General features: G+C 42.1%; 2 protein-coding genes and 1 pseudogene across 5 annotated transcripts; 2 read left to right on the top strand and 1 right to left on the bottom strand.

The window, feature by feature from the left end:
• Positions 1–21413: 21413 nt before the first annotated feature.
• Positions 21414–49746, top strand: CAP1 (cyclase associated actin cytoskeleton regulatory protein 1). Of its 4 annotated transcripts, none has more exons than XM_040231574.1 (13): positions 21414–21600; positions 36181–36305; positions 36911–37014; positions 38696–38773; positions 40444–40587; positions 40682–40767; positions 43930–44035; positions 45268–45445; positions 46827–47002; positions 47171–47294; positions 47434–47516; positions 47830–47973; positions 48571–49746. In XM_040231574.1, exons 2-13 carry the CDS (start codon positions 36194–36196, stop codon positions 48652–48654), a joined length of 1419 nt encoding a protein of 472 aa, XP_040087508.1. In that variant the 5' UTR covers positions 21414–21600; positions 36181–36193; the 3' UTR covers positions 48655–49746. The 4 variants fall into 4 exon arrangements, with proteins under 4 accessions (XP_040087508.1, XP_040087511.1, XP_040087509.1 ...); XM_040231577.1 differs by having other exon boundaries at positions 21446–21600; positions 36184–36305; positions 36914–37014; XM_040231575.1 differs by having other exon boundaries at positions 21455–21600; positions 36184–36305.
• A 74-nt stretch (positions 49747–49820) lies between these two features.
• Positions 49821–65986, bottom strand: PPT1 (palmitoyl-protein thioesterase 1). Its single transcript, XM_040231578.1, has 9 exons — positions 65831–65986; positions 61423–61532; positions 61087–61214; positions 60539–60609; positions 58942–59044; positions 55870–55960; positions 54941–55039; positions 53115–53186; positions 49821–51252 (listed from the first exon to the last, which is right to left on the bottom strand). Exons 1-9 carry the CDS (start codon positions 65952–65954, stop codon positions 51130–51132), a joined length of 921 nt encoding a protein of 306 aa, XP_040087512.1. The 5' UTR covers positions 65955–65986; the 3' UTR covers positions 49821–51129.
• On the top strand, positions 51423–51590 carry LOC120857143 (annotated as a pseudogene).
• Positions 65987–71333: the final 5347 nt, after the last annotated feature.

Raw genomic sequence — 71333 nt, 5'->3', positions numbered from 1 at the left:
CCTGCCAGGATCCTCTGTCCACGGGAATTTTCAGACAAGAATACTGGAGTGGGTTGCCATTTTCGACTCCACACAGAAGCAGAACTGGGTCCCAAACAAGGAAATGGAAGCATGTACCTGATTGGGATTTGAGAACTGCTATGGAACACTGTTACGCGTCTCCTGTTTCTCCCTTTTGAACAGAAGTTTTTTCGTTTGTTTTTTTTTTAACAGAAGTATTTATTGCATTTGTCTTATCCCCATAACACCACTGTCCGCTGTGTTTGTGCTGCAGACAACTTGATTATTTTTTCATAGATATTCAGATGAAGAGGAACCATGCCTATAGCTAGACCTCATTTAGATCATGAGATCCTGAGCTTTGAGCTCATGCTATCATGAGATGAGATTTGGGGAATCGTGGGAAGAGGATTCACATTCAATGGACGTGAATTGTGTTGTCCAAAGGGTGGGTTGTGGTAGGTAGTCTTTAAATTTGTTACACATTCAATCTCTTCTGTAGTTTCTTTTTACTCCAAAATTTTTGTGTGCCTTCTCTTCATCATTTCACCAGAGATTTATCTATTTTGTTATTCTTCTCAAGGAATCAACTTTTGGCTATGTCAGTCTTTGAAAATCACATGTATTTGCTTTTTGCTTAGTTTCTCCTCTTACTTTTATTAACTCATTACTTCCACTTTCTTTTGGTTAGTTCTGTTGTTCTTTGTCTAACTTTCTCTCCCTTTTTTGGCCACACCCTTTGGCTTGTGGGAGCTCAGTTTCCCAACCAGGGACAATGAAAGCCCAGAATCCTAATCAATAGACCACCAAGGAATGAACTCTCTGCCTAACTTCTTGACTTAAACATTTAGCTCTAACATTAGTACTCAAGGCTTTGCATGAAATATATCCTACAAGTATCAAGGTATAGTATTTTTTTGTCATTTCATCCTAAAAGCATTTTCTGACTTCTTATCTGATGTCTTTGATGAGTTTAGCAGCATGTTTAAAATTTTCCAAACAAACAGGGCATTTTTAGTTGTTGCTGTTATTGTCCTCTAATTATGATTTAGACACCCAATGTGGTAAGTATAATACTGATTCTTTGGTATTTGAGATTTTTCAACAAGGCTAGAGAATGGTCTAGAGTATGGTCAATATTTACAGCAGCTCCATGGAAATGATCAATGAAAATACATACTCTCTAATATTAGGTAAATTTTCTAAGTAAGATATATTAAGTCACCCCTTAAAACTGTTTAAAATGATGCTCCTAAAATAAATAAATAAATAAAATGACGCTCCTTTGGATGGACATGTACACTCTGCTCTATTTAAAATGGGCAATCTACTGTATAGCATAGGGAACTCTGCTCAATGTTATGTGGTAGCCTGGATGGGAGGGGAGTTTGTGGGAAAATGGTCACATGTCACTTTGCTGTCCACCTGAAACTATCACAACATTGTGAATCAGCTATATGCCAGTATAAAATAATAAGTTAAAAAAAACTGTGTCTTAGTCTCGGGTCCCCCATCATAATTGTATGCCATTGGTGACATCTTTTGCAGGTGTCATTCCAGTTTTCCTTTTTTTTGTTAATGTGATATAAAATACTCCAAACTTTTATGGTGTAGGCAGTATGTTTGATATTAAGCTATTAATTTATGGAGTTTTATAGTAATAATTTGTTAATATTTTCAGATATTGGTATTTTATATCCTTTTTCTTTTTTTTGGTTGCACCATGTAGCTTGAGGACTTTCCTGGTGGCTCAGACAGTAAAGCGTCTGTCTACAATGTGGGAGACCTGGGTTCGATCCCTGGGTTGGGAAGATCCCCTGGAGAAGGAAATGGCAATCCACTCCAGTACTATTGCCTGGAAAATCCCACGGACAGAGAAGCCTGGTAGGCTGCAGTCCATGGGGTCGCAAAGAGTTGGACACGGCTGAGCGACTTCACTTTCATGTAGCTTGTAGGATCTTAGTTCCCCAACTAGGGATTGAACCCGGGTCCCCTGCAGTGGAAGTCCAGAGTCCTAACTACTGAACCGCCAGGGAATTCCCCTGATATCTTCTTTATATGAAACAATTGACTCCAAATTTTAAGCTGGAATGTCATTGCAAAATTTTTCAGAAAATTATTACAACCATGTAATTTGTAGAGATTTTCAATACTTAGATTAAGAATTATGTGCAAACTGGTCACAGTTTATGTTCTGATCATCAAACAAAAATAATTTTTAAATGGTTATAAAAAAGTTTATGTTAGCATAGAAAAAGATTGAATTCAGACATACATTTCAGTGTACATGAAAATGTTAGGAATGAAAAAACAGTCGTCCTTCCTCAGGCAGGAAAGTATAGGTGATTTAACAAATGGCACAATTAGCCATCCATAAGAAAAAAAAGTAAGATTGGACTCCCAGACTCACTACATTCAGAAATAAAGCCTGGATACATGAAACTTCAAAGATAAGAAAAAAAATTTAATAATATTTAAAATTTTAAACATATAATTTAAGATTTAGAAAGATCTTTCATTTATTTTTTTATTTTATTGAAGTATAGTTGATTTAAAAATGTGTTAATTTCTGCTGTACAGCAAAATGTTTCAGTTATGCATATATATGTATACTTTTCATATTCTTTTCCATTATGGTTTATCACAAGATATTGAATATAATTTCCTGTGTTGTGCTCAACAGTAGGACCCTTTCTTTATATTATATATATCCATTCTTTATATTAATATAATAGTTTGCATCTGCTAATCTCAAACTCCCAAACCTTCCCTCTCCCTCCTTCTCCTCCCCCCGAGCATGGCAACCAAAGTCTGATTTCTATGATTGTGAGTAGAAAGACCTTTTAAATGGAGAAAAATTCAGAAGATCAAGAAAAAGTTAGGTTTATTATAGCACATAAAAATATTTTTTAATGTGAAAAGATAACAAAACCAAAAAGTAGATTGAAAAAATGTTTACAATGCATGAAATTGAATAAGGATTAATACCTGCAATATACAATAAGAGTCTATAAATTAACATTTTTTAAAAAGACAACTCCACGCTCTGTAGCAATGGAGGCTATAGTTCATCCCATTAACCTCCCTCTTCTGTCCGCCCTCAGGAAGAGGGGCCTAGGAGAGCCTTGGAGGAGAAGCTGCTTTCCAAAGCTGTGTGGAAGAGCTGATTCTTGAGCTGTGCAAGGAACAGACTATGTTAGCAAGGGATGGACTGCGTCCATGACCTCTTCAGTTCAGTTCAGTTCAGTTCAGTCGCTCAGTCGTGTCATGACCTCTTAGATCTATATTCAAATAGAGAACTGCTGGACTTCCCAGTGGTCCAGAGGTTGAGAATCTGCCTGCCAATGCAGGGTACGTGAGTTCGATCCCTGGTCCAGAAGGATCCCACATGCCAGGGAGCTAAAAGAAAAAAAGCTCCTGCATCACAACTAATGAAGCTCATGCTTTAAAGCCCATGCTCTGCAAAAAGAGAAGCCACCACAAGTCCTCACACCACAGCTAGAGAATAGCCCCAACTCACTGCAACTGGAGAAAGCCCATGAACATCAAGGAAGACACAGTGCAGCCATACTGCTGTGAAGAGTGTAGGTGGCTGACAGCTTCCAGCTGCAGTACTGCTGGGATTTGCCTGGAAAATTCCATGGACAGAGTCTGGTGGGCTACAATCCTTGGAGTCACAAAGAGTTGAACATGATTGAGCACATGCTCAAAGCAAAATAAAGGAGACCACGTATGGTATGATTCCATTTATATGAAATGGAATCAGAACAGGCAAATCTATAGAAACAGAAAGGAGATTAGTGGTTGCTATAGCTGGACACTGAGGACTGTGGGGAAATGAGAAATGACTGCTAGTGGGCATGGGGTTATTTTCTGGAGTGATGACTGTGTTCTAAAACTCATAGTGGTGATGGTTGTAAAAGCTCTATGAGTGTACTAAAAACCACTGGATTGTATACTTTAAATGGATGAATCGTATGGAATGTGAAGTACATCTTAACAAAGCCTTCCTGAATACTCAGGACCAGGACTTGGACTCAAATTTAAAATTGGTTTTCATTGTTGGCATCTCCAGATGGTAAATTGCTGGGGTCCAGCCCCGGTGGATCCAGGGTAATTCGAAGGTGGGGATGGAGTCGGCGTCCTGGAAAAGACTTATTTAATTACAGATATAGAGGGAGATTAGAAACAGATAGTTTAGTAGGAAAATTAATGGTACCAGATGGGAATTCAGCCAGGAAAATGGGGAGCAAGAAAGAAACGAAACGGGGGAATCAGTCTTTCCAGAAACTGATCCGATTTCTTTATTTTTCAGGTTTGTTTATATACCTTTTTGTTATACATAGGGGTGAATACAGAGTCATGTGGGGGTCAGCCGACCTGACCCTTGTCACAATCAGGTGCTTCATATAAAATTATACAAAGGTCATGAGTTTCATCATCTTCTGGCCATGAGGTCTGCTGACATTTTATGGCCCTTTCTGATACCGGTCAGTTAACCAGAAAACTTATTTTTCCAGGGGTGATTTTTTCTTAAATCAGGCACCACCCTCCAAATAAAGTTGCATTCCTATAGGGTGAGGGTGTAGTGAGTTACAATCAAGAAAGGAATTTACTTAACCTAAGGTTTAACATGATTAATCTTTTTTTTTTTTTAACATGATTAATCTTAAAGGTTAATGCTTATTTCTCCTATATGCTAGTTATATTCATTATAAGGGCAGGAATATGGAGATTTAGCAGCAAATATTGGCTCAACAAATGTAAACCCTTCACCAATGTTCCCCTTAAGATCTATTTTATCTTAAGATAGTGATAAAGTTACATTTTTACATAGCATAGTGATTTATAGTGATTTATAACAAAGTACAGTGATCTGTAACAAAAGAGAAAATTCATTAACTCAAAAAGTCTAGTATTGCTAACATCAAAAAACTACTATATTTCCTTTTCTATATTCCAAATACATTGATTAATATATTCCCAGGTGCCTAAGGATATGGAGGCCTGGTGGCAATCATTGACTCATCAATGAGAAAAGCCCTATGCTAATACTCCAAATTCTCTGTGCTGTTTATGGTTGAGAGGTTGTCACACAAGCTAGTCTGTCAGCAGAGAGGTTTGATCTGAGACACCCTTGTCACACCCAGGGCAGGGAATTAGCAGTAATTATTGGCAGGACAAATGAAAAAACCCTTCACCAATATAATTCCTAATCAACCCACTAATACTATACTAATGATCTTCTAACTTCTCAGGAGAGTCTGTATTTAGAAAGTTTTAAAACATCCCGTGCCTCTCACAGTTGGGAGGCTGTAAACAATCACATGCGGCCGGACCAGCCTGATCAGGCAGGCCAGAGAACCTTCAGAGTTCGTAAGTTGAAACACTCTTGTCACGCCCAGGAATTTTTATTAACTGGAGCTGCAAGTTAACTCCTTCTCTGAGAGAAATGGTTATGGGGGAGAGCTCCTCGTAAAGTACTCTGGTTTTGGGGGTAGATGCTCGGGAACAGGAAGTTTCCTGAGGCTTGATCACACCTTTGCGTATGCCAAGCTTCCTTCCTCATGACCTTTGCCATGGGCGGAGTTCCTCACGCTGGCTCCCAACAATAAATTATTCTAAAATTAAGAAGTATCAAAAAAAAAAAAAGAAGAAGTATCTCTTGGGAATTCCCTGGTGGCCCAGTGGTTAGGACTCTGGTACTTTCACTGCCATGGCCCGGGTTCAACCCCTGATCAGGGAACTCAGATGTTGCAAACCACGAGGTGTGGGGGTACAAAAAAAGTGTCTCTTTGCAAAAATAAAATCCAAGACACTATTAGGAAAACATTATCTAAAACTACAAAATGATCTAAGGAGGTGTCCAACAGAACCTGTCAATAGAAAGAAGTCTCCCCAGATATCTTCAGGATATTCACTCACAGTAGTCTTTTAGTGAGCCCAAGGTAGAGAAGAGCTGATCTCAAAGAGTTATGGCTTTTGTTGAAAGGAGTGGGATAAAAATCGATGCATTAAAACCCCACAAAGCCTTTAAGGGAACTGCCCTGCCAGCAGCATTATCAGCTTAGACTAATAGGCACAAAATGAAAAGAGGCCTTTGCAACCCTTTTATAGGCAAGAAGCAGGCTGAGAAGACTACTTGGTTGCAAACTCAAGTTTTTCTTTTGGGAAAGGAAGGATGATTCAGAGGATGGAAACGAGAACCCAGACACTGGAGCCAGAAACCACAGTGAACAAGAATGACTCTCAGGCAGTTGGGCAAAGCTGTAATCCAACAAACATTTCAGAACTGGCTCTGTTGTGTACCTCTTTCTTCCCCTCTTTTTGAGGTTATCTGATGCCTTTCCTGGTATGGTATGAACAACATATGTAGGGAAGAGATAACTTGCCTCTTTAGTTTACAGATCTGCTATATAGAGAAGGGGTGTGAGGGAGAGACCAATTAAGAGATAAATTCAGTAGCTCTTAAGATAGCTCAAGCAAGAGATAGTGGTGGTTTTGAATAGGCAGCAGTGGAAAAAGTGATTAAGTGGTGAGATTCAATGTATTTTGAAATCAGAGCCAACAGGCTTTGAGTTAGGACATGAGGAAAAAAGAAGAGTTGAATATGAAGCCCTTGAAGAACCGGGTGAATGAATGTCCCACTCATACCCCTTTTGTCTGCCTCCTTTCAGAGCAGAATTTTCCAGAATGACCTACACTGTTGTCTCCATTTTCTCACCTCCCACTTTGTCATCCCACTCCTAGTTAGTCTCTGCCTACTACCTCTGCAAAATTGCTGTTGACAATATTACCAGTGACCACCATATTTCTAAACCCAGTGGACACTTTCCCATCTTTTATTTTTTTTGCTTTAAAAAATTTATATTGGAGTATAGCTGATTTACAACTTTGTGTTGGTTTCAGGTGTACAGCAAAGTGAATCTGTTATACATATATATACATCCACTATTTTTTAGATTCTTTTCCAATATAGACCATTACACAGTACTGAGTAGAGTTCCCCATGCTAGATAGTAGGTCCTTATTATTACCTATTTTATATGTAGTGACCCAATCCCCGTCTTCCAGTTTATCCTTTCTCTCTCATCCCCTGGAAACCATAAGTTTATTTTCTAAATCTGTAACTCTTTTATTTTGTCAATAAGTTCATTTGTACCATTTTTTTTTTTTTAGATTCCACATACAACTTATCCGTAATTTTTATCTTTCTCTGACTTACTTCACTCAGTATGATAATCTCTATGTTCATCCATGTTACTGCAAATTGCATTATTTTACAACTAGCCAATCTGATTGCATGGACCACAGCCTTGTCTATCTAACTCAATGAAACAGCCATGCTGTGTGGGGTCATCCAAGACAGACAGGTCATGATGGAGAAGTCTGACAGAATGTGGTCTACTGGAGAAAGGGATGGCAAGCCACTTCAGTATTCTTGCCTTGAGAACCCCATGAACAGTATGAAAAGGCAAAATGATAGGATACTGAAAGAGGAACTCCCCAGGTCGGTAGGAGCCCAATATGCCACTGGAGATCAGTGGAGAAATAACTCCAGAAAGAATGAAGGGATGCAGCCAAAGCAAAAACAATACCCGGTTGTGGATGTGACTGGTGATAGAAGCAAGGTCCGATGCTGTAAAGAGCAATGTTGCATAGGAACCTGGAATGTTAGATCCATGAATCAAGGCAAATTGGAAGTGGTCAAACAGGAGATGGCAAGAGTAAACATAGACATTCTAGGAATCAGCGAACTAAAATGGACTGGAATGGGTGAATTTAACTCAGATGACCATTATATCTACCACTGCGGGCAAAAATCCCTCAGAAGAAATGGAGTAGCCATCATGGTCAACAAAAGAGTCCGAAATGCTGTACTTGGATGAAATCTCAAAAACAACAGAATGATCTCTGTTCATTTCCAAGCACACCGTTCAATCTCACGGTAATCCAAGTCTATGCCCCGACCAGTAACGCTGAAGAAGCTGAAGTTGAATGGTTCTATGAAGACCTACAAGACCTTTTAGAACTAACACCCCCAAAAGATGTCCTTTTCATTATAGGGGACTGGAATGCAAAAGTAGGAAGTCAAGAAACACCTGGAGTAACAGGCAAATTTGGCAATGGAGTACAGAATGAAGCAGGGCAGAGGCTTATAGAGTTTTGCCAAGAAAATGCACTGGTCATAGCAAACACCCTCTCCCAACAACACAAGAGAAGACTCTACATATGGACATCACCAGACGGCCAACACCAAAATAAGACTGATTATATTCTTTGCAGCCAAAGATGGAGAAGCTCTATACAGTCAGCAAAAACAAGACTGGGAGCTGACTGCAGCTCAGATCATGAACTCCTTATTGCCAAATTCAGACTTAAATTGAAGAAAGTAGGGAAAATCACTAGACCATTCAGATATGACCTAAATTAAATCCCTTATGATTATACAGTGGAAGTGAAATAGATTTAAGGGACTAGATCTGATAGACAGAGTGCCTAATGAACTATGGAATGAGGTTTGTGACATTGTACAGGAGACAGGGAACAAGACCATCCCCATGGAAAAGAAATGCAAAAAAGCAAAATGGCTGTCTGGGGAGGCCTTACAAATAGCTGTGAAAGGAAGAGAGGTGAAAAGCAAAGGAGAAAAGGAAAGATATACTGATCTGAATGCAGAGTTCTAAAGAATAGCAAGGAGAGATAAGAAAGCCTTCTTCAGCGATCAATGCAAAGAAATAGAGGAAAAGAACAGAATGGGAAAGACTAGAGATCTCTTCAAGAAAATTAAAGATACCAAGAGAACATTTCATGCAAAGATGGGCTCAATAAAGGACAGAAATGGTATAGACCTAACAGAAGCAGAAGATATTAGGAAGACATGGCAAGAATACACAGAAGAACTGTACAAAAAAGATCTTCACAACCCAGATAATCACGATGATATGATCACTCACTTAGAGCCAGGCATCCTGGAATGTGAAGTCAAGTGGGCCTTAGGAAGCATCACTATGAACAAAGCTAGTGGAGGTGATGGAATTCCAGTTGAGCTGTTTCAAATCCTAAAAGATGATGCTGTAAAAGTGCTGCACTCAGTGTGTCAGCAAATTTGGAAAACTCAGCAGTGGCCACAGGACTGGAAAAGGTCAGTTTTCATTCCAGTCCCAAAGAAAGGCCAATGCCAAAGAATACTCAGACTACCGCACAACGGCACTCATCTCACAGGCTAGTAAAGTAATGCTCAAAATTCTCCAAGCCAGGCTTCAGCAATACATGAACCATGAAATTCCAGATGTTCAAGCTGGTTTTAGAAAAGGCAGAGGAACCAGAGATCAAATTGCCAACATTTGCTGGATCATCAAAAAAGCAAGAGAGTTCCAGAAAAACATCTATTTCTGCTTTATTGACTATGCCAAAGCCTTTGACTGTGTGGATCACAATAAACTGTGGAAAATTCTGAAAGAGATGGGAATACCAAACCACCTGACCTGTCTCTTGAGAAACCAATATGCAGGTCAGGAAGAAACAGTTAGAACTAGACATGGAACAACAGACTGGTTCCAAATAGGAAAAGGAGTACATCAAGGCTGTATATTGTCACCCTGCTTATTTAACTTAGAGGCAGAGTACATCATGAGAAACGCTGGACTGGAAGAAGCACAAGCTGGAATCAAGATTGCCGGGAGAAATATCAATAACCTCAGATATGCAGATAACACCACCCTTATGAAGGAACTAAAAAAAAAAAAAAAAGTGAAGAGGAACTAAAGAGCCTCTTGATGAAAGTGAAAGAGGAGAATGAAAAAGTTGGCTTAAAGCTCAACATTCAGAAAACTAAGATCATGGCATCCGGTCCCACCACTTCATGGCAAATATATGGGGAAACAGTGGAAACTGTGGTTGACTTTATTTTGGGGCTCCAAAATCACTGCAGATGGTGACTGCAGACATGACATTAAAAGACACTTACTCCTTGGAAGGAAAGTTATGACCAACCTAAACAGCATATTAAAAAGCAGAGACATTACTTTGTCAACAAAGGTCCATCTAGTCAAGGCTATGGGTTTTCCATGAGTCTGATTAAACTCTGGGAATTGATGATGGACAGAGAGGCCTGGTGTGCTGCGGTTCATGGGGTCGAAAAGAGTCGGACATGACTGAGAGACTGAACTGAACTGAAATGATGGTTTTTCCAGTAGTAACGTATGGATGTGAGAGTTGGACTATAAAGAAAGCTGAGCGCCAAAGAATTGAACTGTGGTATTGGAGAAGACTCTTGAGAGTCCCTTGGACTGCAAGGAGATCCAACCAGTCCATCCTAAAGGAGATCAGTCCTGGGTGTTCATTGGAAGGACTGATGTTGGAGGTGACCCTCCAATACTTTGGTCACCTGATGTGAAGAGCTGAAGAGCTTCTAGTTTGAAAAGACCCTGATGCTGGGAAAGATTGAGGGCAGGAGGAGAAAGGGATGACAGAGGATGAGATGGTTGGATGGCATCATCAACTCAATGGACATGAGTTGGGTGAACTCCAGGAGTTGGTGATGGACAGGGAGGCCTGGCGTGTTGTCGTTCATGGGGTCACAAAGAGTCAGACACGACTGAGCAACTGAACTGAACCGAACTGATGACTAATATTCCATTGTACATATGTACTACCCCTTCTGTATCCATTCCTCTGTTGATGGACATTTCGGTTGTTTGATGTTCTGGCTGTTGTAAACAATAAATGTTGGAGAGGGTGTGGAGAAAAGGGAACCCTCCTTGTTGACAGGAATGGCAACTGGTACACCTATGATAGAGAACAGTATGGAAGTTCCTTAAAAAGCTTAAAAAAGAGCTACCATATGATCCAGCAATTGGTACTCCTGGGTATATACCCTGAGACAACCAGAATCAAAAAGACACATGCACCCCAGTACTCACTGCAGCACTAATTAAAATAGCCGGAACATGGAAGCAACCCATTTTATTTTTATTTGGTCACTCTGCTGCATTTAGTGCAGATACACTGCCTTTTTAAAAAATATTTTATTTTTACTTTATTTTACTTTACAATACTGTATTGGTTTTGCCATACATTGACGTGAATCCACCATGGGTGTATACAAGCTCCCAATCCTGAATCCCCCTCCTACCTACACTGCCTTTTTGAAGTATTTTCTTCCCTTGGCTCTCTTGAGCCAGCTACTTCTGATTTTCTGCTACCCCTCTGATTACCCCTTCTCATTCTCCTCTTCTGGATTCTTTTCTAATACACTATTAATGTAGATCAATATCTCTGAATGACCCTTTTCTATAGTTTGTCAATCCTAGGATTTCTAAACCAACACCTCCTGCCCAGACTTGTCTTCTGAGCTCCAGTTCTATATGTCTACGCATATTCAAGAATCCAACAGATAAATCAAACTGAACGTGTGAGTGTAGGAGTCATCACTTTCCCCAGCAAACTTACTCTTCCTCCAGTGTCCCCAGCCTCTATAAGGAAATACCATCTACCCAACTGCTCAAGCCAGAAAGCTAATAGTCTTGGCTACTCACTCTCTCTTACACAGAGACAATCAATCACTAGTTCCTGTAATTCTACGTCTTGGATCACTTACTTTCAAATCTGTCCGTTTCTTTTTATCTACTGCTGCCAAGCAAGATGTAGGCCCAGCCATCATCATCCCTTGCCTGGACTTTTGTATCAGCCCCCTGCCTCTATCCAGCAGCCTCCTTTTATTCACTTTAGCTCTCCATGCTATTTGCTTGTTTAGGCACAAACAGGACGGTGCATTCCCTCAGTTTAAAGTCTGTCAATGATCCCCTACATCCTTGGAATATACTACAAATTGCTTAAGATAGCTCATAAGACTTTGCATAATCTGGATTGTGCTGTCTCTTTCACCTCAACCTCATATCATTTTCCTTTCTTTTCTGGAGTCTGTCACAATGAGCTGCTCTCAATCCCTTAAACATGCCAAGATTTTCTCACTTTTGGACCTTCACACTTTCCCTCTGTTTAAACAGCTCTTCTCCATTCTCTTTGTCTGGCTCTCACTCATCCTTCAAGCCTCAGATTAATAACACTTCCTCAGGGAAGTTGACCATAGCCCCCAGATTACGTCAGCTCACTCTGTTGTGTGTTTTCTTAACCTTTTGAACTTCTGCTTGGCAACAATTTGCTTGTGATTCTTCTAATCAGTTAGTAGAGTATCTGTTTCATGTCTGATTTCCCCACCAGAGTATTAGCTCCATTACAACAGACCCTGCTTATTTTATTCACCATCGTAGATAAGCATGTAGTTAGATACTCACTGAGTATTTCTGGACTGGCTGACAGTTGCGGGGCCCAAGTATCACTGGTCTTGGGCACAGACTAGACTTGCCTGAAGCTATAACCCCCACCCTTTCCTCTCTTAAGGGAAGTTATAAGGACCAGAGGAAGGACTGGGTGACTTCATGCACTGTCTAGTACAATATGAAAGAGTATTCATCACAATTATACTTATTAGAATGAAAAATTTTTTAAAAGCAAATAGCCCTTAAATGTCCAGCATTATGGGAATGGCTTCATACATTAACCAGTGGTTTAAAATAACTGCCTAATATATCTAAGCCTTGTTTTTCAAATAGAACCTCACATAGGACCCCAACGTAAGATGCATTAAAATTTGGCTATTCTGGTGAACATGGGAGGGGGCAGAGCTTCATCTTTTCAGCCTCCCCAGTTTTCCCTTTCTCTCCCCTCCCCCACTTTTCATCCTTTCTCCTACAGGTCTTGAAGGTGTTCCAGTTCCTGGCTCTATTCTCTCTTTTCAAGTCAGGACATCATTTTCTGTTTGGGTTTCCATGAGACACTCCCAAATACTTTGTTGTGTCGTTGTTATGCTGACTCAAGTTGGTTTTCTGTTACTTGTAATTTTCAAAAACAAAAACAGTATTATGTTAAATAATACTGTTGCAGCTTGAAATTCTTTTATGTAATGGAAAGAGAACTGTGTTTGGAGTCAGAAAACTGTTTTTAAATCCATGTCCTGACTTCAGGCAAATAATCATTTTCAACTCAGTTTTCTCCTCTGCAAATGGAGCTGAACTTTTGCAAGTATTAAAAAAAAACAATATTAATATATTAAAAGGGTCAGTATTAAGCAGGCTTTCAACAAATGCTTAACGATTAAGAGTAAAGTCTTGTTCGAAGTCCCTCCTACCCACTATAACTTGAAGGAGCATATTTAGTGCAGCCAAAGTTAGCAAGGCTGCCATCTTGTGGCAATTTACTGACACACTGAACAGTGTCACGACGCATTTACAGTAAAACGTTCATGGTCACATCTCTCTCTTTAAAAAAAAAAAAAAAAAATTCTTTGGCAGCACCACGCGGCTTGTGGGATCTTAGTTCCCTTACCAGGGATGGAATCTACAACCCCTGCACTGGAAGCGCAGAGTCATAATCACTGGACCGCTAGGGAAGTCCCATATCTCTTTTTCTGACTGACTCTCCTGCTTCCTTCTCTTATAAGGCTCCATGTGATTGTATTTGGCCTACCCAAATAACCCAGGATCACCTCCCCATCTCAAGATCCTTAATTTAATCACATCTTCAAACTCTCTTTTGCCATGTAAGGTAGCATATTCACAGGTTCCAAAGATTTGAACGTGGACATCTTTGGAGAGTCATTATCCCACATATTACAGAGCATTTTTCTTCAGTAATATAAAATTGGTAGCTTAAAACTGGCCACGATAGGAGTATTTACAATACAGAAATTGGCAAATGCTACAAATCAGGTATTTCCCCAGTGGAGCACATACTGCTGAAGTCTTACTGCATACCTCTGGTCCTGATGGTCTGTTGAGGTGAAGAGCATTAGAATTATGATATAATCCAGAGGACACCTAGGGCACCTCCTGGTTCTGCCATGTTTAGTGCAAAAAATTGTGCGAATTTTATATAGGCAGGAGCACCAAGGTCTTCCTTCAATCCCTTAAGAAAAAAGTTTTGGGTGACCTACAGAAAATCAGTTATGGCTCCATCTAGAGGCTATATGATTAAGTTAAAGTTAATGCAGTATATGTGGAAGTGATATCTGCCATTTCTGGATCAGGACTTTTCCTTCATGCCCTATCTCTTTTTCCATCACTATGATCCTGATGAACGTAGGTGTTGGTTGAAAACAAAGAGAATATGGAATGTGTACTGGATATGTGAAGTCAAAATTATCAACTAAGGCCTTGTGATCAGTTCCAGAAAGATTGTGTCATGTCAGCTCAATAGGTATGTGTGTGTGCAAGCTAAGTTGCTTCTGTCTTATCTGACTCTTTGCGACCCTATGAACTGTAGCCCGGAAGGCTCCTCTGTCCATGGGATCCTTTAGGCAAGAATACTGGAGTGGGTTGCCATGCCCTCCTCCAGGGGATCTTCCCGACCCAAGGATCAAACCCACGTCTCTCATGTCTCCTGCATTGGCAGGCAGATTCTTTACCACTCGTGCCCCTTGGGAAACTCTCAGTAGCTACATAATGCATCTAATTTTCTTCTTCCCATCTTCCAATAGATATAGGATGTGGCATGTTGTGGTGGTTGCTCTTTGAAGTTCAATTCATAGGCTGATAAACATTGATGAAAGGTCACTGTGGAAATGGAGGAAGATGAATATTATTCCAAAATCCTGGACTTGGAGCTGGATGAAGTAATTGATGAGACTTGGATTGATTCCTTTGCGGGGCAGGGGGTGGTAGGAGGATAAGTATAGTGGTGACAATTTGGTTATAAAAGGGAGGGTTGTTTTAGTTAGGAGTTTTGGTTTGTTTCATTTATTAAAGTGTTAATATAGAAAGAAGAGGATATATTGCTCTTGGGCTTATTATCGTGACATCTATCACTTAACGGGCACTCAGCATCGGCCTGCCCTTCATATATCTGGGCAATACTATCCCAAACAAAGAGAGTGCGCCTTTTATCATCAAAGCTGACAGAGCTCACTGTCCTTGTATAGCTGACCTAGCCAACTCCATTCTCTTTAGTTTGAGTTCCCTGAGACAAGTGATTTGGGGAAAGGAGAAAAGCCATTAAAAGTTCATTAATGAGTGGGTTCCTACTGTGGACAGCTGGAGCTCAGTCCCTCTGCTGCTGCTGCTGCTAAGTCACTTCAGTTGTGTCTTAAAAACACTGTGAAACACACACCTGAAAATGTCCCTCCAAGGGACAAGGAAGCTGCAATATTTATTAACTGTTGGTTCTGGCTTTGAGACAGAAAGCAGAGTAGGCTTTGTGGAGTTCTTTAGGAAATTCTAGCTTTCCAGTCTCAGAAGCTGCAACTTCCCTTTTCTCTTTACTTACACATGACGTGATGGCTTGGGCTACAGCAGCAAACTTGCAACTTTAAAAGTAAGTCAAACTGAATCACAGAGATATCAGCTCGGACACTAGCGAGCCAGTAAAAGTGCCCACCGACATTATTCTTGTGAGCAAAACATACTTAAAAAAAAAAAAATGTTACCCTAGTCAATTTTTCTCTTATCCGCAGCCAAAAGCGTTCGTATTCCTGACTTATCTAGTCTTACAGCCAAGGGCACACAGGCCCAGACTTTGAATCAAAAGTTAGTGATATAAAGGAAATTTACTGGTGGTCCAGTGTTTAGGACTTGGCACTTTCATGGCCTGAGCTCATTCCCTGATTGGAGAACTAAGATTCCACAAGCTGCAAGGTGCGGTTTAAAAAAAAAAAAAAAAAAGTGATATAAAGAAGCAGATGCTTGGGACTTTCCTGGTGATCCAGTGGTTAAGAATCTACCTGCCACGAATTCAATCCCTGGTCTGAGAAGATCCCACAAGCCTCAGAGCAACTAAGCCAGTAAGCCTCAGAGCAACTAAGCCAGTGAGCCACAACTACTGAGCCCGCATGCTCTAAAACCCGTGCTCCGCAACAAGAGAAGCCACCACTATGAGAAGCCTGCGCACCGCAACTAGAGAAAAGCGTGTGTGCAACAAAGACCCAGTGCAGCCAAATATAAAATAATAAAAATTTTTAAAAAGCAGATACTCTTTGATGATGGGCCAGTAGTGGCAGTGCTTCCAATGGCACCATCCAGAATGTTGACCCTTCAGATCTTATTTTGCCTCCTAGTTACCTTCACCAGGGACAGAGACAATAGACTTTCAGAATCAAATAATAATTATTACTACTCATTGAATATTTAGTGAGCCAAATGTTTTTATAAATTTTTTCTAATTGTCATATCGATGATTCAAGATGAATTTTAACATATATGTTAAAATTTTTTGGCCACAGCATGTGGGATCTTAGATGAATTTTAATATACATATATATTTTAAAAAGTTTTTGGCTGCAGCATGTGGGATCTTAGATTCCTGACCAGAGACCAAACCTACTTCCCCTGAAGTAGAAGCACAAAGTCTTAATCACTGGGCCAACCGGGAAGTTCCTGGATTTTAATATCTTTTCCTGAGGTTAACTACCTTGACCAAGATTACACATTAAGTAGCAGTGTTGTGGTTCAGGTTCAGATGAGAGCGGTGCCAAAGCCAGATCTTAACCACTGTATTGTCATATCGCCAATATCTCTTGCCAACTTGTAATGTTTGGACTTGAGAGCTTAACTCAGGGACTCTATCCTAGAAGGAGAAGAAAGATGGGCTCACATAGATTGTTGTCTGTCAGCCCCTTCTGGCAGGAGGATACAGAATCTGCCCAAACACAGACAGGCTCTAGGCCAGGCAGCACAGATGCAGACACTCCTCTGAGCCAGGCTGGGAAACACTCCAGATGAACCAGCAGACTCTGTGTCTGAAACTCTGAGTGATAAGGAAGAATCTTGTGTGGCACCCTCTGAGACAAAGCGATCCTGCAGGTTTATAATTTTGCTGAAATCCAGGCAAAATAAGGGGCATATGTGAGAATCAACCAACTCTCTGCTGACAATTCTTGCTTGAGAAATAACTGCACTCCTTTCTCCCTTTCTCTTCCCAGGTTAGATTTTGAAGCTCTGAGGCTGAAACCCCCCAAATCCAGTCTTCCACTCACCTCCTATTTACCCATCTCCAAGTCTCAGAGCCACCTTGACCCCTCTCACCCTTTTCGTTTAGTCACATTCTCCATAAATATCTATTGAGTATCAATTTTGTGCCAGAGAAGCAAGGACTCTAACCTCAAGGTACTTACATACTAAAAGATAATCGCACAAATAATTATTTAATTAAGACTGTTCTATCTGCCAAGAAGGAAAAGTAACATTCAATGGGAGTGGACCCCTGGGGAGGGGTCCTGTTCCGACAGGGAAGGTTCCTGTTCCAATCATCCTCTTTCCTCCTGTCTGCCTCCTCTTCACTGACCCCTTTGTACAAATGCTGTCTCCTGCACTGTCTTCTTTGCTGCATCCCCATGCTAAAGCCTTGACTCAGACCTCACTACATCTTTATAGCTGTTTTCTAACAGGTCTCCCTGCCTCTTTTTTCACTCACTCATGCCCATGCTCTACACCACAGAGGTGTATTTCTAAAATGCGATCTAACCTGCTCTCTCTCGCTTTCACATTAGGGTTTCACATCTCCTGCCTGGTACAACTTACTCAACCTTTTTTTTCAGACTTATCTCCTATCCCTCTCCTCCAGGAAACTCTCATCTCATCCAGGCACAGATTCCCATCTCCCCTACTGTTTATTCATGCTTGCCCTGAAATGAATTCATCTCAGCCCAGGGAAAGATTATTCTGAATTCAAGGGGCTCACTGAATATGGGCTTGATGAGAGTCCAGCATGGATGAGGTACTGAGTACTGGGCAATGAACAAGATCAGTGAGGAGGAAAAGCTGGAATCAGTAGTTAGTGCATCTGCTTATAATATCCCCCATTGGTGATACTGGTTTCCACAATACATTGTGAAAGGTCCATGAGGGCAGTGACAGGGTCTGACTTGTCTGCTGCTGTACTCCTAGTTGTGTCTGGTACAAAGTAGTGTGGAGCTTAGCACAGAACTCAATAATTTTTTTTCAGTGTATAAATAAATGAAAAAAATAAAAGTCACAGATTTTAAAAAATTCTTAAACTGTCTTGCACTGGAGTCACAAGTGCCTATGTTCAGACTCCTTAAAAGATTAGAAGTTCCTGAAGGGCAGGCATGGTGATATACTCACGCGTACACTCTTTACAAAGAATCACTTTACCAAATGGTTTTACATGGGTTATTGGTTCTGTTTCTCATTACAACCACATGAATTACTATCCCCAATTTATACTTGGGGAAGATTTGTTCCTTATTTTCTTCCTTCTCCTTTCTGTTTCCTCCTTTCTCTCCCCTTCCTTTAGGATGCATGTATGGTTTAAGCATTTCCAGAAAGAGACTTAGAAGGGCTAAATGTAGAGCTGATTACAATGAGGGCCAGGCAGGCTACTTGCCCTGGGCTACTCACACAGGCTTGTTTCCCTGTTAACTCACATGGTAAACAATTTGCCTGCAACTGGGAAACCTGGGTTCCAATCCTGGGTCAGGAAGATCCCCTGGAGGAGGGCGTGGCAACACACTCCAGTATTCTTGCCTGGAGAATCCCATGGACAGAGGAGCCTGGCAGCCTAGAGTCCAGAGGGTCTCAAAGAGTCTGAAGCAACTTAGCATGCATACATGCGTGTGCCCGTGCGTGCACACGCACACACACACAAAGCACTCAGATATAATCTTTTGATGTTCAGTTCAGCTCAGTCGCTCAGTCATGTTCGACTCTGCGACCCCATGTACTGCAGCACGCCAGGCCTCCCTGTCCATCACCAACTCCCAGAGTTTATTCAAACTCATGTCCATTGAGTCCATGATGCCATCCAAGCATCTCATTCTCTGTCGTCCCCTTCTCCTCCTGCTTTCAATCATTCCCAGCATCAGGGTCTTTTCAAATGAGTCAGTTCTTCGAATCAGGTGGCCAAAGTATTGGAGTTTCAGTTTCAGCATCAGTCCTTCCAATGAATATTCAGGACTGATTTCCTTGAGGATGGACTGGTTGGATCTCCTTGCAAGAGGCTCCTCCAACACCACAGTTCAAAAGCATCAGTTCTTCAGTGCTCAGCTTTCTTTATGGTCCAACTCTGACATCCATACCTGACTACTGGAAAAACCAAAGCTTTGGCTAGATGGACCTTTGTTGACAAAGTAATGTCTCTGCTTTTTAATATGCTGTCTAGGTTGGTCATAACTTTTCTTCCAAGGAGCAAGCATCTTTTAATTTCACAGCTGCAGTCATTGTCTGCGGTGATTTTGGAGCCCCCCCCAAATAAAGTCTGTCACTGTTTCCACTGTTTCCCCATCTATTTGCCATGAAGTGATGGGACCAGATTTCATGATCTTGGCTCTTTGAATGTTGAGTTTCAAGCCAGCTTTTTCACTCTCCTCTTTCACTTTCATCAAGAGGCTCTTTAGTTCTTCTTCATTTTCTGTCATAAGGGTGGTGTCATCTGCATATCTGAGGTTATTGATATTTCTTCCGGCAGTCTTGATTCAAGCTTGTGTTTCTTCCAGCCCAGCATTTCTCATGATGTACTCTGCATATAAGTTAAATAAGCAGGGTGACAATAGATAGCTTTGATATACTCCTTTCCGGATTTGGAAGCAGTCTGTTGTTTTATGTCCAGTTCTAACTGTTGCTTCCTGATCTGCATACAGATTTCTTAGGAGGCAGGTCAGGAGTTCTGGTATTCCTATCTCTTTAAGAATTGTCCACAGTTTGTGGTGATCCATACAGTCAAAGGCTTTGGCATAGTCAATAAAGCAGAAATAGATGTTTTTCTGGAACTCTCTTGCTTTTTCGATGATCCGGCAGATGTTGGCAATTTATCTCTGGTTCCTCTACCTTTTCTAAATCCAGCTTGAACATCTGCAAGTTCACAGTTCACAGACTGTTGAACCCTGGCTTGGAGAATTTTGAGCATTACTTTGCTAGCCTGTGAGATGAGTGCCGTTGTGTGGTAGTTTGAGCATTCTTTGGCATTGCCTTTCTTTGGGATTGGAATGAAAACTGACCTTTTCCAGTCCTGTGCCCACTGCTGAGTTTTCCAACTTTTGATGTTATGTCTGAATAAAGTTTATGTGTGAGACACTGTTCTTGTTAAATGTCAGTATTTAAAATATACTCCAATTTTTGTTCCGTATTTTGTCATGTGATTTTTTTCTTTTAAATATTCCGAGAGTCATAAAATTGAGAAGAGGCCCAGGTTTAGAGAACTTAGATAACCTGACCAGATTCTGACCCCTGGTAAAGCACCTAAGCCATGACTGGAACCCCTGGTGTCTTCCCAGCAGGGCCGTCAGTGCCTTCAAATTGCAGCAGATGATTCCAGTATGGTCTATCACAGGAGTTACGCTCTGGGGTTTAGTCACATAAATGTGTTTCCTCTAAAATTCTGACACTTTGTGAACTTGGCAAATAATTCGGCATCCTCGCTTGAAAACCGGAGGCCATAATGGTACCTACCGCGGAGAGTTCCTATTAGAAGTAAGTGAAAATGAGTTGACGCTTTCAGCAGAGGCCTGGCATTTACTCAGCGCGCAGTAAATGGTAGTCGTTATTATAAGAATTGTATTTATTGAATGAGTGACTCTGGCATATAACGCTTGCATTGAACTTGAGGCTTGGAGCTGTCAGAGGCGGTCAACTGAAGGGGTGGCAACTTGCCAATTTTTTTCTGGAAATAAAAGCTTTGTGGGAGGATAATCACTGGTTGGAAAGCGTGAGCCTTGAGAGAACAAAGCTCAGATCCCCAGGCCCAAGGAGCACGGAAGCGAAGTCTTCCTTGCGCTTAGCGGCCACCGTGCTGAACCTCCCTCGGACTGAGTGGCAGCCGGCTGGGAACGCCCAGCCGGGGGCAAAGATGCCTCAGAAGCCAGGTTTTAGCAAGGTGAAGAAGGATCTCTTCTAATTCTGCTCATCTTTTTTTCCCCTCTCGATCGTCTTATTCTCGGGGACCACACCCTGAGTTCGGGGAAGAAGGACTCCTAAACCGCGGGGCGGAGGCTTCCGCGCGGCCCCAGACCTGACCAACTATGGTCACAGAGCGCACCGAACTAACAGGAAGTGGGTTGCGCTTCCACCTTCCCAGCCCCGGCCAGAGCAAGCGGGGCGGCGGCGGCGGGCATGTCCAGAAACCCTGGGCTCTGCCTGAGCGCCCCAGCCGAACCCTCCCCACACGCAGCCTCCGCAGGTCCTCCCGAAACACTGCCCAGACCAATGGCCTCCCTACATCACAAACGGCGAAACCGAGGTATCCACGCCCAGAGGGAGGCGGAGCTTAGCTCGGTCTACTGCCGTCGGAGGGCGTGGTCTAGCCTTAGACACGCCCCCGTCGCTCCCGCCTCGGGGGCGGGGCTCTTTTACCAAGCTAGAGGGGAATTCTTTCTCCAGGGCGTGGAGGATAAGGGGCGGAGTCTCCAGCCTGTCGGCCAGACTTCCTCCCGGGTCCCTGCGCTGGGCCGGCGTTTTAGCCGGCCCTTCATTTCCGGTGGGGGTGCCGCGCCCAGTGAGGGCCCGGAAGTGGGTCGCGCGAAGGTTGCTGGGCGGTTCTTGCCGGAAGTGGAGAGAGGCTGATCGCAGTCCGGAGGTGAGACCGAAGTCTGAGGTGAGTGTGCACGGTGGTGTGACTGGGGTCCACTCCTCGGCCTACTGGCCTTAGGCGTTATTAATGGCCTTTTTTACCTAGGTGCGTGCGGTGAGCCCTCCTGAGGGGGCCGGCGCGGTGGGGCCCTTACGCCGACCCCGGATCCTGGGCGCGGTCTCTTGAGGTGGGGCCGGGGTGAGCAACTGAGCCGGGCTCTCCTGTGGAGGCCCTCCCTCCGCTGGACCTAGCGGTTCTGGAGGTCATTGTCAACGGAGGCCTGATTCCTGAGGAGCTCTGACTGAAAGATACCTCCGAGACCTTAGAGTCTTCACTATTCCTGGTCTCGCCCCCATTGCTTGGATGGGTAAACTGATTCCAGAAGAGACGAGGCTTGTCTATGGTCTTACTGCGAAACAATCGGAATCTAGACCTCAGTTCCTTAGTTTACCAGCCCCAGATCCTTCCCCCGTTTATTTCCCAAGAACCTTTCTGTACCTTGGGGTGGTCTTCCGGTAGGTGTCTCTCAGGCAGTTGCAGGTTTAAAGGCTACCCGCTGCGTGGAACTTTTATTTAAAAATACAGCGTGTTTGGAATGCCTGGGGAGTTTTTTGTTGTTTTTTAAGAGTGGAGCAGGTCTTTGTGTTTGCAATCTGAGAGCCTCCCCTTTCTCTTAGTCTGTAGTTCTTATCTTGAAAACCCAAGTTAACTTTATTGAAGGTATCTCATACTTCTGGTCATAAAATCTGTTGGCTCAGGTTTGGTCTGGCTCCACTGCAAAGCCTCGGTAGCCGTAGGTGCTTTATTGTTTGAGCCTCATTTTTACTCATCTTTTAAGTGAAGATCTCTGCTCACCTCACAGGATTAAATTCAGTGTAACAAATTATGTTTATTCTTTGTTAGGGACTCTGCCATATCCAGGGGTTGCAGAAACAAAATAAGGTAGACCCTGCCCTCACGGATCTGACATTGGTCACAGGGAATTTAACAAATATTATAAATGTGATGCATGTTAGGAAAGAACAGGGTACTATGGCAGTATGTAACAAGGGACTCAGGAAAATCACTTCTGCAGAAGCAGGGTTTAAGATGAGTTTCAAACAACGAAGAGCTCGATGAAGACAGGATGAGAAACTTAAAGCAGAGGTTAGTATCAGAACTGTGTCAGTTGAAGCTCTTTATAGGGATCCCTGTTCAAGTGAAAAACGGGGATGGGGAGCCCAGCACATTAACCATTCACTAGTCATTTATTGAATATGTGTGACGCACATATGAAATGAGGCACTTGGCCCTGGTGACCAAGAATACAGTAGTTCTCTTGGAGGAGGAAGCAGACAAGTAAATCGTGGGTAGCTTATAGTGTTGACGTGCCCTGTGTGAGCGCAGGGTTCTGAGAGGAAGACTACCTGAGCCAGGTTTTGGGGAGGAAGTGGGAGAGTAAGTCTTGCAGGATTTATTTAGCCAGATGGTGAATCTGAAAAAGGAATTTCCAGCCAAAGAGTCCAACGCAAGAAATGGAGACTGGATGTTGAAAGATCATGACTGGAATTCTAGTAAAGCTCAGAGAAGTGAAGGAAGTGGGCAGTGGTGGGATCAAATATGAAGGCCCTTCTAAACCCTGCTAAGGAATTTGGAGTTTACCCTGAAAGCTGTGGGGAGGCTTTGAACGCTCTTACGTAGGAAAATGATATGGTCAGATTGAGGTTTTATTAATAATTTGTTGGGGGGAGGGGAAGGACTCTAATGGGGAAGTAGACGGGTGTTCGGAAGGTTGAACAATGGCTTGAACTAAGAGTGAAAGAGGAGGAGGGATCAAATTTGAGCAATATGAAAAAGATGGAATCCATAGATTTGGAGGCTAATTATTTATGGAAATGAAAAAATAGAAAGAGCCTAGGACAATTGTCTGATTTTCTGGTTTAGGGAAGTGGTAGTACTATTTACCAAGATAGGTACTCTATGAAGAAGGTTAATTGGAGAGGTGACATGGAAAGAAAATAAATTTTGGACGTATTTAGTTTGAGGTGTTTGCAGCACATCTAGGCAAAGATGTCTAATAAGGTATCCCGGCTAGAAGAAACAGCACAAACAAAGATGTGGAGGCAGGGGTTTATATTATTCAGTGAAGTACTGGGGCCTCAGGTTTGTAGGGGAAGATAAGACCAGAAAGAAAAGGTAGGTGCTGCCAGGTTGTCAGGGGCTTTTGATGCCTTGTTTGAATGCATTTGGATTTATTCTATGGTTGCCATTTTGCTTATTGTTTGAGTTACTGCTGTTCAGTATAAAGAAATTTCAGTTGAATTTTCTTCCCCCTTCCCCAGAAATACTTCATCAGTCAGATGTTTTGGAGGAGTTTAAATAAAATGGGAGTAGTGAAAGTACTTTGTCAGGTACAACCTGTCATACCAGTCAAAAGTGGTAGTATTGCTAAGCTTGTGTGTGTGTGTATATTTTTGATTTGTAGAGGTTAGCTGTTTAGTTTGTAAAATGTTTCCAGCCTGAAGGATTGAAGCCTTTTTTTCAATCCCTTTTCTTCCTTATACATACCTTTGTTTAGTTGCAGTTATTTTTCAACTAGGAACTGAGCCTTTAAAAAGTGACTTCCTTCTTTCAGTTTTCTGTGAGGCGTGGTGAATCAAAGATGCATTTTACTTAAGCAAATGCAGTGTCATTGGAAGTTGAACCTTCTGGTTTGAAATTTAATCCTGAGATTTGAAATCTGAGGATCCTCAAGCCATATCTTAGGCAGTCCTACTGATTATTTCTTTGCCTTATCCTCATCAGTTTCTTTATTTTCTATTAAGCTGGCTTTCATATCGATACTTAAGCTTTTCAACCAAACCAGACTGCTGTTTTGAAAAGAACCGTTTTCATCTTGTTACCCCTTCACTGGCTTCATTTTCCCAGAAAATCAAGTCTAAACTCTTTTGTCCAATTTACAGAATTCTCCAGAGTCAGAGCCTTAATTTAGTTTTCATTGGATGGTACAGATTGACATTCTGATTTAGAGAGTTCCAAACTATTAGCATTTTATTTGTACCTTTTGCACTTACCTTTTGCTCATGATTACATTAGAACAGAGTTTCTCAACCTCTCCATAATTCCCATTTTGGGCCAAATAATTCTTCATTTTGCAGGGTTGTGCTCTGCAGTGTAGGATTTCAGCAGTATCCCTGGCCTCTACCTATAAGATGCTAGGGGCAGTCCTTCATCTGTGATAACCAAAAATGTCTTCAGATATTGCCAGATGTCTCCTGGATGGAGAATAATGCATGAGAAAATATCTTAGCTCTGATTGTGTGGTGTCTTATCTTCAATTCAGTTCTCCGGGAGCAGGCTCCATGCTGTGATTAACACAGTGTATGGCACATGATAAGCGCAGGGTACTTTGCAAGAAATGGATCATGGGTTTCATTGAAGCGTCAAGAATTGTTTATTCAAGGAATTTCTGGGTGGGCTTTGAAGGAGTGGCTGTTTTGTGGTTTTTTCCTCTCAGAGAATGTGATCTTAATGAAGAAAGCCATTGTTAGGCACTCACTAGAAATGAGATTTGTATTAGTTGACAGCAAAAGTCAGCTGATTTATATTTCTCCTATATTGGAGGTATATAAATTTCCTGTTTTCTTTGCCTGCACTTAGGCAGCTTTCTTTGGCAAACAGGGATTCTCATTTTATTTGTTTATATTTGGTTGTGCTGGATCTTCATTGCTACGCACAGGCTTTCTCTAGTTGCGGCGACTGGGGGTTACCCTTGGTTGCAGTGCATGGGCTTCTCATTGAAGTGGCTTCTCTTGTTGCGGAGCATGGGTTCTAGGTGCATGGGCTTCAGCAGTTGCAGTACTCAGATTCAGTGGTTGTGGGCTCTAGATCTCAAAGATTCAGTAGTTGTGTTGGATGGGCTTAGTTGCTTTGAGGCATGTGGAATCTTCCTGGACCAAGGATGGAGCCAGTGTCCCCTGTATTGGCAGGTGGATTCTTATCCTCTGTATTATCTTCTGGATTCTTATCCACCAGGAAAGTCCCTATCATTTAGTTTAAATTGCATGCAGTTTATGATGTCGTTACTCAACATTTATTTTGACTGATAAAATTGTTATATAGTTGACCCTCGTACAACATGGATTTTCAAGAGTTCACTTACACCAATGGATATAGAGGGCTGGCTGTAAAGTTATTTGTGGAGTTCCTGCTGCACTGAGGGCCTGTGCTCATACCTCCAAGTAGTTCAAGGGTTGACTGTAGTTTCATGACCGTAAAGTTAATGCAGCTCTAGCATTCACCATGAAACTATTTGTTCTTGATATACCATCACGTAAACATAATAAAAACTATCAAAGCTCTAAAAATACTCCTCAGCTACAATGCAGCTTTGTTCGCCTTATATTACCAGACCTGTTGTGTCACATTTTTCCATTCCACTGCAAAACATAGTTACAATATTTAGTGGAAAGAGTGAGCTTTGTTGTTGTTGTTGTCTTTTTCCCTCCAGGGGTCAGTAAAATTTCTGTACTTAATTATAGAGGTACAGACACAGATCTTTTCATATCTGTAGCTGTAGCTGAATCATGGCTAGGGAGAAATGACATCCTTGAATCTATCTTTATGTATGAGAATGGGAAATGCTGTTCTGTTTAAAGCAACTACCAATTGAAATCAACCAATGTGGTTTTTCCTTATATAATGTAAAAGATGCCTACTGAATGCTTTTATGCTGTTAGTCTTCATAAAATGAATGAATGTTCATTGAATATAAGAGAGAAGGTAACCCATGACCACACAAAGTTATCTCTTTGCCCCAAAGCTTTGAAACAGCTAGTTCTTAAATCTGACTTCAGCTGTGCAGTTACTAACTTGACTCACTCCCGGAGCTTTAGATAGAGGATATGTTTGTTGAGGGAATGGGAGACAAGTGCTGATATTGATATTAGGCAGAATTCTTTCCCTCCCTAGAAGACAGACCTTTCTTTCTGGGGTGGCAGTGACTTGGGCACTAAATGTCATTGGTTTCATCAGAGAAACCAAATGCTTGGGGAAGAACAGTGGCTCCTGATTTGGGTTAGATTTAGATAGCATCTTTACTGGGGCGAAGTGCTGTCTGTTCTTTGGTTTCTGAGTTACAAGCCAACTTGTAAGTAACCTGTTAGCATGTGTAGGTTTTGCTCTGTAACATGTTAGAGCCTAGTGATGAGAATTTCTACATTGTTAGGAATAGAACTAAACTAATGCCTTATGGTTTAGGGTAGCTTAGAGATATCCAAGTGGAACTGTTTTGTTGTCTTTTGTTTAAAATAAATTATATAACTTTTTTTTTTTTTTTAAGCTTGGAAAACAGAAGAGGAAATTGTGCAAAAATCCATCACTCTAACTTGGCAAATATTGTAAATTTTGTGTTCTTTTCAAGTCTTTTTCCACAGTGCATGTAGCTATTTCCCTGTAATTAGAAGTTTGAGCTAACACTGCAGTGAACATCTTCATGCCTATCACTTTTCCCATGTTAGTATTACTTCCTTAGGATAACATCCTGGGAACAGAATTGATCGGATGGGCTCCAGTAACGTACAGGGTGACTTCTATAGTTGCTTTATTTTCAATTCTACTTAAGGGTATGACCTATAGGAACAACTACCAGACAAAGCAGAAAACATTTTGACCACAGAAGCTTTTTGTAAGTAGAAATTCATTCCACTGCCTTAATTGCCTAGTGAAAAGAGGCAAGAACTGCAGGAGTAACCTGGTTCCATTTACTTCTGAATGACAGGTAGAAGGAACTGGGTTGTCTGAATTGTTAGAATGAGGAGAATGTGGAGCAGCTTTGGCAGGAGTCAGTGACCATTTCTGATTTCACTTAGTTTAAAACCACAAAAGAAGATGCTGGAGAACCAAGCTCCTCATTTCTTTTTGTTCTGCATAATATCCCTCCAGAAGCCTGTGCACTCTCATTACTTACTGGTGTTTCCTTGCTGATGACTTGTAAACGTGGATCTCCAGCCTTGATCCTTCCCCAAGCTTATTTCTGACTATTTATTGGGTATTTCTACTTGGAAACTTCATCTTCTGTTCAAACTGTGTATCCAAGATTGACCTCATGTTCTTGCCTTAGCTAGAACATGCCACAAACGTGTTCTTGCCTATAGCATCATCATTCTCTTACTCCCCTGGATTTGCCACTCTGGAGTCATCTTTGACTTCCTTCTCTGAATGCTACTATACTCAACAGTACCAGACAGTTAATACTTGTTCTGTGTTTAATGCTCACTTGTTTCGTGTGACCTCAGTGGGCAGAACCAAGATCAGTGGGTGGAAGTTGCAGGGAGACTGCTTTTGCCTCCATATAAGGAAGAACTTTTAAATACTTTGAGCTGTGCGAATCGAATAGGCTGCCTCCAGAAGTCTTGAGTTCTCCATACTGAGGGTGTTTGAACAGAGGCTGCCTGACTAATTGCTGAGGATGTTGAAAGATTTGTTCTTGCTTATGCTTTCTAGACTCTTGATTATGCTTTCTGATTATGCTTTCTAGACTCCTTCCCGATCCTGAAAGCCAGTGATTCAGTGAAAGATAGCTTTGTCACTCCTGCTAGATTCCCTCAGAGCAGAAGAACTATTTTACTGTTAATTCAGATGCTGGTCACTTAGCGGCCTAAAAGTGATTTTTTTTTCCCTTTGCAATATCAAAAATGTTTTTTGCAGTAGCACTTTTATTTTGCAGCTAGTTGAACAGCTTTCAACTTAACCTAAATCCTAATATCGTCCTTCTTTCCCCAAAAAACCGATTCTCTCAGTACTTGTAAAAATTTTGCTTTCATCATATTACTCCTTCATTCAACATCCTTGAAAGGCTTCACATTTATCACAGCACGAAATTCAAATGCTGTCTGGCTCTTAGTGCCTCCATAACCGAGCCTGCCTTGCTTATCCCCATAGTACTGTGTAGACTGTCTGCTCACGCTCTGTACTGAGCCTCCTTGGTCTTTATTTGCTTTTCATTGCTCTAGAATGTCTTCTCTTTTTTCTTTTACTTTTTCTGCCCCAGTTCTCTCCTGAAACCCCTGAGACTAACTCTAGTCCTCATTGATTTCTTCTGAACTCCAAGCATATAGTCATTTATACTCTGTAATTTAGGACCATACAACATCTTATAACGAAAAAGCTCCAGTGTATTGGCTGATACTTTAACTTTTCCCAACCCAAATGAAATTAGTTAATCTTTTAATAGAACTTTAAAAAATATAGTCTTCAGTATTTATTCCATTGGCATTTGTGTTGTCCTCAATAAGAATGAAAGCTTCTAGATGGCAGAGACCGTGGGTCTGCCATTTCTTCAGTAGCTGTGACAGTGCTGCGCACTTTCCTGGTATGAGCATCTCTGTGCCAGGTTTTCTAGATGCTGGACATTTGTCAGGGGAAGGCAGTTAGGGGAGCAGAGGCAGGGAGAATGAAGAAATCTTCCATGCTTCTGGAGCCTGTGTAGCACATGGTAGGCAGTGATGACATTTTACATTTGAACTGCATTGTAAGGCTCCCAAAGAGACTGTGCTTGGTTGCTCAGTTGTGTCTGACTCCTTGCGGCTGTAACCCGCCTTGCTCCTCTGTCCACGGGGATTCTCCAGGCAAGAATACTGGAGGGGGTTGCCATGTCCTCCTCCCGGGGGTCTTCCTAACTCAGGGATCAAACCCAGGTCTCCTGCATTGCAGGTGGGTTCTTTACAGTTTGAGCCACCAGGGAATTCCATGAATACTGAAGTGGATAGCCTTTCCCTTCTCCAGGGGATCTTCCCCACCTAGGAATCAAACTGGGGTCTCCTACATTGCAGGCAGATTCTTTACTACCAGCTGAGCTACTTATCTATAAAACCAACTCCTTTGATCCTTACATCTCTGTGTGCTAGGTGCACGCATGCTAAGTCACTTCAGTCGTGTCCGACTCTGTGTGACCATACGGACTGAAGCCTGCCAGGTTCCTCTGTCCATGGGATTCTCCAGGCAAGGATACTGCAGTGGGTTGCCATTTTTCAACCCAGGGGTTGAATGCATATCTCTTGGGTCTCCTGCATAGGCAGGCTTGTTCTTTACCACTGGCGCCGCCTGGGAAACCCCAGGTGTGCTAGGTAATGGTCCATTAAATAACTGTCCTGAAGTTACGCAGCCAATACGTGACAGAGTTGGGACTCAAACCTTGGTCTCCTGAATCCTAGTTTTATTAAGACTTGAGTAATTAAGAATGCCTCGCCTTCTGAGGCTTTTATGATGAATGCTTAAATAGTTGGGAATCTGTATATTCATTTATGGACACTTACATACAGTTCTTGGCTATTGGCAACCAAAAATGGCAGGGAACAAGATTAGGCACAGCTATAGTTCTCTGCTTTGGCAATTCTGTTATTGGGAAAAATCTTATTGTAAATATTTACCTTCCAAATATGTGTCATCTCTACTGAAGGTGAAAAAAATATTGGCCTCCATGGAGAAAATTGAGAGCAGAGAGATTGAAGGCTGCTAATAATGTGACTCAGGGTACCATAGAGAGACCTTGAAGCCACAGCTGGGGCTGGATGCTGTGATGAGCCCGTTAGTCCCTTAAGCGCTTGAAAGCCATGTGGAGTGGTGGGAAGAGCCTGAGAATTGGTGTTCTCCCCACTTTAACTTCTGTCAGTTTCTTTCCTCTAAAGATGGGGATCAGTGTCTTTGTAACATACATCATAGAATTACTAGACAAAAGAAGCAGTAGTTTGATGATGTAAAGCACAACTACAAGGGAGTTTTGTTTTTTGTTTTTTTCTTGATAAATTTTTTGTTTTGTTGGCTACACCTTGGGGCGTGTGGGATCTTAGTTCCCCGACCGAGGATTGAACTTGTGCTCCTTGCATTGGGATTGTGGATTTCTAACCACTGGACTGTCAGGGAAGTCGGGGAATTTTGTTTTTGATTGATATTATATCATCTAATAAGGTTATCTTCCTTAAGGTATTTGGTTTGATAATCCCTATATCAGTGTAATTTGTGCCCAAGAAGGCCATGTTTATTTGAAAGACAATGTTTGTTAGATCCTACAATTGGGGAAAATTTTTTTTAAAGAAAGGGGGAAAAACACCCCACACTTCTCCTCAGACTTGACACAGAGAGGAGACAGCCAGACTTGTGTTGAGGGGAAAGAGGGTAAAGGCCCTTATTATTATCATTTTTTTCAAGGACCTATATTAACCTATTGTGTTTATAGTGCCTACCACATTTATAGTACTGGAATTACAAAGGCAAGACATGGTCTCTTCTGTAGGGTGACTAATTGCCTGTTGACTATTAAATGATTTTAAAGCTGTGTGTGAAATGTATGGTAGAAATAAGTACATAATGAAATATTGTGGGAGACATACTGGAAATGCTTCTTGGTGAGATGATATCTTGGCTGAGATTTAATGGATGGTAAGAATTCTGGGGGCAGATTGACAAGAGAAAGGATCAGTTCAGGTTAGTCGCTCAGTTGTGTTGCGACCGCATGAGTCCCAGCACGCCAGGCCTCCCTGTCCATCACCAACTCGCGGAGTTCACTCAGACTCAACGTCCATCAAGTCAGTGATGCCATCCAGCCATCTCATCCTCTGTTGTCCCCTTCTCCTCCTGCCCCCATTCCCTCCCAGCATCAGAGTCTTTTCCAATGAGTCAACTCTTCACATGAGGTGGCCAAAGTACTGGAAGGCATACCAAACTGGAAAAAACCACCTAGAGGAGGTGAAAGCGTAGCTGAATTTGAAAAAGGCAGTAGGAGTTATGAGATAAGGAGCAGGTTGGGATGGGAAAGCAACCAAGCAGAGTGGATAGCATTGAAAAGTCTTAAAAGTGAGAGAAAGCAGAACTCTTTCTGGAACATGCCAGTAGTTTGGGTTGCTGTGGAATGTTGAGGAAAGGTGTGGCAGGAGATAAAACTGGTGGAGTGGTGGGAAATAAAACAGGGCCAGATTGTGGAAACCCTTGTTTGGACTTTACTCTGAGTCACTGTGGTAATAAGGAGAATGGATAAGAGGGTATGTTACTGAAATTAGAGGACTAGTGAAGAGGTTATTGCAGTAATCTAGGCAAAGTCATGATGGCTGAATTTTTATAAATCAGGATGAAGACAAGGGGCATCTATTTATGATACACAAAATAGAGCCTATGGATTTTGATGACTTGATGAGATTAGTAACAAGATGTTAATGTTTATGGAATCCTGGTGGCTCAGACGATAAAAAGCATCTGCCTACAGTGCAGGAGACCTGGGTTTGATCCCTGGGTTGGGAAGATCCCCTGGAGAAGGAAATGGCAGCCCACTCCAGTATTGTTGCCTGGAAAATCCCATGGACAGAGGAGCCTGGCAGGCTGCAGTCCATGGGGTCTCAAAGAGTTGGACATGACTGAGCGACTTCACTTTCAGCCATGTTTCAGGACTGAGCCAGTCAAGCAATTCCACTTGTATTTCCTCACATATTTTTTCTACAGCCCTTTGGATTTTATGCTGTTCTTCCTGTTTTACAAATAAGGAAGCTGAGGTTCAAAAAGTTTGGTAACACTCAGACACAGAGACTCCCAACCTATCTGACTTCTCTAAAGAATAATGCTCTTAGCCACTATACTGTACTGCTTAACAGTTTCCAGGTTACTGTCTTTTTTTTTTTTTTTTAATTGAAGTATGGCTGCTTTACAATGTTGTATTAGTTTCTGCTGTACAGCAGAGTGAATCAGTTATATGTATACATATATCCCCCTCTTTTTAGATTTCCTTCCCATTTAGGTCACCACAGAGCACTGAGTAGAGTTCCCTGTGCTACACAGTAGGTTCTCATTAGTTATCTATTTTATACATCAGTTTATACATCAGCTCAGTTGTGTCTGACTCTTTGCCACCCCGTGGACTGCAGTACACAGGGCTTCCCTGTCCATCACCACCTCCCGGCGCTTGCTCAAACTCATGTCCATTGAGTCAGTGATGCCATCCAACAATCTCATCTTCTGTCGTCCCCTTCTCCTCCTGCCTTCAATCATTCCCAGCATCAAGGTCTTTTCAAATGAGTCAGTTCTTTGAATCAGGTGGCCAAAGTACTGGAGTTTCAGCTTCAGTGTCAGTCCTTCAAATGAATATTTAGGACTGATTTGCTTTAGAATGGACTGGTTGGATCTCCTTGCAAGAGTCTCCTCCAGCACCACAGTTCAAAAGCATCAATTCTTCAGTGCTCAGCTTTCTTTATAGTCCTACTCTGACATCCATACATGATTACTGGAAAAATCAAAGCTTTGGCTAGATGGACCTTTGTTGACAAAGTAATGTCTCTGCTTTTTAATATGCTGTCTAGGTTGGTCATAACTTTTCTTCCAAGGAGCAAGCGTCTTTTAATTTCACAGCTGCAGTCATTGTCTGCGGTGATTTTGGAGCCCCCCCAAATAAAGTCTGTCACTGTTTCCCCATCTATTTGCCATGAAGTGATGGGACCAGATTCCATGATCTTGGCTTTCTCAATGTTGAGTTTCAAGCCAGCTTTTTCATTCTCCTCTTTCACTTTCATCAAGAGGCTCTTTAGTTCTTCACTTTCTGTCATAAGGGTGGTGTCATCTGCATATCTGAGGTTATTGATATTTCTTCTGGCAATCTTGATTCCAGCTTGTGCTTCATCCAGTCCAGCATTTCTCATGATGTACTTTGCATATAAGTTAAAGAAGCAGGTTAACAACATACAGCCTATGTATTTTATATATAGTAGTGTATGTATGTGAATCCCAATCTCTAAATTCATCCCATCCCCCTTCCTCCCCACCCCTGGTATCCATAAGTTTATTCTCTACATCTGTATCTCTATTTCTGCTTTGCAGATAAGTTTTCTGTATGATTTTTCTAGATTCCACATATAAATGATATTGTATGATGCTTGTTTTTCTGACTTCACTCTATTACAGTCTCTAGGTCTGTCCGTGTCTCTTCATATGGCACTGTTTTGTTCCTTTTTATGGCTGAGTAATATTTCATTGTGTGTATGTTATATTTTCTTTATCCATTCCTCTGTTGATGGACATATAGGTTGCGTCCATGTCCTGGCTGTTGTAAGTAGTGCTGCAATGAGTATTGGGGTGCAGGTTACTATCTTGATTACCTCAAGTGATTGGTGGCAGTGCTGTAAGTGCTGTATTACTGAAACAGTGAGGGTGGGGTCTGGAGGAGCAGTGTGAGGGAAAATGATGAGTTCTGTTTTGGACATTTCCTTTGGGACATCTAATTGATGTCTAGGTGGGAGCTCGGTCTAAAATTCTGAATTCCAGAAGGACGGCCTGAGCTGGATACACTGCTCTGGGAATTGTTAGTCTGTAGGTGGTTGTGGTGGTAGCACTTGGCGAGTGGACTGAATAGTAATATGATAATACTAGTTGACAGCTTTGGAGTGGACATGACCACCTAAAGATTGGTATATAACATCACAGAGCATAAGACAAGGTATGTCTTTTGGTCCCTTCAATTCTAAACATTCTTTGCCATTACATCTCAAATTTCAGTCCACCCCTACCAAAAATAAAAAACTAGGTACTGTTTTCCTATATTTCATTAGTGGTGGAATGAGATTAGCTTTAATGATAGCTGTTTTGTCCTTTCTCATTCTGCTTAAGTTAAACAGCAGAACGATAGCTTGTTTAGAATTAAAAACTTATAAGTACAAATGAAAAATGTAAAAGAAGAAACCAAAATCCCATGATGCTGTATTATTAAGCTATTAAGACTGGTAAGTGTTCAGCAACCCTGGCAGACTATAGAGACACTTGTACTGTGTAACCATGTTAACGGTGGCCTCAACCTGTAGCATCCATTATGTATGAAGGAACATGTCTTATAACAGAATGAGTGGTATCTATTAATGGAAGGTAACTTGGGAGTTTATTGCATTCACTGCCTTTCCCCATGGATGGTATTTACATAGTGTGATGGATTATATATATCAGTCTGTCCCTGGATAGTACCCAGAACAAACAGGGCAGCAATTGGGATGCTCAGTGATCATGCTGTAACCTAAGGGAGAGTTACGGATGCTTCTAGTCTGCTCGATAATCTGTTCATTTTCAGTAAGAATTTGGAGGCTTCTGCTGCCTCTCCAGGCCAAGGAATGGAAGGGTTTATTTGGTTCACATTCTCATCTTTCTCTTTGCTTAGCTTTTAAACAACACGCTTTGGCAAATCACTAGCCTCTGAGAGATCAGAGCCTGCACACAGAAAAGTGAGCCGGGATGATCTTAATTTATCTTGTGAGTTGCTTCTCTCTTCCACAGGGAAGACAATGTGTTAAATTAAGGTATTCTGTCATGTTGTCATCTTTGAGGGAATTGTGATTCTGTCATCATTTTAGGTGGCTTCAAGGGAGTTGAGTTCATTCATCTTCAGTTACCTGACCAGAATAATGCTTTGAAATGAAATCTCTCCAAGTCTTTGGCTCAAATTTCACTTGACTGATTTTTACAAGATCACTTAGGGCTCAGCCACTTTATATTGATGTATATTGATAACGTTAACACTTACTTATATGTGTTTGTGGGCCACTTTCAGAACCCTTATCCCTCTGGAGTTCTGAGATTCTATACTTCAGGTTCATTGACTTCATAAATATTTATTGAACACTTTCTACCTGCCAGGTAGTGGTCTAGATGGTAGAGGATAAACTTGTTTAGGAAACAAACCAGAAAAGGTCCCTTCTCTTTTGAGAAGAGAGGAGCTTCCTTTCTTTAGGATATTAGACATTGAATGAGGCTAGTTCAGTAAGTTGGTATTTGTGAAAAGATCTATAACAAGCCCTTCTGGATGTGTCTTGTTTTCCTTCTCTACTGCATATCTAGATCCTGCCCATCCTCCTTTGAAGCCTGGCTCAATTGGCAGCTTCTCCTTGATAGCCTTATCTGACGCTTCCAACTGATATATTCTTCTCTTCTCTGAAATCCTATGTTATTTTGCCTGCAGCTTATGTCACCTTAAATTTTTTTTCTATTTGTTTTTAATAGTTTTAGTGCACAATGTATAGTTCTCTGTTAGACTATAAATTATTGTGGGTAGGATGAATATCCTGTTCATCTTGGCCTTCGGCATTCCGCATGCAGGCAGCAGGATGTAGGAAAAAACACTGAACTTAGAGCCAGAAGACTTGATTTGAGTACTGGCTTCCCAACTGACTAACTTTGTGACTATAGGCAAGTCATTTAACTTCACTGAAATTGTTTCCTATCTTTAAGAATGTAGTAATTATCTTTCCATTCATAAGTAGTTGTTGAGAGGCTTAATAAACTGAGAAAACATATGTGATTGTTGCTTGTAAATTCTAAATTCTTACATAAATACTTAGTTGATGATATCATAGTAAATATTCAGTAAGTATTTGGATGAATAAGTATTTGCTTTTCAGTTAACACTGTTTCCTGGGTAGTTCTTTTGCTTAATGAGGTCTTTATGCTTCTGCAAATATGCTAGACTATCTTCCGTCTTATTTTAGTGTAAAATGATTCTGTTCCTCAGAATTGCCATCTTCTTCATCTCCAGGGCATTCTTTTTCCTTTTTCCTCCCTAGGTTCTGTGTCATATTAAAGCAACAAATAACATTTGGTCTGTTTCAGCAGGTGGTACATTATGGCTGACATGCGAAATCTGGTAGAAAGGTTGGAGAGAGTGGTGGGCCGCCTGGAGGCAGTCTCCCATGCCTCTGACACACACTGTGGGTATGGAGATAGTGCCGCAAAAGGTAAGCAGTGTGCATGCCAGTAGAATGCTTTGAGTGAAACTTAGTGTCCTGGCCTGTAATTATTCTATCTTGGTATATTCTCTTCTTTGGAGCTAACTTGCTGAAACATTTAATCTAGAAAGTTCATCACCTGTAAGATAAGGGAGGAAGTGACTTCTATGCCGGGAGGCCTGTGGTTAAGTTATTTTAACATGAGAACTTCCTGCTTGTATGCTAATTCCTGTTCTTTCTTTAGCAAAATGACTCTAGTACAAGTCAAATGACAAGTGATATTAAAATTTCCTCTCTCCAAATTATAGGCAGATTGACCATTTGGCACGTGTACCAGTTGAATTATAGAATGTTTGGCTAAAAGGGACTTTGGTGGGGGGTAATTTTGTTTATTTTCATTCTGTTGATTAAAAAAGTCAAGCTTAGTTAGGAAAGGGGACTTAGCTAGGATCACATAAGAAGTTAATGGTGATTCTGGAGCTAGAATGCAAGCTCCTGACTTATACCCCAAGCCTTCTGTTTACTGTGTTACCTTGCCCTCTCCCCTTTGGAAGTGCCTTTAACAAACTCTCTTTCTCATGTGTGACCATTCTTGGTGGTGTGTCTGTCTTCAGCAGGAACAACTCCATATGTGCAAGCGTTTGACTCACTGCTGGCCGGTCCTGTGGCAGAGTACCTCAAGATCAGTAAAGAGATTGGGGGAGATGTGCAGAAACATGTAAGGAGGTTTGGCCCTTTTTACCATCTTTTAAGGACTGGTGGCTTTCTTCAAATCCTAGTCATCCTTGGTTCACGAGCCCCTTGAGAGGCTCCTGGCTGCTTCTACCTGCACTGAGGAACTCAGTCTATGCACTGAAACAGTTTTCCACATTTTTTTCTAGGCCCTCTGCTTTTATCACATGCTCTGATAGGCTTCTTTTATATAGATAGCTTGCTTTGCTCATCTTGGTAGTGAGAATATGCTACCCCACCATGTTATATAACCAACCCTGGGGTGGCTTATTCAAAGGACTCATCATCATGACTTAGCAGTTATGAAGCTGTGCTTGGTAGTTATGCTAAAGCTATGCTAATGTGAGTTATTTTCACGCTTAGCCCACAGTAAGAATATGAAGTAGGCAGTGACAGGTGCTCTCCACCCGCCTCCTTTCCTGCTGCTACCCACGTGTCACCACCACTCCCACTCTGTCTTTCTCTTCGGGACCCAGAACCTTCCTGCTAGTCTTTGAGTGATCCTTTGTAAGCAGTAACCATGTTTAGGATCAGCCTGACCCTTCAGTAAAACTGTCTGCCTGATCTTTGGAAGATCTGTTTGGAGCCTCTTACATACCATCTGTTGGCAGTGGTGTTAACTCTAGAGAGTGGGACTGGGACTTAGGAGTATGGGGCTCGCATTTTTACTTTATACAGTAGGTAACGTTTGAAAAAGTTTAAAACGTATCAGTTCTACATTAAAAAATACAAACCCAGAAAAAAAAATATGACTTGACTTTGAAGTTTTATATGTGGTAGTGCTTATAGCTTCGTGTTTCTTAAAATCCATTTGTCCATGGCCCTCAGTAAGAAACACATATTTGTAACCAAGATATGCATGTGTGCTAAGTCTCTTCAGTCGTGTCCGACTCTTTGCGACCCTATGGACTGTAGCCTGCTAGGCTCCTCTGTCCATGGAATTCTCCAGGCAAGGATACTGCAGTGGGTTGCCCATGCCCTCATCCAGGGATCTTCCTGACCCCGGGATCGAAACTGTCTCTTACGTCTCCTTTGTTGGCAGGCAGGTTCTTTACCACTAACGCCACCTGGGAAGACCAGTTAAGATAGATGTTTCACAAAATAGTGTTTATGCAACTTGTATTGCACCTTAAAAAATATATAATTTCTAATTGAAATTATTGCACTCATTGTTCTACTATACTTCACTTAAGTACTCATTATGTGTCACAAAGTTGATTTAATTATCTGTGATAGGTCATGGTCCAACACTTGAAAATAGCTTTAACCTTATGGAGTAAATACCTTAAGAATTTGAGGCATAAGGTTAGGCTTTTGCTTTTACTCCTACCTCTGGTTTTTCAAAACAATTTTTGGTGATGAGAGGTAGGAGAGATTTTTCAGCACACTTCATACCACATGTGCAGTTGCAAACTTGACTTCTTTGAAAGCCCTAAGTATCTTCATTTCCAGCTCTGGATATACAACCCTGATTGGTTCCAACAGGAGCAGTGGTATATGTAATTCTGCTATCAGTCCCTGAAACCTGGATTACTTAAATCAACATGAAGTGCCTGGGTTGCTGCCAGAATACATGAATGGGGAGGTTTCAGGTTATTCTTATCAGGACGTGTCCAGTTGTGAAGTGTCGCTGATAGCTGATTCTTTTCCTGTCCTCTTGTTTTCAGGCAGAGATGGTCCACACAGGTCTGAAGTTAGAGCGAGCTCTCTTGGTTACAGCCTCTCAGTGCCAGCAGCCAGCAGGCGTAAGTTCACTAAGTTGGTTTTGTTATGGTTTGATGCGCAGGACAGCTTGAGGGCTTTCTGCTGAGCTATCACAACATGTTAAGATAGACCTACCAGGCACCAAGTCCCAGGAGTGTCCGATTTTAAGCCCCACTATGGGAATGTGCCATTTGACAGTCTTTTCTAGCCTCTTGGCTTAGCCCAAATTCATCATATTGTCTCCTAAGTTCATTAGGCCCTAGAAAGTGATTCTCTTGCTCCACTGTGGATGTGCTTTTATTAGTAAGACTACTGGGGAGATTGTAAAAGTATTGCTTCTCCCCTCACCCTAAGTGGTTGGACATCTCTCTTTAACTTTATTCCTACCTCAATATTTTATGCTGCCAAAGTATGAAAATAAATTAGAGAAAATTTAGATTTTTCTCAGAGCCACATATTTTAGTTTTGTTTTGTTTCTTCTTTTTTGCATTTGGCTCTCCTAGGTAGAGGGGTAATAAAATAAGTTTTCATGCTAATGCTGTATTAAAACCTGTGAACCCTCAACATGCCTAAACAATGTAAAAGTAGCAGAAGTAATGTTAATTTAGACTCTAATTTTTAATCTTAAAAGTTAAAAGACAAAAGGTTAAAGCATTTTGTCTAAACCTTTTTTTCCAGCCCCACACTTTTCACAACAATTCAGGCAGCTGAGATATTATTATATTTCCCTTACTTTAGATCAAGGATTGGCACACTACAGTCTGCAGGCCAAATCTGGCCCACCACCTATTTTAAGTGAAGTTTTTTTTGAAACACAGCCATGTCCATTCTTTTAAGTATTGTCTGTTGTTGCTCTATGCACTACAACAGCAGAGTTAAGAAATAGCAACAGAGCCCGTATGGCCTGCAAAGACTGAAATATTTACGGTCTGGCTCTTGACAGAAAGTTTACCAATTCCTGCTTTAGACTGTTCTCATATTGAGATCTGAGAATCGAGATGTTCAGGAAACCAAGCTTTGTGGGAAGGATGAAAACACAGAAACACAGGATTCGTCCATTATGCTAAGCTTCCTGCTCAAATGCCAAGTCCTCTAATTGCGTTTGATTCAGCAGATCTCTTCTCAGCAGCTGCTATATGGCTAGCACTGTGTTGAGGGCTGTGCAGATTATAAAATAGGGCTAAAACAAAGCCCTTGTGTTTGAAGAATTAATGAGAAAGAAAAACATGTCACATGGGTCCATTAATAAATGTTGCGTGGTAAGGTCAGAATTGGCTCTGCTGACGAGAGATGCTGTAGGAGGCCAGTGTGGCTGGGGTTGGAGGGCTGTTCCTCATGAAGCAGAGGATCATGTGGATAGATGGAAAGAGAAGAGTCCATCATCATGAGTGAGGGCCCAGAAATGAGCTAGTAGCTCCTGTTAGTGGGACAGAAAAGACAAATGACAGAAATGGTAGAATTTTGTGGTACAGCTGGGGTATGGGTCCTGATCCTGAAGAACCACAAAATTCCTGCCTGAGGAGTTGGAACTCTGAGGAGAGTGAGGTGTTGAGTAGAAGTGTAGCCATATGAATCTTTGGAGATAAATACAGAGTTTATTTGCATGCTTGTTGTAGTTCATGAAGAATTCTTGCCTTACAAGATCAGAGTTGAGCAACATAAAACATAAAAAGACTCTAACCTCTGTCTTTTCTTGCCTCTTTTTTTCTAGAACAAGCTTTCTGACTTGCTGGCACCCATCTCTGAGCAGATCCAAGAAGTGGTGACCTTCCGGGAGAAGAACCGAGGCAGCAAGTTGTTCAATCACCTGTCAGCTGTCAGCGAAAGTATCCAGGCCCTGGGTTGGGTGGCTATGGTGAGCTGCGCAGCTTCTATGGAAGGGAAGGGACAGAGGCCAGGAGATGTGGCTGGAAAGGCCCTGAGACACTGACAGCTTTTTCTTTCTCTAGGCTCCCAAGCCTGGTCCCTATGTGAAGGAAATGAATGATGCTGCCATGTTTTATACAAATCGAGTCCTCAAGGAGTACAAAGATGTGTAAGTCCAGCTTGTCCTCAAGGGGTCAAGAACAAACCCAGCTGGTTACTTGACTTGCTACAGTAGGGCTTTGGGTTAAGTTAATGCTGGCCGTGGCTGCTGTGTTGATTCTCTTCTCTCAGGGCTGCTTTTTTGGAAAGTGTGATAGATGTTGACTCATAGAAGCTGCATTTGCAAGCAGGAAGTGTTTCTTTTTCCTCTTCTGCTTTTTCTCCGGGGTTTGTAGAGGGCTTTTGAGTTTTCTCATCCTTGCCCTTACAGGTTTAGGAGCTTTTGCTGGATATGAAAATGAACTAATGGCCCCCCCCCCCCTTTTTTTCACCTGTGTGGATAAGATTTTGTTCCTTTGTTGAAAACTTCTAACTGGCTCAATGGCAAAAGTTACAACAAGATTTACTATAAAGTGACTCCGACTATTCTTATAGTTAGGTGAAGTGAGAGGAAGGCTGCCTGACCACTGCAGGTATTGGATAAGGGGACTTATTGTATGTCCAACCACATGTGTCCACCAGTGTGAACTTCTCCATCACGGTTTTGAGCTGGAGTGACTACAGGCACCTGTTACTTGGCTACGTAACTCTCCAAACCCTTCTTTTCTTCCCTCTGTTCATCCTCAGTAATCAGCATGTGTTGAGTGACTCTGAAGGAATGAGCTTTCATGTGGGTCTGAAATATCTCCCAGAACACCAGGCAGTTCCTTGATCCTTCCAGTAATCTGGAATTAAGCATCACAATGTTTTGATTATATCCCACTATTGTACTCCACAATTTACAGTTGAGGAAATTGGGTTTTATGCTCAGTTCAGTTTAGTCGCTCAGTCATGTCCGACTCTTTACGACCCCATGGTCTGTAGCATGCCAGGCCTCCCTGTCCATCACCAACTTCCAGAGCTTACTCAAACTCATCTCCATTGGGTCGATCATGCCATCCAACCATCTCATCCTCTGTCGTCCCCTTCTCCTGCCTTCAATCTTTCCCAGTGTCAAGGTCTTTTCCAGTGAGTCAGTTCTTTCAATCAGGTGGACAGAGTATTGGAACTTCAACATCAGATCTTCCATTGAATACTGAGGACTGATCTCCTTTAGGATGGACTGGGTTGATTTCCTTGCAGTCCAAGGGACTCTCAAGAGTCTTCTCCAACACCACAGTTCAAAGCATCAATTCTTTGGCACTCAGTAATCATAAAGTCTTCCAGCTAATAATACGTAAGAGAGGAGACTTGAACTACAACACAGTGCTACTTGTGTAGTTTAATACTTAGGCAGTTCAGTCGCTCAGTTGTGTCCGACTCTTTATGACCCCATGAATCGCAGCACACCAGGCCTCCCTGTCCATCACCAACTCCCGGAGTTCACTCAAACTCACGTCCATCGAGTCGGTGATGCCATCCAGCCATCTCATCCTCTGTCATCCCCTTCTCCTCCTGCCCCCAATCCCTCCCAGCATCAGAGTCTTTTTCCAATGAGTCAACTCTTCGCATGAGGTGGCCAAAGTACTGGAGTTGCAGCTTCAGCATCATTCCTTCCAAAGAAATCCCAGGGCTGATCTCCTTCAGAATGGACTGGTTGGATCTCCTTGCAGTCCAAGGGACTCTCAAGAGTCTTCTCCAATACCACAGTTCAAAAGCATCAGTTCTTCGGCGCTCAGCTTTCTTCACAGTCCAACTCTCATCCATACATGACCACAGGAAAAACCATAGTCTTGACTAGATGGACCTTTGTTGACAAAGTAATGTCTCTGCTTTTGAATATGTTATCTAGGTTGGTCATAATTTTCCTTCCAAGGAGTAAGCGTCTTTTAATTTCATGGCTACAGTCACCATCTGTAGTGATTTTGGAGCCCCCAAAAATAAAGTTTGACACTGTTTCCCCATGTATTTCCCATGAAGTGATGGGACCGGATGCCATGATCTTCATTTTCTGAATGTTGAGCTTTAAGCCAACTTTTTCACTCTCCTCTTTCACTTTCATCAAGAGGCTCTTTAGTTCCTCTTCATTTTCTGCTATAAGCATGGTGTCATCTGCATATCTGAGGTTATTGATATTTCTCCCGACAATCTTGATTCCAGCTTGTGCTTCTTCCAGCCCAGTGTTTCTCATGATGTACTCTGCATATAAGTTAAATAAGCAGGGTGACAATATACAGCCTTGATGTACTCCTTTTCCTATTTGGAACCAGTCTGTTGTTCCATGTCCAGTTCTAACTGTTGCTTTCTGACCTGCATATAGGTTTCTCAAGAGGCAGGTCAGGTGGTTTGGTATTCCCATCTCTTTCAGAAGTTTCCACAGTTTATTGTGATCCACACAGTCAAAGGCTTTGGCTTTGGCTTTGGCTTTAGTCAATAAAGCAGAAATAGGTGTTTTTCTGGAACTTTCTTGCCTTTTCCATGATCCAGCGGATGTTGGCAACTTGATCTCTGGTTCTTCTGCTTTTTCTAAAACCAGCTTAAACATCTGGAATTTCATGGTTCACGTATTGCTGAAGCCTGGCTTGGAGAATTTTGAGCATTACTTTACTAGCGTGTGAGATGAGTGCAATTGTGCGGTAGTTTGAGCATTCTTTGGCATTGCCTTTCTTTGGGATTGGAGTAAAAACTGACCTCTTCCAGTCCTGTGGCCACTGCTGAGTTTTCCAAATTTGCTGGTATATTGAGTGCAGCACTTTCACAGCATCATCTTTCCTCCTAAAGGGAAGTGTTCTATTTTTAATTTTTTGGAGGAAGGCATATTTTTGACCTGAGGCATTGTGTTACAAGGCAGTTGAGTTTCTTGGAGTCTTGAAGATCCATAGTGATGCTTGAGAGCCCTCTTGATCATGGTTTCAGGCACAGAATATTTGCTCTTTTTAGTTTTTTATATAAGATTATGCCTAAGGTCTTATGCTTTGAAAAAACAGTTTGTTACTTTAAAAAGTTTAAGGCATATTGCTATAAGAAGTAGAGATATAGAGTTCCTGTCGGTATGGACTTCGGTCTAATTAGGGTAAGAGAATAGGTTTAAAAAAGAAAAGAGAAACTCAATTATGATAGAAAAGCTGCCATTGAGCAGAGCCTAAGGAGCATCACAGGCAAGAAAATGTGAGCTCATAGATAGGAAGGATCTGGAATCATTGTTGTAATGTACCCTGACTGCCTGCAGTGAGTTGTTGTTTAATTTTCCCAGGGATAAAAAGCACGTGGACTGGGTCAAAGCTTACTTGAGTATATGGACAGAGCTGCAGGCTTACATTAAGGAGTTCCATACCACCGGACTGGCCTGGAGCAGAACGGTGAGTTCTCATCCCCTCCTGTCATTCCTCCAGGAAGTAGGAGAGAAGGAAAAGGGGTAAAAGAGTAAAGAAAGCAAGGGTGAGGGAAAGAATACTCAGTTCTGTTCAGTGTCGGTAAACATGGGTCAGGGACATGCTTGGGCTGGAGGGGAAATAGAAGAATAAATAACATCCCAACCCTCAGAAGGCTTAAAAATAGAGATATGAAACCCCAGTACCAATCACCAAGCCAAGTGCTGTTATAAAGGTGCACACTACCGAGTATGAGAAAGTGATTCTCAACTGGGAGAGACTGTACTTGTAGGAGTCATATGATGAGTCATATTCTCATCTGAGACTTCTCAGGTATAGGATGGAAGTGGGAGAGATGGGTAACAGCAAAGCTTAAAGTCAGTGCAGAATAAATGTAGAGATTGGTCATCTGCCTTCAGTAAGAAGAGAGAGTCAAATTTTTAGGAGGAAAGGCTGAAAAGGAAGTAGTTGAGACATTTAGTCTTTGTAACAAGAGATAAGGGGACTTCCTCGGTGGTCCAGTGGCTAGGACTCTGCACTCCTAATGCAGGGGATCTCGGTTCAATCTCTGGTCAGGGAGCTAGATCCCAACGTGCCACAACAAAGACCTGGCACAGCCAAATCAATACATTTTTTCTTATCATTATATATTAATGATATATTAACGATATATTAACATATTAATATATCAAAACATTAATTAATACATTAATGATATATTAATAATATATTAATATTTGAGCAAAATAGTGGTAATGATCAGATTTGTCTTTAAAAGAGTCTTAGTATATAGATTAGGGGCAAGGGCTTATGCTCAGACTGTGTAAGTACTCATGGTGCAAGAGGGTGATACAAACAAACTTAGGGAGGTACAACCAAGATAATAGAATGAGTTAATGAGAAGACGATTAACAGTCAAGCTTGGATGCTAATACCTTTCGCTAAAATAGAAATGGGGTGATTGTACAGGAAGGGGAGCAGGGAGGGGATGGTAAAATCAAACTTGGATTTTGTAAGTCTGGGGTATTGCTGATACACTAAGATTTTTAGAACTCTAGGTTTAGAGCTGGAAAAATGGAGCTGAGTTGGGTGTGGGTCGGGAGCATTAATCATTGCTTCGAGGACTACAGTGAGAATCCCATGTATCTTGGACACGTGTAAAATCCTGTTGGGGCTGGTACTGAGGGGAAGAAAAGTTGACACTGCACTTACTGTTCCAGGGGCCTGTGGCAAAAGAACTGAGTGGCTTGCCATCTGGACCCTCTGCTGGATCCGGTCCTCCTCCTCCCCCACCAGGCCCACCTCCCCCCCCAGTCCCCACCAGTTCAGGCTCAGATGACTCTGCTTCACGCTCAGCACTCTTTGCGCAGATTAATCAGGGGGAGAGCATCACACATGGTAAGTGAATGCTTTGGCAAGAGGAGTCAGTAAATAACTTGTTTTGGCAAGAGCTTACCAGCTAGCAACCTGGCAGTCTGTAAACCAGAATCATGGTTTGTTTATGGGAGATTCATTTGGGGTGTTACATTCTTTCAGGTTGCCTAAAGGGACAGCAGAGCTGGCTTAAATGGAAATTGAAAATGGGTCATTATAGTTGTGGGAATCTCTCTTCCCATTGGAAAGTGATTTAAGGGGCACATACAGAGTACCTACTGTATTATGCCAAGGCATGGTGCCAGTGGTTTTCTCCAGAGCTTTTTCCATGTTACCACATGGTCTCTTTGGGAAGTCATCATGGAAGGGGGTGGTTAACTTCCTCCAAGGATGTATATTAGTCATAATGGAAAACTTGCATAAGAATGACCGAATGTTGGCATAGAAAAGGTAGACACTCTTATATACAGTAGGTTGAAGTCTAAGTTATACAACACTCTCCTAGGAATCTACCTATAAAAATATTCAAAGGACAAGTTTTAGGCATTATTATTTATAGTAGCTAAGAATGGTATAACAATCTATATATCCAACTTTAAGAGAAATGGTTAACTGTGGTATGTTCCTCATGATGGAATATTATGCAACTGTTAAGTCTTTTTTCTGCCATGAACCATGCAGTGTTTAAAGAAAAAAAACTAACCACATGGAGTGGTGATGCTAAAAAGCTAGTGTTGCTTATGTAGATTGGGCTCTGTTCATAAGCAAGGCATGTGTCAGCCTATTGAGGGTGATTATGGAATTTTTTTTCCCTTAAAAAAATAAAGATATTTTTAGAAACTATAGGCTAACTTGAGAAAAATTTTACTGTGTTAATTGGTTAAACCAGATTTTTTTGGTCTAAGTGTGTATGCTTACATCTAAATAAAAAACAACTATGAATAGAAAAATTATTGGAAGGGAAGTTTCAGGTGCCAGCACTGATTGGGGGTGGGTGGTAAGTCAGCTGTGAATGAGGTGGTTTTTCCTTTTACCAAATTTTTTTTATTATCACATAGTACTTTTTCTTCCTCTGTTGCTTTAAAAACTGTATGTATTTTGTGAGTATATACTTAGTGTCTTTCTAGATCTTTTTCTTGTGTTTTTATCCCCATCTCCCCCATATATACATATTCTGCATTTTACTTATTTTTTTAGTGGAATTTTATAATTTAACCTGGAGGAAGAAGAGAATTATAAAAGTGCTTCTCCAACGGTATGAGAGAGAACATCTCAGAGGCTCTGGGTTTTTTCTTTGAATTTTTGGTTAAGGATCAGTGTAACTTCTGATAGCAGAAGTTGGTTATTGCTTCAGCTCAAAGCCGTGGTATGAAGGACAGGAACAAAGCAGCTGTTGTTCTTACAGCTCTGAAACACGTATCCGATGACATGAAGACTCACAAGAACCCTGCCTTGAAGGCTCAGAGTGGTCTGATACGAAGTGGCCCCAAACCCTTCTCTGCATCTAAACCAGATCCCCCCAAACCAGTCACAAAGAAGGAGCCAGCTCTACTTGAACTGGAGGGCAAGAAGTGGAGAGTGGTGAGTTAAAAATACCCAGAGTGGGGGAACAAGAAGTGGGGGCAAAGAGACTAAACGGGCACAGCCAAACAAGTGCAGGCTTTTGACTATAAGAAAGAAAGTTTGGCACGGTCTGGTTTTTGGGGTGTGCTTAGTGGTGAGGTTCCTAAAAGGCGATCTCTTTAACAGGAAAATCAGGAGAATGTTTCCAATCTGGTGATAGAGGATACAGAGCTGAAACAGGTGGCTTACATATTCAAGTGTGTGAACTCGACATTGCAAATCAAGGGCAAAATTAACTCCATTACAGTGGGTAAGTTCTTCTTGGCTAAGGCAGGCTGTGTCCTAGAGCTCAAGAAGGCTGGCACCCTACCTCCCCTATTTCTAGAGATTCTTAATCAAGTGCTTTCCTTTAAAGTTATACTGTTAACCTGCTCCCTTTCTTCTCCTAGATAACTGTAAGAAACTTGGTCTGGTGTTTGATGACGTGGTGGGCATTGTGGAGATAATCAATAGTAAGGATGTCAAAGTTCAGGTAACTCGATAACTTGGCTCCTTCCTTTGGTCTCGGGGATTAATTGAAAGAGACACAGCCGACCCACAGATGTTGTTGTGGTAGAAATCTGACTCTCTGGGGTCTGTAAGCTGAGCTGCTCTGGATGTGGCAGGAAAGGAGTTGGCCCTTATCGTGAGCTGTTTCCAGCACCATCCCCACCCACCCCTAGTATCCAAGTATCTGTTGTACACTTGTGAGTTGTTCATGTGCTCCCGTGAAACAGGGAAAGCTTTTCCTACAGTTAACTGTTCTTCCAGAGGCCAGAACTCAGTGCTCTTGGTTTCCTCTGCAGGTAATGGGTAAAGTGCCAACCATTTCCATCAACAAAACAGATGGATGCCACGTTTACCTGAGCAAGAACTCCCTGGATTGTGAGATAGTCAGTGCCAAATCTTCTGAGATGAATGTCCTCATTCCTACAGAAGGCGGTGACTTCGTAAGTTTCTTGATCCCTTTAGTAGTATGTGAAAACAGAAGGGCCTAAAGGCTAGTATTGGAGAAAGCTAGTTGATGGACATTCTGCACCAAGTGGGTCCAACCCTTCTGTGCACACCTCAAGCACATGGAAGCCTGAGATGGTCCCATAAAGTAGACCCCCTAAGGAGAGTGGTTTCTGGCTTTCTTAGGTTGAGCAGATGCTCAGGGTAGCAGAAAGGACTGGGGTTGAGTCACAGCACACTGCTGAGACATTCCCATTCCCATCTGTACCTCACAGAGTTAACAGCTGTCCAGGGTCACTGGTCAGTAGGAAATAGACTCAAACCTCCATCTGTCTAGCTTTGGAGGCCCTGCTCTCATTCCTACACTGCACTGCTCCTTCACTGTGTCAGTGGTAGGGGAGGTGGTCTCTGAGATGTGGTGCTGCCAGTTCCATAGCCCACATAGCCAGGCTTTCCCAAGAGGATTCCATTTCTCTCATTACATCCTACTTGCTCTCACAGTTTAGTGCAAACAGGCATTGGGAGAAAAGTGTTAAGATTTAATTAACCCCATGTTGCCTAGCTCAGGTTTAAACTTGTTTCTCTATTTGCAGAATGAGTTCCCAGTCCCTGAGCAGTTCAAGACCCTATGGAATGGGCAGAAGTTGGTCACCACAGTGACAGAAATTGCTGGATAAGCGAAGTGCCACTGGGTTCCTTGCCCTCTCCCTCACACCATGGGATAAATCTGTATCAAGATGGTTCTTTTTTAGATTTTCTCTACCTTTCTGCTCTTAAACTGCTTCTCTGCTTTGAGAAGCACAGCTACCTGCCTTCACTGAAATATACCTCAGGCTGAGATTTGGGGTGGAATAGCAGGTCAGTTGATCTTCCGCAGGAAGGTGCAGCTCTTTCATATCAGCTCAACCACACCGCCAGTCCGTTCTTAAGCAACTGCAGACCAGGACAGGTGTGTTTTAGCTTTCAGCCTTTGGGGTTATTTGACCAACAAATAGTCTTTTGGGAAGACTATAGCAGTCCCAGGAATTAACAGGTCAGAATGTTCACACACAAGTTAACCTTTTTCTAACAACGAGTGTGAAGGTAACAGAAGCTGATCCTAGTTAGTTCTTCTAACTTAAACTAATTTTCACTATTGACAAGTGAGGCAAGGGTTGCACGGGACCAAAGGCTGAAGCTTGGCCATCTAGCATTCCTAGCAAAATGATTTCCTACAAGCATTCCTTTTCTTCTGCATTCCATCCCGCACCTGCTCAAACCTGACCGTAGGTTATCCTGTGTTAGCTGCTGTGGTGGTGCCCTGCACCCAGGCCAGCTAAAGGAGTCTCAGACCCTTTCTCTCTCGGGCCCCTGCCCAGCACCTTCCCACAGAGATGACTTAAAAAGAGAGAAAAAAAAAGGAAAACCGCACCATTCCCAGAAATCTGGCTCCCCTTTCTCCTTCCATTCTAGGTGCCCGTCATCCATCTTCACTGCTTCCAGGGCACTGTCACGCTCACAACTTTGGGCTTCTGTCTGGGCACCTGAACAGAGGACTAAAATCTCCACTGCAGGCTGTTTTTAGGTCTTGTGTAAAAATCTTGCACAGCCTTGCTAATGCAACTTCCAGTTTTTCCTCTAGGACAAACACTTTACCAAAATATGCAACTTTTTTTTGGTGGGAAGAGAGATTGTCCTGTGATTTCTACCCATTTCCTGAGGCCTGTGGAAATAAACCTTTATGTACTTAAAGTTATACAGAAAATAGAATAAAATTAATACCAAACTCACTTGGTATTTATGTATGATATTTGGTGAACAGAAATGTAAGAACTTTGAAAAGAAAAATGACAGACACCAAGGATAAGAAACTACTCTTTATTTTAGACAACTTCATAAAATTGTTTTCACCCGTCCCCACTTCTTGCCTTTCATCCCCTTGTTTTAGTTGAAAAGTCTTGAAAGATGAAGGAAAACCAGAAGGTAAACTTTGTAGCACTTAATAAAGTGCTTCCCTCAGACGCAGCTAATCGTTTCCACAGACGGGGCATTCTGCAGAACAGTCTTCCAAAAGTGGTGCTAGGATTTCATGGGGTAAGGGAGTCGGGCTAAGATGTTGTCTTCAGCAGAAATTCTCAAGAGTCCTTAATATTCTAATGTGGGTTGATCTCCAAGAGAAAAGGGTTATGGAATGTTCCCTAAGCTTTCTTGAGCAATCTTTTTTTCACAGAACACATCAGAAGCAGTTTGGAGTGTGCTGGTAATACACATTTTTGAGATGGAAGTTAGAAAGCCTGATCTGTTCACATTTTTTTCCCCTCCCAGTCTTTGCTAATGCCAGCAATAGAGTAACTCTGGAATCCAGACCACCAGTCATATTCAGAAGGGATAGCTTTATCAAGGGTGGAATGGAAAGAACCAGCTACCTCCTCCTTTTTAAATTTTTACATTTTTCTTTAAACTTCCCTACCGTCCCCATCTAAGTTTAGCAATATGTGTACTTCCTGCCTTAAGCAATCCAACTGCCTGCTACTTCCCTCCTTTTGTGACAGAGCAACTAATTCATCACTACCTAAGGAGACAGTGCTACCAAGGCAAGATCATGGGCTGCCAGAATTTGTAAAATACCCAAGACACACAGAAAGTACCATACTCAGAGGAGGGCAGCCTTAAAGAAATTACATGGTTGCATTAGCCAAGCAATACTTTTCCGAGCACTGGTCATATCACCAGAATAGTTAAGCATTTTATGTGAATACCTTAGGCCTGGGTATTGGCCCCTTGGCTTGAGATGTGGCTAGATTTTCCTGAGAAAGTCATTCATCTTAGACTATCTCATCGGTTTAGTTTGTTTAGTCTCTTCCAGGGCTGGGCAAAGCTCTGGCACTGACCTGTAGCAAACTCCTGATTCCTAAAAGAGTCTGACCATATCAAAGGTTGTGAAACAAGCTCCATGGCTATTAGCTAATTAAACTGGCATTCAACACCATCTGCTGATAGGATGAGGCAAAGGATAAGATTCGTATCTTGGATCTTTCCAAGCGGGGCATGTTCGATGATGACTAAAGAAAAGGATTAGTTGCTAGCTGGATCTGAGCTCAGGCTTGGGCACAGAGGGAACTGGTTTGGAAGTGGGAGGGGTTCCCTGAGCTCTGGTTCAGACTACAAGGGTTTCACTCAAGGAAGGGTATGATGTGGGCATAAAACCATTCTTCAGACAGTTGAAGATGGTCACCTTCAAGAGCCAGGAACACCAGCTGTCCAGCCTTGTCCATTGCCTTTAGCCCCAGGCGGTCCTGCAGAGAAAAAGGCCATAATTAAGCTTGGTTTCACAGTAAAATCATAAAGTCAACGAGATATTCTCAAAAATGCAGTATTTTCTCTTGAGTATTAAAATTTAGGTAAATGAAATGCCAACAAGGATACTTCCCTCCCATTCTTTTCCCTAATATTAAAAACGTATTTTTGATGGCCATTCCTCTCACTGCTTGAAGCCTTAGGTGGTAGGATTTTAGTCCACCATGTAGCTAAGCTGACTTGTCTTCTCTTACCTTGTCTTCTCTTGTCTTCTGACACCATGGGGATTGGTTGGTGGTCCACTAGTGTCTTCTGATTTTTATGGAGTCAAACAATTGGGGGGAAAAAAAAGTTATGTGCCACTGAGGTGGTTCTATACAGGGTTTTATACTCTGCTTTCTGGAAAGTTTCCCAAAGCTTCTGGAGGACCACCTACAAGTGGGCAAGCCATGGACAAAACTGCCTCAAAATGTCAAGTGGGACTGAGCCAAAGATAGGAGAACATTAGCTAGAGAACTTAAAACATACCCAACTCTTAGATAACAAAACTCAGACACTTCCACATTCTGCAGCTGAACAAGTCATGACAGCTGGGATGCTGAAGAACATGAGTTGGGAAGATGAGCAGTTAGGATGCTGCCAGAATGCTGCTCCTGCTCTTCAGTTGCTCAGTTGTGTCCGACTCTTTGCGACCCCATGGACTGCAGCACGCCAGGCCTCCCTGTTCATCACCAGCTCCTGGAGTTTACCCAAACTCATGTCCACTGAGTCAGTGATGCCATCCGGTCATCTCATTCTCTGTCCCCTTCTCCTCCTGCCTTCAACCTTTCCCAACATCAGGGTCTTTTCAAATGAGTCAGCTCTTCGCATCAGGTGGCCAAAGTATTGCAGTTTCAGCTTCAACATCAGTCCTTCCAATGAACATTCAGGACTGATCTCCTTTAGGATGGACTGGTTGGATCTCCTTGCTGTCCAAGGGTCTTGCAAGAGTCTTCTCCAGCACCACAGTTCAAAAGCATCAAACCACCAATTTGAGTTTCATGACAAGTTAATTCTAACTTGCAAAACTCTTAACAAACCCTAGCTTCCTTTTACCTCACCAGTGGCAGGGCACCAGAGGCAGGAGAAAGGCCAAGAGATGACAACTGGCCTCTGAAATTACTTGGGATCTGAACAGAAGGCAAGTGGTTCAGATGCATCATTTCTGCACTTTAGGAAGAGTATCTCCAAGATAAAAGCCTGAAGAGTGTGAGAGACTCCAGAACCCGAGTGGTGAAAAGCTGCTTAAAAAAAAGACCTGCTGCTGCTGCTAAGTCACTTCAGTCGTGTCCGACTGTGCAACCCCATAGACGGCAGCCCACCAGGCTACCCCATCCCTGGGATTCTCCAGGCAAGAACACTGGAGTGGGTTGCCACTGCTGAACAAAATTCATAGCTCTGTTCCAGTCTCCTGCAGGAGGAGCTTTCCCCATCAGTGCCTGGTTTAAAAACAGGACTTCAGCATCTATTGATATTAGTGTTTTGAAGTAACAGCCCTCCATATTTTTGTCATGTGGGAGCTCTTTGGATTTGTCATGGACTGCGCCTCAGCAAAGGAAGCCAGTTCTAACCCTGTTATCAGAAGGAGTTAGAGATATGTCCCTTGCCCAGGCCTGAAAACACGAGGAGCAGGTCCTTCAACCTTCAGGATGGAGACTTCAGTAAACCCGTGCCTGATACGCTGGTGCCACAATCAGCAGCCTAATGAGCCCTGCCCACAGCACCTGCTGTGCTGGAGTGTACAGGACCAGGAATGTGTCACCAAAGCACCTAGCAGCTCCCAGAGAGGCTGACAAGGATTGCACTGCTCCTCCCCAGTTACCTGTGTGTAGAGGGTGCTCTCCTGTAAGGGAATGGTCTCCTTGGCTTGGCCACTTCTGTAAAATCCAAACCACTAAGGAGAGGAGGAAGAAAGGAGGTCAGATCAGACACACGTGCACACTGCCAGACTATTTCAAGACTGGCTAGTAGCTAAGACTACCGATGAACAACTCCCTAAGGCTGCAGCAAGGAGGGACAACAAAGCATGTCTTGAGTCATTTCTTCTTAAGGGTGGATCCTGAGGTATGAGTTAATCATTCCAAAGAGCTTTCCCATGCCCTAGAATTGCTGCTTCCTACAGTTACTGAGCACCTACTCTGAAAATCCTTGTGCTGTATAAACATTCAAAGATGAATTTATGTATACAGTCCTTACTTTTAAGCAGCTCTGGTCCAATGCACAGACACAACTAATTGTTTAGCATGGGGGTCAGCAAACTTTTCCATAATCAACAAACACAAAATAATTTAGGCTTTAAGGGGCCATGTGGTTGCAACTACTAAATACTGCCATTGTAATGCAAAAGAAGACATGAGACAGTATTTTTTAAATGAATATAGCTGCATTCTTTTTTTCTCCTCTGTCTTTCCTCACCAGCCCCCAGCTGCATCCCAGCATGACATGTGGGATCCTGGCCAGGGATCAAACCCACGTCCCCTGCAGTGGAAGCTCAGAGTCTTAACCAGTGGACTGCCACGGAAGTCTCAATATGGCTGCATTCTAATGAAACTATTTATAGACATTGAAATTTGTAATTCACGTAATTTTCACATTATCAAAGTTTTTTACTTTTTTCTACCATTTAAAAACAAAAACCATTTTCCTTCGTGGGCCCTACTAAAGCAGGTGCAGGGTGGATTCAGCCCACGGGCTGTGGCGTGCTCTGACACAGTGTGATGAACACTGATAATTCTTAAGAGGGAGCAAATTCTGCCTAGAAGAAGGGTGGCTTTCTGGATGGAGGAAATGACATTTGAGCTGAACAGGAGCTTGTCAGGTGGAGAAGGCCAGGGAAGGGCATTTTAGAGACTAAAGCATGAACAAAGGAACACAAAAGAAGAAACACGTTCCAGGAGCAGGGCATTTCAAGTAGCGCAATATGACTTGGTCAGAGAGGGGATGAAGTGATCAATGAAGTAAGATTAGGTTGGAAAGAAATCAAAGCCAAGTCAAGGCTGAACGTGAATGTGAACCTCAGGGAGTTACAGATTTTGGACTGGTGCTGCCGAACCTTTTCTGGATCACAGATCTCTGAAAATCTGATAAAAAATTTCTAGATCTTTCCTCAGAGAATGCAACTTCAGCTTACCCTTGAACAACATGGGTGTGAACTGCTCGGGTCCACTTACATGTGGGTTTTGTTCAGTACTGTGGATGCTGAGGGACAACTATAAGTTATATGTAGATTTTTGACTGCGCCAAGTACCAGCGTCCCTAACCCCTATGTTGTTCAAGGGTCAGCTGTATATAAGTTTGCAAACAGTTTTGGGTTGTAGGGGTGATAACCCTGAGTGTCCCATTTATAGACCTCAGAACCCCTGCTCTACACAAATGTGGGTGGAAGGGACTGACAATTCTTCCCAGCAGGCAGCTGTGGGGTTTTTTTTTTTTCTTTTTTTTAAATTGATTTATTTATTTGGCTACATTGGGTCTTGGTTGCAGCATATGGGATCTTAGTTCCCTGACCAGGGACTGAACCTGCATCCCCTGCATTGGGAGAACAGAGTTTTAACCACTGAACCACCAGGGAAGCCCCCAGGCAGCTGTGTTTTAATGCTATTTTCTCTGCCAGTCTCCTGGCATGTTGTAGCCTAAGAAGCATCTCACCTCAGAATCCACAGGGTCCACGATGGAATCATTGAGGAATTTCACCATCACAAATTTCTTGAGGGCCATCAGGTTTTTCTTGTAAGACTCATTGACACCCTGGAGGAAAAGTCAATAGTAAGAACCTTGGGGACATTACCATCAGATTCTAGCGAGGGAATTAAAACCTTACAGTGCTCTGGTCTGCCTGACCCTGGGTTTCTTCTCCATGGTTATGGGCTGCTTTTCTCGCTTCCTGCCCAGAATACACCAGGTACAGCCTTTTTCTTAACATGCCATCTGATTGACAATGCTCCTAGCAACCATAGCGTACAGATGGCAACCATGAATGGCCACCATGAATCTGTCACTGCGCTCCACAGGTCTCCATCACATAGGTCAAAGGCTTCTAGCCAGAGAAAGCCAAGGCAAAATAAGAAACTGCAAACTCTGAGTGGTTCTGCCATACTATTCTGTTCCCATCGCTCCCCTCTTCAAATTCTGTTTTTGTTTGTTTGTTATAAACCTCCAGATAAGCCAATAAAAATTGAGTCAGAATCTCCCATGTTCATCTCTGGGACACACTCAGTCCCCTGTGCAGTCTCTCTTCTTAAGTAAATCACTCTTCTGAAAAAATATGACCCCAATGCGATCCACTGGAAAGGCTTCCCTCAGTAAGGCAGCAGTTGAGGTTCCTGCCAGCCAGCACCTATTGAGTTCACCCCACTGCTTCAACACTAGGCAAGAGGAAGAATCCACAGGAAGAAGCCAAATGAATTTCAGCCTCCCTAGAAGGAACTGAACCTCATAAGCACCGCCTCCCCCAACACAGAACTTCCGGTTTCCTGGGTTCTGCCTGGGATATTTTGGACAGTCACTGCTCATCTGTTTATAATGTCCCTAACAGGAAAGGGGATGCGCAATTATGGTAGCCTGGGTTGGGTGCTTACTCTCTCTTGATTAATATCTGCCAGGAAGATGCTGTGGTTGCGGTATATGTCCTCCTTGATGGGGTCGTGCCAGTATTCTGCTTGCACCAGGCTGTGGGAGACAAAGAAGGAAAGGTGACCAAGCGGCACATTAGTCAGTATGCCCGAGGCATGGCCCTGGGCACAGGCCACCAAGAGATCGAAGGGACAAAAGACCACAGCCTTCTGTTCCTGCTGCCTGATCCCTTTTTCCTTAGCATCTCCTATGCTCCTTCCTTCTTGTCCTTGAGACCTAGCGTAAATATCATTTCTTCAAAGACCATTCTGGCCAAACTAGGCACTTCCTCCATCACTGTCCATCACTGCACCTTGTTTCTTTCTGCCACAGCCTTAGCTGGTACTAAGGGGGATCTAGTTCCCTGATCAGGGATCGAACCCAGGCTCCCCTGCATTGGGAACTCAGAGTCTTAACCACTGGACCATCAGGGAAGTCCCCGGGCTATCTTATTTTGAAATTCCAGGATCTCTCTCTTACTCTTTAATGATTGCTTTTATTTGAATTCTTTTCTAGTGTCATGGATGATCTCTTTATCTCTGAAGATAATAATATAGGCTTTTTTTTTGTTTAAGGTTTCCTTCAGCTTCTTGAATTGCCATCTGTTTCTTCCAAGTCCCTTTTTACTTTTTGTTGTTTTGATCTGTCTTCTATTTTGGAAGCTTTCCTCAGATGTCTGATGGAGGGTGGGGTGGCGGTCCTTGGCTCACTGTTCATATTTAAACAAGAGCTTCCCTGGTAGCTCAGTTGGTAAAGAATCTGCCTGCAATGCAGGAGACCCTGGTTCAATTCCTGGGTAGGGAAGATCGCCTGGAGAAGAGATAGACTACCCACTCCAGATTTCTTGGGCTTCCCTTGTGGTCCAGCTGGTTAAGAATCCACCTGCAATGCGGGAGACCTAGGTTCAATCCCTGGGTTCGGAAGATCCCCTGGAGACAGGAAAGGCTACCCACTCCAATATTCTGGCCTGGAGAATTCCATGGACTGTATTGTTCATGGGGTCACAAAGAGTCGGACACAACTGAGCCACTTTCACTGAGCTGAGCTGAATGGAAGTTCTTCACACAGTTCAGTTCAGTTGCTCAGTCATGTCCGACTCTTTGTGACCCCATGAACCGACACATGCCAGGCCTCCCTGTCCATCACCAACTCCCGGAGTCTACCCAAACCCATGTCCATTGAGTCGGTGATGCCATCCAACCATTCCATCCTCTGTTGTCCCCTTCTCCTCCTGCCCTCAATCCCTCCCAGCATCAGGGTCTTTTCAAATGAGTCAGCTCTTCACATGAGGTGGCCAAAGTACTGGAGTTTCAGCTTCAACATCAGTCCTTCCTAAGAACACCCAGGACTGATCTCCTTTAGAATGGACTGGTTGGATCTCCTTGCAGTCCAAGGGACTTCTCAAGAGTCTTCTCCAACACCATAGTTCAAAAGCATCAATTCTTCGGCACTCAGCTTTCTTTATACTCCAACTCTCACATCCATACATGACCACAGAAAAACCATAGCCTTGACTAGATGGACCTTTGTTGACAAAGTAATGTCTCTGCTATTTAATACACTATCTAGGTTGGTCATAACTTTCCTTCCAAGGAGTAAGTGTCTTTTAATTTAGACAGCTATCTACTGGTGGTTTCACCACATGGTAGTCAGAAGGAGTCCTGATTTGCTGGAGGATTGCAAAACATCAGCCTGCAGATCTCTCTGGGACCAGTTTTTTCAGGGAGGGATCCATCAAACTTCTGCCAAGGAGCTAATAACCTGGCTGCTATCATTCTGGGAATCAAACAGGAGGAGGTGGGTTTTCAATACGGTGTCTTATCACTATCCTGTGTTTATTATCCCAAAGTCTGGTACTTCTTGAGTTAAACTGCTCCAGAAAATAAATTTGGCTTCTCTTGTCAGGGTTGGGGATGAGCAGTCACTTGGACATACACTTAAGGGATTCGGGGAGTCTGATCATTGTTTCTACAGATTTTCAACCAAGAGTCTCATGCACTTACTCCACCAAAGTATCTTAGATGTCAAACTCCTGAGTCTTTCTGAGATTATAAAAAGTGAACTGGTCCCTTCTTGTCAGTGTTTCCTTCAACAGACATAAAGGCTTCAGAATTTTCTACTCTGCTAAAACAATTATCACTCATTCACCTGCTTTCTTTCAAAAAACATACTGACATCTTTTTTATCATCTCTTCTCTCCTCTCCTGTTTTCTTTGCCCTTGTGAGTTTATCACAGTTTATTCTTTTGCTTTGTTGTTGTTTAGTCGCTAATTTATGTCTGATTCCTTTGGGACCCCATGGACTATAGCCTACCAGGCTCCCCTGTCCAAGGGATTCTCCAGGCAAGAATACTCGAGAGGGTTGCCGTGCCCTCCTCCAGGGGATCTCCCTGACCCTGGGGTCAAACCCAGTCTCTTATGTCTCCTGCACTGGCAGGCAGGCTCTTTACCACGAGCGCCACCTGGGAAGCCCCACAACCTTACTAGTTGATCCCAAATCTCAGCTATCACCCAGAATGTTCCAGACCTACTAAATCCAAATTTCTAGGGATGAAGCTCTGGAATTCATTTTTAATGAATTTCCCAGGGGGTCTGACATATAATTTAGGTTTGGGAACAACTGAAGGACAACCTACTCCAAAAGTAATTCTGAATATTTTGAAATACCCAAACATATGTAGTTGAGGACACTGATGTAAGAGGTTAAGCCTTTGCTGCTGACAATATAAAGAATCTGTCCTTCAAATATTAACAGTAGTTTCTTAGCCTGAGTAATTTCTATAGGCTTGTCTTTTTAAAGATGAAAAGGTAATTACATTCTTCTTATATAGAAAAATGTCCTCCCTTTCTTTAAATTACTATTAGAGCAGTTTTAGATTTACAATAAAATGAAGCAGATAGTATAAAGATATTCACAATCATCTGAATATCATTTAAATATCACTCGCAGCTACTCCTAGAATCACGGTTAGCATGAGAGTCCGCATGACATTATCACGCAGTGACAGTTCTGCATCCTTTTCAGCTAACCGTACATACCGTTCCTGTATAGCTTTGTTGTAAGCCCCAGCATTCAGTGTTTTTCTGATGAAGTCACAGATGTGTGAGCTTTCTCCTGGGCACCGAGGGAGTCCAAAAACACCTACAGCAGAAGACAAATACTCATGCCTTTAAAAATCATGTTCTGAATACCTACTATGTGCAGGGCATTGAGAGAAACAAAAACCAGAAATAGATCCTGGTTTCACTCATTCATTTCTTAAGGAAATAATGTATTTGGAATTAATACTTTAACCAGCTTCCTCCTGGTGTTCCCTCTCCTTTCTGCCTCAGGCCCTTTGCACCTACTTCCCTCCGGAGGATGTGCTTCTCTTACTGCTTCAGTGGGGGGCCTCATTCTCATCTCTTGGGTCTTGGCTTAGATAAGTCATATCTGAGAAGCATAGCTCAAGCAGTGCTCAACCCGTTCCTCCCCCAACCCAGTTATACATGCGTCCTCATCAATAACATTTTGGGGGGTACCAGACATACCAATTCTAAGCATATATTGGCAATAATTAATTTAATCCTTACAACCACCCTGTGGAGTAGAAATCATGATTTAGAGCATATTATAGATAGGAAACTTTTAAATAGAGAGGTTAGATACTTTGTCTGAGGTTAGACAGTAAGTGATGGAGCCAAGATATGAACATGAGCAGTTTGGTTCCAGAGCCCAGGCCTTTCACAAATATACCCACTATTCTTCCATTATTGTATTTTTTTTCTTTATGACAGTTACTACTATCTATATTTATTTTGTTTGCTAAATGTTTCGTGTCTAGTCTCCCCACACTAGGATGGAAGTTTCATGAAGGCAGAAACCTTATCTGTCTTGTTTTGAGGTTTTCAATAAATATTCATGGAATCAATGAATGAATGATAAAGCTGTTTCTACCAATTTGCATCTGAATAAAACATATACTTTTAAAAAGTATTTTCCTACCTGTTATTTTATTTCATCCTCTGAAAAATTCCCGTAAGATGGGCAGCGTCTTATTTTAGCTTCTCTCTGTGAAAGGGACCCTAGGATACCAAATTACTTGCCCAATTAACACTTAATTGGATGAATCCAATCTCCTGATTATAAGGGGAATCCTGCTCCTACACTCAATCAGCTTAACAGCTAAATCCATCAGAACAGAAATAAAGTTCTACCCCAAGACACATCTGCCCCAAAAGTTTATTAATTCTGTCTAAATAGCAAACCTGTTGGGGTTTTTTTTTTGAAAGATTTAATCTCTGCTGTTAATTTTACAGACAAAAAAAGCCTAAACACTATTCATTGCCTAAGTCCCAATTCAATAGGACACCACTTGTGTCAGAAAACAGGAAAGTTGTTGGACTTTCCAAATTCCTCAACCACTGCCTGTTACATGGCTGCAACCATCTCAACTGCAGGAAATCATGTCAATTATATTAGAGAAAAGTAGGTGGTAATGTAATGACTCCCGTGTTCCAGGTGTCTGGAATCCTGTTTTGTCATCACTGCTGGCTACTCTGTTATAACTTAGAAAAACAGGATTTGGGGGAGGATGGCTGACTTCTTGTACAAACAGAGATGCTAGAATATTTTAGGTAAAAAGGACAAAGTTACCTTGATGTTGTCCCCCAACTGAGATGAGATTGACCATGGGAGGTGATGGGCATCTCTGAGCCACTGCCCGCCTGGAGGAAAAAAAAAGGTTATCAGTTTCCACTGTCAGATGGAAATAGATCATCAATAATCAACTTCCCTGGGGAGTCTGGGGGAGAATGGGTACATATATATGTATGGCTGAGTCCCTTCCCTGTTCACCTGAAACTCACAACATTATCTGCTAATCAACTATACCTCAATACAAAATTAAGTTAAAAAAAAACCTTCCCAGATTAAGTTACTTAATCTGTGGTTCCCCAAAGCCACAAAGTTTCAGGATTTATTTTCCTCTGATACAGCCAAACACAAATCTTTATTCCTTCATAGAAAATAAATTAAGTTCCACAGAGCTTCTTTCAAGGGGCTATTTTAGAAGAGCTTCCCATCCAAGGAAGATGAAGATTCCAAAAACACTAAACGGACAGATCTATCTGCATCAAAGGGCAAACAGTCAGTTTCACGTGATACGATATATAAGTGGTATGATATAACAGAAAGGGACTTACAGAAATTGGCCTCCCTGGGAGAATCCCATAGCATTGTAGCCTTGCTGCAATTTAGGATCCTTAGCAAGAATCTGACACACTGTTGTTACTTGGGAGTTGACATTCAAAAAGAAGCTGTTCTCCACATCCTAAAAGAGAAGCCACAGAGAAATAAAAGGACGAGGCTGAATACAAGCACTGGCACCTTCTCTAAGAGGCAAACTTATTCAGGCTGGTACCCTCAGAAGGCACTCAGGAACTTAAGTATCATTGTATGCAAGGTAAAGCATTTTAATAGTACAGTCTACAAAATCAGTCAGCAAACCTTCAAAGGAACAGAACTGTGAAGCGCCTCACCTCTCTGAGAGTCTTCCCAATCTCTAAAGATAAGACGTGAATTCCAGGTATTTTCTTCTCAACCATTTTTTTAATAGCACCCATACTTAAGGGATTACAACAGCTGTCTCCTAGACAACAAAGATGATCATGGAAACTTATGAGTAAAAACAACATTATTTAACTTTTTAAAACTTTGTACTTCAAAGGCATTAATGAAAATATGCAAAGACAACACACAGAAGAAAATATTTGCAAAACATACTTCATAAGAGTTTAATATCTGATATACAAAGAACTCTACGAGTCAGCAAGAAGATAATCTAATTAAAATAGGAAAAGGACTTGAACAGACATCTCTTCAAAGAAGATATACAAATGTCCAACAAGCACACGAAATTACGTTCAACACCACTGGTCATTAAGGAAATGCAAATCAAAATCACAATGAGGTACCATAGCAAAGCTACTAAGATGCCTTTAAAGCCTTCAATTTTTTTTTTTAATTAACGTATTTAAAAATGGAAAATAACAGACTTACCGGGTGGTCCAGTAGTTAAAATCCCCCTGCCAATGCAGGGGATGTGGTCCTAGAAAATTCCACATGCCACAGGGCAACTAAGCCTGGATGCCACAACTACTGAGCCCCTCGCCCCAGAGTCCGTGCACCACAAGAGAAGCCCCCTCAACGAGAGGCCCACGCACTGCAACTAGAGAAAGCCCTCACACAGCAACGAAGACCTAGTGCAGCCAACAATAAAAAATAGATAAATAAATGTATAAAATAGAAAATAACAAGTGTTGGCAAAGATAGGGAGAAATAGGAACTCTTTACATTGCTGGTGGGAATGTAATATGGTGCAGCCACTGTGAAAACAATTTGATGGTTCCTCAAAAAGTTAAAGACACAATGACCATTTGACCCATTAATTTCAACTCTAAATACACAACCAAGAAAAGTGAAAACATACGTCCCAACAGAGACTTGTACAAGAATATTTAAAGCAGCATTATCTGTAATAGCTAAAAGGTAGAAAACACTCAAAAGTCCATCAATGGATGACTGGATAAACAAATTATGGTAGATATATACAGGAAAATATTATTCTGCCATAAAAAGGAACAAAGTATTGAAACATGCTACAACATGGGTGAACCTCAAAAACGTTATTTTAAGTGAAATAAGCCAGAAATGAAAGGTCACATACTGTATAGTTCCTTTTATATGACACGTCCAGAACAGGCAAATCCATTGAAACAGAAAGCAGACTGAACATTTCCTGGGGTGATGGGAAGATGGGGTGAAGAGTGATTCCTTAAAATGGGGTACACATATTTTCTGCAGTGATGAAAAAGTTTTGAAATAGAGAGAAGCGGTGGTTGCACAACATGAACACACTAAATACCACTGAACTGTGTACTTTAACAAGGGTAAGTGTATGTTCCATGAATTTCCCCTCAACAACAACAAAAAGAACATTTTTTGCTCAGCTCATGTAATAGCTTCAAAAGCCCAATACGGTATCATGGGGACCCCAAATTCACAACTGAAAATAAGCAGAGGTGCATGGTCTCTTATCCTCTAGAACATCTGCTGTTCACAGGCCCCAAAGCACCTTGAAATCTTCTCTCTCTTTAGGGCCAGGACTAGACCAAGACAAGTAAAGAAAGCTCATGTAAGCACTGACACTGAACTTACATTCTGCACTTTTTTTTCTCCCTGTTTCAAGGAACCAAGAACTGAGAATAGGAAGCAAAGTGTCTTGACTGCTGAGTAGGATAAGTGGGCTAAGATCATTTTCCATTTTGAACTTAATCATTCCATTTTCAACCTGAGAGCTAAACTTAATTCGTTTTTAAAGAAGGAAAAGAGCTCAAGCATGTTCTGTTTCTCACACTGAACTATAATCACGGGTTACTTAGGTGGCTTCCAAACAGACTGGCTGTGCTCTGGGAGGACACAGAGCTCACCTGTTCTCTTTTATCTCCACTGCAGTAGCCCGAGGCCCTGGCACAGACTCTTGAAAAACAATCTCTACCTACTGACTCTCATTCCTCTCTGAACATTTTTCTTTCACCTATTCCAATAAGGTTCTCACTCTCACCACTCCCCTAAAAGTGGTTTAATCAAGGTCATTAGTGATCTTCCCATTGCTAAATCCAATAACCAATTCTTAGCCCTCATCTTAGTTGACCTATTACCAACATTTCACAGTTTGCTATCCCTTCCTCTTGAAACGTTTTCACGTGGTTTCAAGACATTGCATTCTTCTGACTCCACATTCTCCCTAGCTGTTCTATCTCTGTCTCCTTTGCTAATTCCTCTCCATCCCCTTGGGGGCTTCCCTGGTGGCTTAAAGGTAAAGAATCTGGTTTGATCCCTGGGTTGGGAAGAGTCCCTGGAGAAGGAAATGGCAACCCACTCCAGTATTCTTGCCTGGAGAATCCCATGGACAGAGGAGCCTGGCGGGCTACAGTCCACAGGCTCAAAAGAGTCAGACACGACTGAAGTGACTTAGCACGCATGCATTCCATCTCTTCATCCTCCAGGTGCTGGGAATGCCTCAGAGCTCGGTCTTTAGACCCTCTTTCCTCTTCTGAATATCGTCACTCCCTACATGATCCTGCACAGTCTCACGGCTTTAAATACTAGCCATATGCCAAAGGTTCCCAACTTAATCCTCCAGCCTGTATCTGTCTCAAGACTCCACACTCCAAATGCCTCTACATCTCCTGAATATGTAACAAACATCTCAAATTTAGTAAGTCCCAAAGCACATTCTTGATTTTCACCCCAAATTTGTTCACCCTACAGGCTCCCCCATTTTGGTAAAATGACAACCTCATCCTTCTCGCTGTCCAGGCCAAAAACCATGGAACCATCCTTGACTCCTTTCTATCTCATATATAATCTGTTAACAAATCCTACTGGTTCTATCTTCAAACTGTATCCAAATGTTGACTACTTCTCAACATCTCCCCTTTTACTATACTTTTTCAAGTCACCGTCACCTCGTTTCAGTTCAGTTCAGTCGCTCAGTCATGTCTGACTCTTTGCAACCCCATGGACTGCAGCACGCCAGGCCTCCCTGTCCATCACCAACTCCCAGAGTTTACTCAAACTCATGTCCATTGAGTCAGTGATGCTATCCAACCATCTCAGCCTCTGTTGTCCCCTTCTCCTCCTGCCTTCAATCTTTCCCAGCACCTTGTTTAGATTGTAAAATCTTTCTAACTTTTTTCCCTGCAAAGGTCCATGACCTCCTACAATCTAGTCTCAATATAGCAACTTGTCTTTGTTCAGTCACTCAGTTGTGTCCAACTCTTTTTGACCCCATGGACTGCAGCATGCCAGGCTTCCCTATCCCTCACCACCTCCCGGAGCTTGTTCAAACTCATGTCCATTGAGTCGGTGATGCCATCCAACCATCTCATCCTCTGTCATCCCCTTCTCCTCCCGCCTTCAATCAGGAATATAGGAACTAGAGTGCTTTTAAAATGCAAATCAGATCATGCCACTCATCTGCTCAAAACTCACAACAATGTCCCATCTTTTCTAGCCAAAGTTCCTACAGTAGCCTTAGTAGCCCCAACAACATATGCAGGCCATCCTCCTACCCCTATTTTCTTCTGACTCACTGCGTTTCAGCTACACTGACCTGAGTGTTGCTCCTTGAACACACTAGACATACTAGATATACTTCTGCCTCATGACTTTGCATTTGCTGATCTTTCCACCATACACTCACATGGCATCTTCTCTCATGGACTACAGGCCTTTGCTCAGATAATCACTTTTTCAGTAAATCCTGACTTTGCTCTATGAAACTGCAAGCCCCTACTTGCACTCTCTATCCTCCCCCTCCCCCGCTTTATTTTCCTCCATCGCACGAATCACCGTTTGACATATGTTTATTTATTTATCGTTTGTCTCTTCCACTGGGAAGTTCTAAAAGAGCAAAGAATTTAGTCTGTTTAGTTTACTGTATCCTCAGGATCCAGTAGGTAATCAACAGCTACGCGTCAAAAGTATAAGCGAATTACAGGAGCCTAAGAAATCTCTGTTCAATGCATGAATGAACAAAAGGATGGAGATGCCGCGGTCACGCAGGCACAACCCCGCCTTCCCGAGCGAGAGTCCGATGCTGCACCCTGACGCCACTGCCCTGAGGTTAAACCAGGACACCGCGTAAAACCCTACCGTAGTGCACAGCCCACTGTGAGCGCTTAGCAGAAGACAGCTCCTTCCTCATCATCTCCCTTTCCAATGCAGGGTAACCCCTAAATCCTAAAACGTGGAGCCAGTCCGGTGCTGTGTGACCACGGTCCTCGCCCTCCACACTTGCACTTTGCAGACGCGAACCCAGGCTTGGAGAGGGAAAGGTGGCCAAACCTTTCTGACTCTCTTCTCACTCCCTCCTTCACTCACCCATCCCATGCCAGATCACCAGCGGCAGGGGAGCCGGCGGGTCGAGATGCCCCAGCGCCAGAGAAGTGCAGGAGCCCAGCAGGAAAGCGAGAGCCAAGAGCCACAAGCAGCTGGACGACGCCATCTTGACCCTATCACGTGACCGCGCTCCCCTGCCCCGGCCTCTATGCGGGCGCGGGCGCGGGCGCGTCGCATCCGCCACGCCTCCGCCTGGGTGGCCGCGGGCCGACGGGCGTCTCTCCTGGCTAGTTGCCGCAGTAGACTGCTCGCCACCAGAAATCAAACGCGTGCCAACATATACTCAGTGCTTCCTGTGCATCAAGCACTGTTCTAAGCGCTTTCCATCTGGTAACTGCTTTAATCCCCGTCACACCCAAATACACTTCTCCCCATTTTACAGGTCAGACTCTTGAGGCACTGAGAATGTGGGTTAGCAACCAAGGTCACAGAGATAGTACGTTGGTGGATCCAAAGGCTTTGCTCTTACCCTTGCATCGCCCTGCCTTTAGAAGAAAAGTACTTTGTGGAAGAGAAGGAAGAGGGAAGGAGGAAGCTCTGACTCAGCTCTTTATCAGAAATTGAAGGAGAGTTATAATTTCCAGGGCTAATCATGGCATTGTGGTGTTCGCTATCGTGAAGGAAAGATAGAACTTCAAAAGGCAAAGATAAAATGCCAGAGAAGGACTGGTATAAGCTAAGATAGAGAGGGAAGGTACATGTTTTCTAGAAGTGTCACAACTTCCAGATTGACAAAAGTGTCTGATGGATGTAAGCATGGTGGAAAAAGCCACTGCCACTTTCTGGTATAATCTCAAAGCTGAATTAGGGTAGGAACCTCTCATTCACCATTTCCCACTTTTCACTTGCCTCCAGATTAATAATCTCAAGCCTTGCCCGCAAAAGAAGAAAATTATTTTTTTCAGCAAAACATTGAAATTGTTTAAATGGAGAGTTTAAGTGAATTAAAGTGTATCCTTTATATAATGGAAAATTGTGAGGTGGATTTTATTAAAGGATAGGTAAATTTGTATATGTGGTGGTGTTGTTTAGTCTCTTAAGTCATGTCTGACTTTGTGCAACCCTATGGACTGCAGCCTGCCAGCCTCCTCTCTCCATGGGGTTCTCCAGGCAGGAATAGGGGAGTGGGTTGCCATGCCCTCCTCCAGGGGATCTTCCCCACTCAGCAATCGAACCTACCTCTCTTGCATTGGCAGGAGGGTTATTTACAACTAGCACCACCTGGGAAGCCCAAAGTTATATATAGTGACATGGGAAAATGTTTTTGATCTATTTTAAAGGAAAAACTCATGCGAAGAGTTGACTCATTGGAAAAGACTTTGATGCTGGGAGGGATTGGGGCAGGAGGAGAAGGGGACGACAGAGGATGAGATGGCTGGATGGCATCACTGACTCGATGGACCTGAATCTGATAACTCCGGTAGTTGGTGATGGACAGGGAGGCCTGGCGTGCTGCGATTCATGGGGTCACAAAGAGTCAGACGCGACTGAACTCAACTGAACTGAAAGGAAAAACTAGGAACTGTATTTTTACAGGAAATATATATGTTGTTCTGAGGGGCAACTACTGAGTCCCATGCTCTGCAACCAGAGAAGCTGTGGCAACACTCAGGGCAAATAGAGAAAGCCACAAGCAGCCATGAAGACCCAGTGCAGTCAAAAATAAATAAATAATAAGTTTTTTTGTTTAAAGAAGTATATATATTGTGATGGATATACCACTCTATATTTACTGAAAATTATTGGGTTGTCCACATGAAATTGGTGAATATTATGGTATGTAAAACCTAGCTTAATAAAGCTGTTCTTTCAACATCTGTATATTCATACATTTCTACTGATTTTGACTGAAAGGCTGAAGCACTGACAAGCAGAAAGAAAATAAATATATAAAAAGATCAGGAAGCTGTTAAAAGTGACGTCTGGGGGACGGTGTTATTATGTCAACTGAGAAAAAGTGCACAACACGAGAGCTGTGATGTAAGTTTTATTTGGGGCAAAGTGAGGACTATAGCCCAGAGATAACTTCTCAGAGAGCTCCGAGGATCTGCTCCAAAGAGGTTAAGGGGGGGATGTCAGTGTATAATGTGATTTCGGTGAAGCAAGAGACCTGCAGTCAAGCACTTACTTTGGCAGAGGGTGGCTGCTTTTCACTCTAAGGTAGCTGCTAGTCAGGAGGAGCAGATGCTTCATTAATGACTTCAGTGCTTTCCTGGGCATGAGAAGATGCAAGAATTGGAGCTCATAAAATCTGAAAATCTCTGACTACCTGGAGGCCTGTTCTGCCAGTTGTTTCCAGAGCCCACAGTGCTTCATTCCTGATCTCCACCCTGAAATCCCTTCAAGGGATGCTGAAGGTCAAAGACTGCAGTGGCTAGTGACTTCATTCTTGTAGTACCGCATGACGGAGCAACAGTTTTTAGTTGCCAATTATAAGGCACTTTCATTTTGTGTTTTATACTCTTCTGTATGATTTTAATTTTTACAGGAAGGATATATAACTTATTTTTCCCCCAGTTTTTTTGAAATATAGCTACAACATTGTATTAGTTTGAGGTATACAACATAATGAATATGTATAATAGATATATAACTTTTATAATCAGTAAAAGATATATGTACATTAAAAATTATTGTGTTTCTCGGTTAAGGCAATGAAATAAAGCTTTCTCATAGACTCTGTTTCCACCAATACCCAGGAAAGTTTTAAAAGTTAAAATTTTATCCACAGCAAGCAAAGAGTAACAGCTTAATATCTTAAATATCAACAAGTGGCAGTCAAGGAAAGTATAGAAGATCCTGGTCTGGAGCATTCCATCAATACTCATACTGTTAAAACTCAAAATCCTAGAAATTAACACATACATATGCACATATATCCTGAGAGAAAAGTAAGTGGCTTCCTTATCTTTTATCTCTTCTCTCCGGAGATGTGAAAATGGCTGCTGGGGAGAAGGTGGAGTGAGAAGTGAAGAATAGACCAAGTCTTTAGGTAGCAGTGAAGACTCCAGGAAAGCCTAGTGACTCAGGAGAGGCTCTTTCCCATAGTAGAGTGAATTCTGAAATAAGCCCTTGAAACCTCAGAAGTGACTGCAGAATATTTGTATTCTAACAAAAAGACTGCATCCTACCTCCCCTAAGTTCTGCCCCCTCCTCTCCTTCAAACTAGCTTATAAGTCATAGAAAAATAACAGCCTCAAATTGCTGTTCCTTAGGAAAATCAAACCAGTTTCAGATCAAGTAGGAAGGAATTCAGGAGGCAAATAGAGAATCAGAAAAAATCACCCCAAGTGCTTCGAGCACTAAAATAATCTAAAAAGAAAATAAACTCCGTAGGCAAAACTCAAAAATGAGACAATAAAACAACTTAAAGAGATGGACAGCGAAATTGCACATCTGATAAAGCAGAGACCAAACCAGTGTCATTAAAGAACTAATAAATACATTAAAACAGCAAGGAACAGAATAGACATGGCTGGAAGTTGAATTATTGATGTGGAAAAAGGCTTGAAATAATTACATTAAAGGCAAGAGAATCAGAGAGAAGCTACTAGATATGGAAGACAGAAGTTGTTGGTGTCCTCAGAGTTAAGAACTCTTAATGGAATAAGAAGTATTAAAAAATATAAGAACGTAAGTTCCTCTAAAATGATAAGTTAGTCTGTAGCTTGAAAGGCCAAATATTTGATACAGATTATTTAACCCTGAGATGTATTTCAGTTATTTTATTGAAACTCAGACATCCAGGCAGAAAAAAAAGGCAGATCATCTCTAAGAAAAAAAGTCAGACTGTCCTCAGATATCTCAACAGCAACATTCAGAGACAGAAGACAGTGAAGCATTGTCTGCAGGGTTCTGAAAGGACAAATCTGTGATCTAAGAATTATAAACCCAGTCAAGATGTCATTCAAAAGTAAAAGGTATTGGGCAGTTCCCACAAATATAAAAGAACTTATAGAAAAGATAAATACTTAGAGTGAAATTCAGTCAGTTAAGAAATAGGGCAAAATCAATAACCTCAGATATGCAGATGACACCACCCTTATGGCAGAAAGTGAAGAGGAACTAAAAAGCCTCTTGATGAAAGTGAAAGAGGACAGCGAAAAAGTTGGCTTAAAGCTCAACATTCAGAAAACTAAGATCATGGCATTTGGTCCCATCACTTCATGGGAAATAGACGGGGGAACAGTGGAAACAGTGTCAGACTTTATTTTTCGGGGCTCCAAAATCACTGCAGATGGTGATTGCAGCCATGAAATTAAAAGACGCTTACACCTTGGAAGGAAAGTTATGACCAACCTAGATAGTATATTCAAAAGCAGAGACATTATTTTGCCAACAAAGGTCCGTCTAGTCAAGGCTATGGTTTTTCCAGTGGTCATGCCCTGGTGGCTCAGATGGTAAAACATCTGTCTGCAATGCAGGAGATCCGGGTTCAATCCCTGGGTTGGGAAGATCCCCTGGAGAAGGAAATGGCAACCCACTCCAGTATTCTTGCCTGGAGAATCCCATGGGCAGAGGAGCCTGGTGGGCTACAGTCCACAGGGTCGCAAAGAGTCGGACACGACTGAGCGGCTTCACTTTCACTTTCACTTTCATGTATGGATGTGAGAGTTGGACTGTGAAGAAAGTTGAGCACCAAAGAATTGATGCTTTTGAACTGTGGTGTTGGAGAAGACTCTTGCGAGTCCCTTGGACTGCAAGGAGATCCAACCAGTCCATTCTAACGGAGATCAGTCCTGAGTGTTCATTGGAAGGACTGATGTTGAAGCTGAAACTCCAGTATTTTGGCCACCTCATGCAAAGAGTTGACTTATTGGAAAAGACCCTGATGCTGGGAGGGATTGGGGCAGGAGGAGAAGGGGACGACAGAGGATGAGATGGCTGGATGGCATCACTGACTTGATGGACATGAGTTTGAGTAAACTCAGGGAGTTGGTGATGGACAGGGAGGCCTGGCATGTTGGGTTCATGGGGTCGCAAAGAGTCAGACATGACTGAGCGACTGAACTGAACTGAACTGAAGATTTTAAGAATTGAGGATCAACTGATTTTAATTTAAAACATGTTTTTTGAAAACAACAGGATAACAATATCAAAACCACTTTTTCTAACCTTAAATTGATATTTTAAGAAATGATAGCTCTTGTTGTGAATAAACCCTTATTTGATGTCTAGCTTTTCTTCTAGTTTTTTAAAATTCTGTTAAATTCAACTAAGTTTGAATTTAACACATGTTAATCTTTAAATATGGACTTCCCTGGTGGCTCAGACAGTAAAGCATCTGCCTGCAAAGAAATTTTTAAATAGCACATAAATTATGATGCCATTAAAAAAAATTAGATATATCATTTACATTCCTATTTATCTATCATTCTATATGTAATAAAGCATGCAAAGATATTTAGAATGAAGTTAGCCAAATGTTAATAGTGGTTATTTTAGATGGTGAGTTTTGAGGGATTTAAAATATTTTTCCTTTGTG

Source organism: Oryx dammah, unplaced genomic scaffold (assembly GCF_014754425.2).
Source record: "Oryx dammah isolate SB20612 unplaced genomic scaffold, SCBI_Odam_1.1 HiC_scaffold_28, whole genome shotgun sequence".
NCBI lineage: Eukaryota > Metazoa > Chordata > Mammalia > Artiodactyla > Bovidae > Oryx > Oryx dammah.
This window is presented reverse-complemented; position numbering and strand designations above follow the sequence as displayed.

Bases quoted from the DNA above. Each gene is read 5' to 3' on its own strand.
- PPT1 (XM_040231578.1), bottom strand. From the start codon at position 65,954: ATGGCGTCGTCCAGCTGCTTGTGGCTCTTGGCTCTCGCTTTCCTGCTG. The intron at 55,961-58,941 runs GTATGTACGGTT...TGTCTCCCACAG, and splicing joins AACAAAGCTATACAGGAACG to CCTGGTGCAAGCAGAATACT. The intron at 53,187-54,940 runs GTGAGATGCTTC...TCCTCTCCTTAG, and splicing joins TGGACCCTGTGGATTCTGAG to TGGTTTGGATTTTACAGAAG.
- CAP1 (XM_040231574.1), top strand. From the start codon at position 36,194: ATGGCTGACATGCGAAATCTGGTAGAAAGGTTGGAGAGAGTGGTGGGC. The intron at 37,015-38,695 runs GTAAGGAGGTTT...TCTTGTTTTCAG, and splicing joins GGGGAGATGTGCAGAAACAT to GCAGAGATGGTCCACACAGG. The intron at 47,517-47,829 runs GTAACTCGATAA...TTTCCTCTGCAG, and splicing joins GTAAGGATGTCAAAGTTCAG to GTAATGGGTAAAGTGCCAAC.